Genomic DNA, 71,812 nt, shown 5'->3' on the forward strand with positions numbered 1-71,812 from the left:
AGTGGACACCCCTGGCAACTGCCCCTGCACGCGGGGAACGGAGCGCAAAGCACCCCATTCACCTTGAGCAGGCTGGAAATGTCTCAGTGCAAAACCCAGAGGGCCCCGCTGAAGAGGGGCCCAAAACCAAAGGCCTCCAGTGTCCGAAAAACATAAACACTGCCCACACGGTCAAAGGCCCTCTCCTGCTTTAGACAGAGGAGGCCAACGTCAAGGCCAAAGAACTCGCTAGCCATGAGTAGATCCCACAGCAGGAACAGGTTCTCTTCAATGATCCTGCCCAGCACACAGTAGCTCTGCTCGGGCTCGGTGAGAGAGGCCATGACCGCACGGAGACAGGTGGCCAGCACTTTGGCCACAATCTTATAGTCCACACGCAGCACGGATACCGACCACCAGTTCTTCATGTAGACCAGGTCTCCCTTCTTAGGCACCAAGCTCAGCACCGCACGGCAGCAAGTGATCGGCAAGACCTTCTCAGCGAGGGTCTCCTAGAAAACGCGCAGGAGGCTAGGACCGAGAAGAGGCCAGAAGGTCTTGTAAAACTCGGCAGGCAGCACATCAAGGCCCAGTGCTTTGCCGGAGGCGAGGCTGGCCGTGGCAGCCAGCAGCTCTTCCAGGGACAATTCCCGCTCAAGCTCACCAGCCTCCAGGGCATCAAGACACAGTAGGCCCTCGTGCACTTCCCGCGTGGCCTCGGGACACGACGGCTCGGCCGTGAACAGGTCGCAACAAAACACGACAGCACGTTCGCCTGTTTCGCCCAGCTCTGTAATGACCCGGCCCTCAGGAGTCTTGAGATGATCCAAGACTTTGCTTGCTGCTCTCCACCGCTCCAGATCGAAAAAGAAGTGACTCGGGGCATCAGTTCCCACCAGCTCCTGGCAGTTGGCACAGACCCTTGCGTCACGGGCCGCGCTCTCCGCCAAGTCGTGCAGGCATTTCCTGCGGAGCCGGAGGCTCTCGCTCAGTGCTGCGTCGCTGCCAGCGGCCAGCAGAGCAGCCTCCAGCTCCGCCACGTCCTCCTCCAACTCCCGGATACGGCGGCACGTCTTGTTTGCAGACAGCTGGGTGTATTGCTGGCAGAAGGCTCGGTTCTGTACCTTGCCCACGTCCCACCACAGCTTCCAGCAGAAGTGGCTCGGTCTCGCAGCCTCCCACCTCCGCCAAAAGTGGGCAAAGCAGTCCCGGAAATAAGAGTCCTGAAGCAGGCTGACTTTCAAACACCAATACGGTGCCCGTGCACAGGCTCTCCCCGGCAGGCTCAGTTCACTGAAGGCCAGGCCATGATCTCATAGACCAGAGAGAGCGATGCGGCTGCTACGCAGAAGTGGTAAGTGCTGCCTGGTGATATAAAGTCGATAAAGGCGAGCTATGGTGAGACCACCAGTACCCATCTTGGCCTAGATGTACTGGCACTCATCAGCATGCAAGGCTCGCCAGACATCCATGAGGTCTGCCCCCTCCAGGACAGCTTGCAGCTTGCGAGCACAGGGCAGGTGGTGCTCAGGCCCTCTGAGGTCAAGGCACAGAGCAGGGGTGCAGTTGAAATCCCCACCGAGGAGGAGCAGGTCATCATCCTCGCTAGTATCGCGCAGGACGGCAGCCAAGGTCTCGCAGAAAGCAACTCTCTGCTAGCCATCGGAGCCCATGTAGATGTTGACGAGCAGCAGGCGGTGTTGTGCGAGGGTGACGCGGATGGTCAGCAGGCGGCCGGGCACAACCTCCTGCGGCATCGCTGTGTCAAGCAGCATCTGCGGTGATAAGAGTGTCGCGACCCCAGTGCTCAAGTTGGTGCTATGGCTCAGGAACACCTCTCCTCGCCAGGGAGCCCACCAGGCCGCCTGGTTGAAGCTGTCGAAGTGCATTGCTTCTAGGAAGGCGACAGCCAGCCTCTTCTGTCGCAGGAGCTCCAGGACGACCTCGCCCTTCACCGAGTCTCGACAGCCATTGATGTTGATGGTGCAAATGGTTGTGGCTACCGTGGGTGTGGGTGTGGGAGAGGAAGAGCAAAGCAAAGTGCGGGTGGAAGAGCGAAAACCCAAGAGCAGAGCAAGGCAATACAGACAGCTCAGGGAAGGACTACCGTGCCCTACTCTAGTCAAGCAACATGCCCACGCCCCACTCCACTCTCACCCTCTAGCCAAGCTTGTCCAAACGGTAGGCCATCTGTCGTCTGCCGCGATCCTACTGCATGAGCTTGACTGTTGCCCTGCCAACCTTGACAAACACTTTGGGGTCCACACACCACTGGGTGATGCGCCCCGCTACGTTCTTCTCCCCCATAGTTAGCTTCAGCAAGATCAGGAGTCCCCCATACTCAAGAGGGACCCAGAGGGGCTCCGCCAGCTTGGGGTGGATGTTGCCTACAGAAGAGCGGCGTGCTTGCACCCCAGTGTGTGTTTCCCTACAACTACAGTGTCAACACCCTCAACGTCCACACACATCACCCGCCTCTCGTCATCCAAGGCAAGGACCAGCTCCGTCAGCACATTCCCTGTCTCCTGGGGGGGGGAGCGGCCATCCCGCTCACGACGTCTCTTGCGAAACTCAGAGAGCTAGATCTCCATCTCGCTAACTTCCCCATCTGATCTGCTAGGCTAGGACGTGACCAAAGGGGCAGCAGGCTTTCCTGCCACCCCCGGGGCCAGGCCACGGGAAGAGACACATTCACCACTATCCCTATTCTATTATATTCTAAAAAAAAGAAAACAAAAGAAAGAAAAGAAAAAGAAATGAAAGATAAAGAAAAGAAAAAGAAAAGAAATAAAAAAAGAAAGAAAAGAAAAAAGAAAAAAAGAAAAAAAAGAAAGAAAAAGAAAGAAATAAAAGAAAAAGAAAAAAATAAAAGAGAAAAGAAAAAGAAAAGAAAAGAAAAGAAAGAAAAGAGAAAACAAAGAAAAAAAGAAAAAGAAATAAAACAAAAGAAAAAAAGAAAAAAAAAGAAAGAAAGAAAAGAAAAAAGTAAAGAAAGGAAAGAAAAAAGGAAAGAAAAGAAAAACAAAGAAAATAAAAAAGATAACTAAGAAACAAAAGAAAAAAGAAAGAAAACAGAAAATAACAGATTAGAAAGAAAAGAAAACAAAAGAAAAGAAAAGAAAGAAAAAGAAATAAAGGCAAGAAAAGAAAAACAAAAGAAAAAAAGAAAAAGAAAAAGAAACAGAAAAGAAAAAAGAAAAAGAAAAAAGGAAAGAAAAAAGAAAAGTAAAGAAAAAAAAGAAAAGTAAAGAAAAAGAAAAAAGAACAGAAAATAAAGAAAAGGAAGTAAAAAGAAATGAGTAAAAAAGGAAAAAAAAGAGGAAAAAGAAAAGAAAAGAGAAAAAATAAAAGAAAAAGGAAAAAAGAAAAAAGAAAAGAAAAAAGAAAAAAGAAAATAGAAAAGAAAAGAAAAGAAAAAAGAAAAAAGAAAACAAAAGAAAAGGTAAAGTAAAAGAAGAGAAAGAAAAAGAAAACAAAAAAAATAAAACAAAAAAAGAAAAGAAAAAAAGAAAAGAAAAAAACCAAAACAAAGCAGAAAAAAATAAAATAAAAATAAAAGAAAACAAACAAAAGAGAAAAAAAGAAAAGAGAAACAAAAGAAAAGAAAAAAGAAAAGAGAATACAAACAAAAGAAAAGAAAAAGAAATAAGAAAAGAAAAGAAAAGAAGAAATGCAGGGAGCTTGGAGAGAGAAACAGAAGAGGATGCAGGGACCTTGAGGAGGCCAGAGGCACATTAAGGCACCACACTGCTTGAGGGGACATCCAAGAGGCTCAGGGAGCCAAGGGGGGAACTGCACAGGGGGCTTGACAGGACATGGGAGGAGATGCCAGCACCTTCAGGGGAGAAGAGGGGGATGCAAGAACCTTCAGGGGGGAACAGGGCAGATGCAGGGACCTTTAACCGGTGACAGGGAACATGCAGGAGCCTTCAAGGACAAGGACGGGCGATACAGAGGGCTTCAGGACCAAAGACAATAAAAAGAAAAGAAAAAAAAGAAAAGAAAAACAAAAGAAAGAAAAAGCAAAAAAAGAGAAAGAAAAAATAAAAAGAAAAGAAAGAAAAGTACAAGAAAGAAAAGAAAAAGAAAACAAAAAAAGGAAAGGAAAGAAAGAAAAGAAAAGAAAAAAGAAAAAGAAAACAAAGAAAAGAAAAGAAAGAAAACAGAAAAGTAAAGAAAGAAAGAAAAAAAAGAAAAAAAGAAAAAAGAAAACAAAAGAAAGAAAAGGAAAAAAGATAAGAAAGTAAAGAAAAAAGAAAGAAAAAGAAAAGGAAAGAAAAAACAAAAAACAAAAAAGAAAGAAATAGAAAAAAACAAAAGTAAAAAAAGAAAAAGAAAAAAGAAAAGAAACAAAAAAGATAAAAAAAAAAAAGAAATGCAGGGAGCTTGTAGAGAGAAACAGAAGAGGATGCAGGGACCTTGAGGGGGCCAGAGGCACGTTAAGGCACCACACTGCTTCAGGGGACATGCAGCAGGCTGAGGGAGCCAAGAACTGCACACTGGGCTTCACAGGACATGAGAGGAGATGCCGGCACTTTCAGGGGGAAAGAGGGGGGATGCAGGGACCTTCAGGGGGGAATAGGGCAGGTGCACAGACCTTCAAGGGGTCACAGGGAACATACAGGAGCCTTCAAGGGCAAGGACGGGGGATGCAGGGGGGCTTCAGCACCAAAGACAATGAAAAGAAAAGAAAAGAAAAGAAAAGAAAAGAAAAATAAATAAAAAAAAGAAAAAGAAAGAAAAGAGAAAAAATAAAGGAAAGAAAAGAAAAAGAAAACAAAGAAAAAAAAAGATAAAAGAAAAGAAAGAAAAGAAAAAAGAAAAGAAAAAGAAATGCAGGGACCTTGGAGAGAGAAACAGAAGAGCATGCAGGGACCTTGAGGAGGCCAGAGGCACATTAAGGCACCACACTGCTTGAGGGGACATGCAGGAGGCTGAGGCAGCAAAGCAGGAAAGTGCACAGGGGGCTTAACAGGACATGGGAGGAGATGCCGGCACCTTCAGGGGGGAAGAGGGGGGATGCAGGGACCTTCAGGGGGCAACAGGCAACATGCAGCAGCCTTCAAGAGCAAGGACGGGGGATGCAGGCGGCTTCAGCACCAAAGACAATGAGATAGACCAAGCTTGAGGAGACCAGAGAGGGGTTACCACACCAGGACACTTGAGGAGTGATGAAGGAGGAATACAAGCAGGTTGAGAAGAAAAGGTAAAGGGGGGGGGGGGGCGGGATGCAGGCAACTTCAGGCAGAAACACAGGGGAATGTTTGAGGGGACCTTGAGAGGCCCAGAGAGGAGGACATTAAGGCAGCAGGGGGTTAAGTGAACATGCAGGGGCCTAAACAGGAAAGAGGGACAGATGCAGGGGGCTTGAGGGGCAAACAGCAGGATTTAGGAACCTTGAGAGGGCCAGAGGGTGTTAAAGCAGCACGGGGCTTGAGGGGACATGCAAGCAGCTTGAAGGGCAAAGAGCAGGGATGCACAGCGCTTGAGGGGGAAACGGGAGGATGCAGGAACCCTAAGAGGGCCGGAAGCTTGTTAAGGCAGCACGGGGCTTGGCGAGACATGCACAGGGCTGGAGGAGCAAAGAGGAACAACGCACAGGGCTTGGAGGGAAAGCAGCGGGGATGCACAGGGCAGTTAAGGCAGCAGGACGCTTGAGGGGACATGCAGGGGGCTGGGGGAGCAAAAAGGGAATGCAGAAACCTTGAGGGCACACAAATGTGGATGCATCATGCTTCACAAACCCAGAGGGGGAATCCACGGCACTTGCCAGAGCCAGAGGGGGATTAAGGCAGAAGGACGCGTGAGGGGACAAACAGCACACTTGACAAGCAAACAGGGGGGGGTACACGGAGCTTGAGGGGACGCAAGGGGCAATGCACAGAGTGTAATGCAGAAACAGAGACTGTGCAAGGAGTTTGACAGGCCTACAGGGGGATAAAGGCAGCAGCAAGCTTGAGGGGACATGCAGGAGGATGAAGGAGCAAAGAGGAGAGGTGAAGCAAGGTTAACAGGACACAAGGAGGGATGCAGGGAGCTTCAGGCAGAAACCGGGGGGGGGAATCCAGGGACCCTGAGGGGGCCAGACAGGGGTTAAGGCAGCACAGTGCTTGACACGGCATGCACGAGGCTTGACGGGAAAACACAGGCAATCCAGGGAGCTTGAGGGGGCCAGAGGGCACTTAAAGCCCAGGGGGGCTTGAGGGCACATGCAGGAGGCTGGAGGAGCAAAGGCAACGCTCCAGGCAGCTTGAGGGGCCACAAGGGGGAATGCAACGAGCTTGAGGCAGAAAAAGTGGGAGATGCAGGGACCTTGAGAGGGGCCACACACACGTTAAGGCACCAGGGGATGCAGGGGCCTGCCGGAGGCTTCAGGAACACAGAGCAGAGATACACGTCGCTTGAGGGGGCCAGACAGAGCTTAAGGCAGCAGGAAACTTCAGGGGCAAAAAGACAGGATACATGGAGCTTGAGCCAGAAACACTGGGAGATGCAGGGGGCTGGAAGAGCAAAGACAAGGGATGTAGGGAGTTCAAGGGGTAAATACATGGGATGCATAGAGCTTGACAAGGAAACGGGGGACACAAGGACCTTGAGGGCACAAGAGAAGGGTTACAGCAGCAGGGGTCTTGACAGGACATGTAGGGCACTTGAGAGGCAAAAAGAGGGGATGCACCGGGCTTGAGGGGGAAAGGCAGAGAAATGTAGGAACCTTGAGGGACCCAGAGCACAATTTAAGAGAGCAGGGGGCTTAACAGGGCATGCACAAGGCTTCAAGAGGAAAAGACAGGGGATCCAGGGGACATGACAGGCAAACAGGAGGAATGCAGGGAGCTTGAGGGGGCCAGAGCGGAGTTAAGGCAGCAGCAAACTTGAGGGGACTTCAGGAGGCTGGAAGAGCAAAGAGGGGGGGGGTGCAGGGGGCTAGAGGGTACACAAGGGGGGATGCAGCAACCTTGAGGCAAAAAAAGTGAGGGATGCAGGGACGTTCAGGGGGCCCAGACACAGCTTAAGGCAGCAGGGGCTTGAGAGGAGATGCAGGGGCCTGCAGCGGGCTTGAGGGGCAAAGATCGGGGCTTGCGGGGGCAAGAGGCAGGTTAAGGCAGCAGGGGGCTTGACAGCAGATACAGGTAGCTTGAGGCAGAACAAGTGCGGGCTGCAGGGACCTTGCAGTTAAACAGCAGGGAAGCTAAAGGCCTTGGTGGTTAAACAGCTCTTCCACTTTACAGAGCCAAGGGACACTGCCAGTAAGGAACAAGGACTGAAACAGACAAGGGGCAGGGTGTTAAAGGGCATTGCAGACGGTTACAGGGATAAAATAAACGGGCCTTAAAAAGGCACACATGTTATGGACTGGCCACAGGCTGGCTGGCTTAGTGCAAAAAATGAAGCAGCCAAAACCGGCCAAGTTCACAGGTCAAGGCAAGCAGCAGAACAAAGGGGGCAACTGGTGGGGGGCAGCAGCGACAGGTTGGGTAACAGAACAGAAGCGGGGCAAGCAAGTGCAAATAGATGACCTTCGCCGTCGGTCTCTGTGGTGTCCGGTGCTCAGTCCAGTGTCAAACGAGCCAAAGAAATCAGACCTGTCTTTTATTAAACTGCAATATGCCAGGACCCAGGTTTTCAGCTCCCTGCACGTTCCTTCCTTTTCCAACAGGAAGGCAATTAGGCAGTGGGCAGCCCTGAGGAGCACCCCTCAACTTTCACTATGCATTTTCTACTTCGGGAACAGCTTTGTATCTTTTGAAAAAGTATCCTATCTAACCAAGGGCATAGAGTAGGTTGTTTAGGCAGGGGGAGATCGCTTGTTGCTTAGTTGCTAATTGCTGGCCTCGCTAGTAGGAAAAGCTGTATCAACAAAGTCCGGGGAAAGTTGGAAGGGGGGTTGCTTGCTAGGCTGGCTGAATACCAGGTGCTACATGAGCAAATTACCTATTAGGAAGCCCAGTTCAGCTGGCTAGGGGTAGTCTGTACCTAGGGGGCGAAGTGCACATGGACCGAAAGAGGCAACCTCTAGTGACTGTACAGTGTGTAAGGCTAGAAGAGGCTATATAAGACTGATACCCACTTGGGTGGGTGTGCTTGCTTTGCAAACGATTGCCAAGCACTGCTTTCTGTGCAGAAATAAAGATTAAGTTCGATCCTTCACCCCTCTGTCTTTACTGGCACAAGCGCACCAGGCATGAACTCACTGTCCTTTGGGGACAACAGCCCATGCATGTGCATGCACGCACACAAGCACGCACACGCGCGCACACACAGGGCACACCAGCATTCAGGCCCCACCAGAGGGAGTGTCACACAAGGCTGCAGGCAGGCATGCATGGGATCCGAAGCAAAAATGTGCAGCCAAAGGGCGGGGACAGGGAGCAGAACAGAGCCCCAGGCAGCTAGATGGGCTGGGGGGGGGAGTCCCAAGCACAGCACGGGGCACAAGACCCCCGCATGTATATGCCAGGCAGGCACAGATGCAGGCTGGCAGCTGCAAGTGCACTGCTCCCCACCCTGCACCACACCCGGGACAGGAGATCCGAAACAGCCCGGGGGCGCCAGTCAGCTCGGGGCTCCGCGGCCCGCTGCACGCCCCCCACCCACGGCCGGGACCCGCCGAGAGAGCGAAGCAAGTGGAGCTGGATGCTCCGGCCGCCGGGAGCGCCCCCACCAGCCTGCAGGACCGGCACCTGGGCAGCACGGCAGACGCGCGGGGCCACCGGCGACCCCGGGTCTCCACCCACTGCACAGCGAGTGGCCACGAGCCGGGGCGGGACACGCGCGGAGCCGCGATCTGCTCCCGCCCCGGCCCCGGGGCTCTCCCCACGCGCCCCGCGCAGCTTCCGGCCCCGCCGCCGCACCCACCACGGGGGGGGGCCTCACTTCCCCCCCACCCAAACTTACCGCACGGAGCCGCTCCCCACCGCCGCCCGCTTGCACGTGGCCGAGTCATGTGACCCCCCCCCCCCCCAGCCCCATGCAGCCATGCGCAGGAATCCGCGCTCTTCTCGCAGCGCCCGGAAAACCCGGACCGGGGGGGGGAGCAGCCGGGATGGACCGGGGCGAGCACCGGGAACACAGCCTCCGCCCTCGGCCACAGGGCCCGCTTCGGCCCACGACCCCTCCCCACCTCGGGGACCCAGGGCCCAGCCACGGGGAGCGCCCCTGCCCCGACCCGTGCGACCCCCCCTGGCAGCGCACAGGACAGGCGCACCCAGCCCTGCCCCCCACGAGAAAAGTAATAAATACAAAAAGTAAATAAACTCAATGCAGCAGGTGCCAAAACCATTTCTCCTTTTATTTTATTTTTCCAGGTTGGCCCACAAGTTCCTCTACATGTTACATACAAAAAACTCAGCAGACAGGAGGTGAGCAAACAGCCATGTACAAAACAAACCACCAGGAAGAAAATATTGCCAGCCTCACAACAAACAGGCAAAACACAAACAACACAAGGACACACACAAACATCACCAAACAAAGCAAACAAGCAAGGGAGCACAGCACCATCCCACCACACCCAGGCAGCTTCGCACCTCTCTCACCCCACCAAGCACACACCAGGGCACAAGCCACACCCCACACATCCTCCTGGCACCTCTTCCACCTCACACTCAAAGTGATGGCTTTCTCTTTATTGTTAACAGTATACTACAGAAAACTATTTTATTTCAGGGTAATTTAGATTATTAAATAGTATTAGCTTCGTAGCTAAACATAAGGCATGACCTGTGGCCTAGCAATCTTACTGACCACAAGACAGAATGATCTCTAAGCCAGTCATTTTCTTATGTCAAGTGCCTTAATTTCTGCTTTTTTCTAACAAAATGGTTAAGTCTGTGTACCGGGTACCAGCTGCAGCTAGGAGTCGGATTAGATAAGGCGGGGGGGGGCAGAGGGAAGAAGATGGTACAGCAGAGCACAGGAAAACAGATTGGAATGTGTAAGATAACACTAACTTTTTTCCTCTGCAAAAGTACTGAGATTTGTAATGCACCATGTAAGGAGATGATTACCATAAGTATTGCACATTCAATAACCTTGTAGTTTCTTTGTTAGAAAATGTATATAAGACAGCCTCACCCTTAAGTCGAGGCCATTTTACCTTTTTGCTGTTTTATGGTCTTTACTCGAGTAGATAAACTGCAGTTACCCCTTCACCCCTGTTGTCTGGTCTCTAAGCCAGCTAGACAACGAACACCAGGGAGTTTTCTCCCACGACATCAGCCCAGCACCCAGACTCTTCGTAACTACTTCTGCTTCTACTCCCCTTCTCCACAGGAGCCATCACCTTGGCTGCACACCCCTCACACCCCCCCCCCCAAAAAACACAACGACCAGCAACACCACACAGGCCCAAGAGACACTACAAGGCAGGGGCCTTGGACGGACGAGAGGGTGGTTAAGCTGACAGGGGGAGGGGGGTGCTTCCCAGTTGTGCCTCTGTTGCACAACCAGCTAGATTCGTGTTTCTGGAGGCTTTTTCCATATACCTCAAGAGAGAGTTATACATACTTAGGCTGGATCCATTTCAAGTATGTTTGTTTGCAAACAGATCGACAACGGAGCTCAAAGCTCAAAGTCATGTTGACCCCTAGCCATGCCCAAAGATACATTTTTATACCTCTCCTGAACAAGATTCCATTGTGGCAATCTGTGATTTGCTACAGTTTTCTGCAAAGTTTATGTGCAAAGCAGGCAGTAACTAATCTGTGTTCCCACAGGAGTCAGCCTTATCATGAAGCAGCATTGTTCTCTCCCCCTAACACGACCCCCCCCCCGCGCTCCTGGCCCCGCAGTGATGGGGGAGAGAGAAGAAGAAACAATTTGCAGTTTACAGTTTTCAGCTGAGAAGCCTTTTGTGTAGTGAGATGATACATTTTTGCAATACCTCCACTAGGGACAACAACAAAACAAAGCTGAGTAACAGACGGCTCTGCTTTCCCCATGAGAGAAATTGTCTGGCCAGGCTCCCAATCTGGTAAGGGAACACCTGCAGACTCTCTTAACCCTAACGGGGCTCATATCCCAGCTGAGACTCCAATAAGCAGGAGACGAGGGTGTGGTCTTTTCAGTTTATTTGGCTGAAGGTCCCCTGTCCTCATAAGGGCAGAGAGACCCCAACTGCAACTCAACGCATATTTATGAATTTTGGTTACATAAGCCTTTCCCATAACACATGCGCAAAACCCAGCAGAAAATTGCTAAAATGGCATGACTTTGCTCACCCCGCATGGTTGGGCCCAATCACCTTGCTTGTCTGCCAAGATTGACATATCAGCAGCAATCTTAGTGCAAGGTTGCATCAGCCAGCATTGATCCAAGGTCATACAGAGGTCACATTAATTTTCTAACAATATTTTCTAACACCCCTTCCAAAAAGAGGGCTCGAGCTTATGGCTCAGAAACCTTCAACATCCTCCTTCCTGCTGTGGTGGGAGAAAACTCCCAGAAGTTTGTTCTCTAGCTGCAATAGAAACCAAGCAACGCAGGTAAAGATTTACTGCCGTTTATTTCCCCGCTTACAGCCACAGGCCTAAGGCCTGCTGGCCATTTCCCAGGTTTGCATAATATTGAGATTAATTACTTTTTGCTTAACTCAAACTACACAGGCTATAATTACAGCAATTATTACAATAATAACCAAGAAGATTCCTAATCCCCATAAAATGTATTCTAAGATATACCTTCCCCACATTCCTAAAGTTGAGGCAATCCGTTCTATTACTGACCAGCTTCGCAAAGAAGTCGTGCTGTGTCTCGAATTGTTTTTACTGCAGCAGTTATGTTGTCAGAGTGGTCAGGAATATAGGTGCAGCAGGGTCCTCCTGTGATTAAAGCACATACCCCTCCTTCTCTAGCTAACAAATAGTCTAAAGCGAAGCGATTTTCTAAAGTCATAGCATGGTTGCAAGAAGCCTGGTCTTGCACTAATTCAATGCCCTCTGCTGTGCTATTGGCAATAAGTTCTAACGCATGTGCTAGTTGATTGATGCGGTAGTATGAGGATCTCTGGGGCAAGGTACTGAACCGTCTCTGTAAATGGTATAGTTAACATATGAACAACTTGGCTTTGCAAAGGAGCTGTATGTGCAAGACGTGAAACAGCCGTGACTCCAAGCCCAAGTTTTATTAGGGGCGGAGCATCGGATGGAACCTTCCATACATTGCCATACATAAGGACGCTGCAAGGAACTGCAGGGAGCAGACACATTCCAGGGGATGTAACCTTTCTTTTCAGCTTCTTTAGTCCCCACTGCAGTATTGTTAGGCCAAATTAAGTGTGTGGCATTAATGGTTAGTTTACAACCTGGTTGCCATCCTAAAAATCTCTTTTCCTATTCCATGAGGATTTTCCCAACACACCTGGGCAGATAACATGATGTCTGAAAGTACTCTCTCTTTAAAATAAGGATTGTCCTGCCAGGTACTTATTCCAGCTCTAACCGTATCAACCCACTCTGGATTAGAAAAAATCCCTTCCCAAGAGATTAAAGGATAGGGTGGAAAGTTAGTAGAAGGAGACTGTGTACCACATATCCAACCATTAGACAAATTTTAGGGCCTGTGCTATAGCTATAGTGGAAATCAGGTAAGTATTATCTTTCCAATGGTCTTCCTGTTCTGTATCGCTTTCCCATAAATAGCCATGGTGTTTTATGCATCAAGAGCAATAATCCTGTTAGGATAGCCCGGTGAAATGCCATTATTAACTTATAACCTTCCCTGCATCCACAGTGAAATACAAACACAAAGTATAACAAGAAAGATAATACAAAGCAAGCTTAATACACGTATCATTTCTATTAAGGAGTCTGAACGGTCCACGATTCTCCGATTCTTTCTAGCCACAAAGGCGGAACAGCAGCTGACCGGTCATTACTTGCCGATACCAGGTTTGAGGCGACCGCGATGAATCCGGCCCTCTTTCTCGGCGATTTTCACAGCAGCGTTTATAGTAAGAAGAACTTGGTACGGACCTGCCCAGACTTGGGCCGAGGCGGTTTTTCGCCGATGTTGTTTTACCCAAACTCAGCGTCCTGATTGATAGGAGTGAAGGTTACAGTCCAGGGGTACCGGCTGAACCAAAGCAGCTGACCTGTGTAAACACTAGAGAGACTCCTGTAAGGATAAAACATAACTAATTAAAGCTTCATCTCCGCCGAGTAAGCTAACATGCAGATTTTCCCATCTCTTATATAACAGGAGCGTGACCAAACAACAACTCATAGGGGGACAAGGTTGAGAGGCCATTTGGGTTTTGTTCTTATAGCAAACAGCACCCTTGGTAAAGCATCTGACCATTTCAATTTGGTTTAGGAGCAGATCTTTCCTAAAAGGGATTTTATACTCTGATTCATACTCTCTACCTGACCCTAGGACGGAGGGCGATAGGGTGCGTGGAAGTATGTTGTTATTCCAAAAACTCTGTAAACTTCTTTTAAAACAGTTTCTGTAAAGTGAGTTCCCCGGTCAGAGTTTATTCCTCCTGGAATGCCGAAATGTGGGATGATTTCTTTTAATACGGGTTTGGCTACTGCTACTGAATCCGCTTCTCGAGTGGGGAAAGCTTCTGGCCATCCTGTTACTTGATCTACCACTACTAGGCAGTGCTTGAAATTTACACCTTTGAGCAAATCCATGTCGTTTTTCAAAGGGTAAATAGGCCCACGGTCGGGCCCCTTGTAATTTTGTGTGTCCTCTGTATTTGTTGAAGGCTCTGCACTCTGAACATTGCAGAGTTATTCGGGCAGCTTCTAGATGTATACCTGGAGCAAACCAGGTGGAGAGGACCTGTTCTGCTATTTCTCCTTTTCCCGACTGACAGCATCTGTGGGCATCCTGAGCCAGACTTCGGAGCAAGGTGCGAGGAGCAATTGGTCTACCGTCTGGCACACGTCACACTGCATCCTTTCCTTGCGCAGCTTCCCACTTTTGGACCCATATAGATACTTCATCCGCTGGGACTTTGTCATAAATAACAGACAAGGGTGGAAGAACAACTTGAGATGCAAGGAGACTTCCTTTAGTTTGTAGTGCAGCGGCTCTAGCTACAGCATCTGCGAGATGCTTTCCTTTAGCGATGTCAGTATCTTCTCTGGAATGTCTGGGACCGTGCATTACCGCTATATCACCTGGTAACACGACAGCCTCTAGCAGTTCTTGGACTTCCGTGGCATTGCTGATTACAGCATCAGAGGACGTGATAAAACCTCTTTGTCACCAGGACCGTCCTAGCGCATGACAGATACTAAAAGCATATTTAGAGTCAGTATAGATAGTGACCCTGGAGGCTGTGGCCAATTTGCATGCTCGTCAGAGTGCCGCTAGCTCAGCGGCCTGGGCGTTGGTCCCTGCTGGCAGAGGTTCTGCTATAGTAGGAGAGCTTCCACTGAATGAGATATTTCAACCACAAGAGAGTGTCCTAACACTAAATCTTGAGCCTTTTGAACTAGCACAGCGGCAGCAGCGACTGCTCTAAGACAGACAATTGCTGCCCTTGCTACAGGATCTAACTGAGCAGAATAGTATGCTATGGGACGATTAGAAACTCCCCATGGCTGAGTTAAGACACCTGAAGCAACGCCTTGATTCTCATGAGTAAGTAGGGTGAAGGGTTTCTGGTCTGTAGTTTATAGAGTAGATTTCTTCCAAGGAGGTGCACTACAGTTCCTTCAGCTAATACGAAAGCATGAATGGTGGTCAAGGGTCCTATCTGCACTTGTGTTTCAGTGCCACGGGGCACTTGCATAGATTTTCCAATTACTCTCATAATCTTTTCAGATCCTGAGACTGCAATTCCCGCCCTTTCTGGAGATTCTCCCAGTGAGGACAGATCTGCTCCTCTATCTATAAGACATTTATAAATTTTCCTGCTATTTGAAGTGCTACATAAGGGGATGAAGGGGCGCAGGTATACTCAAAAGAGGAAGATTCCCCTAAATACATCGTGTGGAAGAGCCGCCCCCTTATTTCACTGGGAGTCATCTATATCTTGTTGCAAACTCTGGACCCAGGGATCTGTAGGATCGGTGCTGGCAGCCCGGTTGTTTCCCTGGGTTCCCCCCTTTCTTCCTCCATAAGGGGGAAGTCCCTTAGGGCAGTTTGGGCGTTCTCGTCTCCAATGCCCCAAATTGTTTACAATAATTGCACACATCATTGGGGGCAGGTTGATTCATATCTACCCAAGTGGGGTTGTGTGTGTGTGAATGTGAATATGTCAGGGTACTTGCCTGTGTGCCACAGACACTTGGGTTCTGTACATGTGTGCTAGACTGTGTCCGCGAGAGCACATATGCATGTGTGTCAGACACCTGAGTTCCATGTGTGTGTGAGCATGCACGTGTCACAAGCACCTGGGCTCTGGGTACGTGTGTGAGACTGCACATGCATGTGTGCGAGGATGCACATTTGTGTGCAAGTGTGTCACGGACACCTGTTGGGGCACATGTGTATGTCGCAGTGTGTTTTGGGGTTCTGTGCAGGCGCATGTCTGTAAGGGACTCTGAGCAGGCGTGACTGCATGTGTGATGGGGGTGTGCAGATGTCATTACATGTGTACAAGAGCAGATGTATGACCTGATTCAAACGCTACCTAGTATGTCCTGCTATGGGACTGAAAGTAGGCTCCGAGGAGGCAGGTACAGACCCTGACACTCCTGTTACGGGAGGAGAGGAGCCTGATGGAGGGGTAAAAGGTGCCGGAAGGGCCACGGCCTAAGCGGCCGGGTTTATTATGGCTGGTCCCCTAGTCACCAATGGTGGCATAGCGGGAGAATAAGGGGGAGAAGACACCACAGACGTTGTTGAGCGGCCAGAAGTAATCAGTTTTTTTTTTCCTCTGCAGAATTAAATCCATCAAATCACACCAGAGATACCAATAATCCATTAGTCGGGGATGGGGTTCCTCTAGGAACCCCCTGAGGTACCTTCATTTATCTACACTGAGGGATCCCAACACTGGCCACTGAAGTTCAGGGTTTTTATAAGTGTAGCCGGGCCAGACACTAGTACATAAGGCTATAGCGCGCTTCTTACTCAATTGGCCATGTCCAGATAACTTATTCCAGTTGCTTAACAATTCTCCAAGAGGACTACTAGCCAGAATTGACTGTTTCTGTCCCATCGTCATTCTTGGCGGACATCCCTTTCCCAGATGACCTGATATACTATTAACCTCCCCAAAAACCCTGCTTTCTTGGCTGCCCTAGACCTAACCAACCTGGAAAGGCAGGCTTCTAGGATGCCTCAAACAGGTTGGAGGACTTATCCAGTTAAAAGGTCAGAAACAGAGACGGTTCCTCGGTGCGTGAATGGAGACATAAAATGCGCCACACAGATTTATCGGCTCAAAAGAGTCGAACGGGCAATTAACTAAAATTGCCTGTGTGCCCAGGTTTGAGGATCCGGAGAACAGACTGGCCTATAACACGTTAGACAAGACATACACAACATATAAAAGACCACACCATGCCAGTAAAATTGAAGGAGTCACCTTATCGTCCCGCCGTGTCTGCAGCCTTAACCCAAGACTCCCATGGTGAACTCACCTCTGTTACGGCCGGCCAGAGGTTGGGTTTAGGCGGCAGCGGCGACGCGACGAGCTGGGTGCTCCTGGCTGGCTCGCCAAATTGTGAGAGAAATTGTCTGACCAGGCTCCCAATCTGGTAAGGGAACACCTGCAGACTCTCTTAACCAGAACAGGGCTCGTTTCCCACCTGAGACTCCAATAAGCAGGAGACGAGGGCGTGGTCTTTTCAGTTTATTCGACCAAAGGTCCCCTGTCCTCGTAAGGGCAGAGAGACCCCCTGACTGCAACTCAACACATAGATTTATAAACTCTGGTTACATAAGCTCCTTCATAACGCATGCGCAAAACTCAGAGGAAATCACCAAGATGGCTTGGCTTTGCTCACCCCGCACGGTTGGGCCCAATCACCTTGTTTGCCCGCCTATATTGACAGATCATGGCAATCTTACTGCAAGGTTGCATCAGCCAGCATTGACCAAAGGTCATACAAAGGTCACATTGATTTTCCAACAATATTTTCTAACATAAGTAACAGTAACATTATGATATCTTAGCAAAAATTTGCACAGTACTAGATACTTCTTAAGGACACGATCACTGTACTTAGAACAATGCCTTCTTCCTCTTACCTTGTTCCTTGCTGTATCTGGTTTACAGCACACAGACAGATTCACTTGCTGCATTTTACTCAGAAAATAGTCAACACAGTTAAAATGATTACTTAACATAAGCAAAGGCTTAGCTATCATTCTGCCTTGTGGTCAGCGGCATTGCTAGGCCACAGGTCATGCCTTGTATTCAACTGCAAAGCTAATACTTCTTAATAATCTAAATTATTGTTAGCCTAACAGTAGGCTATCAGAAAACTATTTTATTTCAGGGTAATAACAAACATGCTCACCACACTGCTCAGAGACCAAACCAGACAACCACCCCGCCCCAGCCAAACACACACTGCTACGACAGGTTCCCAGCCCTGTAGGACACGGTAAACATGGCAGTCAGGCAGAATAAAACCCATTGCTCTGACCCAGCAGAACCAGCACCCCAACACCAACAAGAACCCTGCACAAGCAGGTCCAAAACCTCCAACCCCCCAGCACTGCAATTCTCAACCTCACTAGCACAGAAGCCACAGAGGCAGCCCAGGCCCCGCGCCCGGCCGGCCCTTCTGCTTCCATGCTAGCTGGCTCCAGCATTGCCGTGCTCAACAGTTGAAAGCTCTGGGCCTGCTTGCCCAGCGGTTCCTGCAAGTGTCTGGGTGCTCGTCCAACTACAGGGTCACAGGAATGGATTTCACCTCTGGTCACCCTCGGTCCACCCACAGCACAGACAAACTGACCCAAACATACTACTTGCAAACCCCTGGCTCCAGGATCATAAAGCTGAGGACACTCCCAAACCCACCCCACACCCCCACGCAGAATCCCAATACAGAAGGGACATTCCAACGTAGCGGGCAACATCCGGCCGGTCCGTGTCTGTCATCCAACACTGTCCCACGGCTCTTCCACGATGCAGTCCTCTCACCTACTTGCCTCCGTGCAGGCCAGGACCCTAGCAAGAACACAGAACACACTTTCAGCACAAGGGAAGCAAGGCAAGCACTACACACACCGCGCATCCCAACACCACCAGCCACTGGGCTCTGGCAATTTGTTCCACTTGCAGCCAGGAAGCCGCCTCGACAAGGCAACTGCAGGCTCCGCCACGCAGCCGCTACCGAGAGGCTCCAGCCCCAAAAGTCAAATGCACGCCGTACCTGGCCACACGGCTCCTTTTCCAGGCCTCCAGTCATTGCAGCCAATCCTTCTCACCACACAGGGAGCAGCAATCCAACATCTACAGACACAGAGGGGAAAAAAAAGAAAACCCCTCAAATACAAATGCAAAGCTAGACGCATCAAAACAGAAGAAAACCCCGCCCCCCCACACCAACAAAAATGCCCATGGAAAAAGCTCCCCGCAAAACAGGAACAATGCCCCACACAGCTCACACCACAAGTCTCCCAGCTCTGACTGGCACAGCCACAGGACTGCATGCAAGGCGACTCCAAGTAACCTCCCGATTCCTCCAACATGGCCATGGCACCAGGACTGGGGCTCTTCACCGTGAACCCAACACCTCATCCCACACCACAGGAGCCAGCAAAGCAACACACAGCTGCACCCTCCCATCCCCAAAACAATAATACATCTATTAACACTTGCAGAGCACTGAGACTACAGCACCCCCCCACCCCCTACGTAGGGCGCACACAGCAACCCACATGCCCACCAAGGAGACACGAAGCATTAAGACCCCTCTGAACTTCCCCCCCAGTTAAGAGGGCAGAACTTCAGCACTACAGAAAAGTCCCCTCCTTTCAGTCCGGCAAAGAGCAAAGACAGGCAACAGTGAATTCAGGCACAGTGAACAAAGATGAGACAGGCAGAAACCAGACAAACCATTCCCAGCACTGCGAAGGCCCTCTCGCAACAGCAACAGGCACGCCAACACAAATCCAATCGTCTGGCCCAAAACAACCTAGAAGTGCAAGACCAACACCCAAGTGCCACAGGCAAGCACAGTCTGACAACCCTAAATACACCCTGTGACCAACGGCAGGAGCCCACAACCCTTCCCTCTACAGGACCGTCACCAGCACCACCGAGGGAGGCCAAGAGATGCTCCCCCCAAGCCCGCTCAAATCCACCTCCCAACTTCCACGGACCAAATGTCTCCACCGCTCTGATTCAGATCTCACCTATCGCAGGCTTCACACAGCAAGGCTTCCAGCCCAGGGCCACCACACAGGCAGAAGTCTCACGCCGGGCAACCGCAAAGCGAATGCGCCGACATCCGTTTCTTTCACCAGCTTCCTCAGGTCACAGGCGCTATATCTCCACCTCTTCTTCCCGATGCCCACTTAGGAGCCTCGAGCCTCAGCCAGATGACTCCCGTACATGTCACCAAAACAAAAATAAATTAGGAAAAGTCACGCGGCACACGGGACTCACAGCCCTGAGGGCAAAAGCAACCCCCGAGAATTCAAAGGCGATACCCCCACCCAGCCTAAACAGGGCACACAGGGTGCAGTCAGACCCCTCCCCGAGGTGGAAACCATTTTAGGTGGCAGGAAAAAACCCACCACAGCCTTCCCTCCAGTCCTGACAAGAGCAGAAAAAGAACAAGTGCTGCAGACATTTTGCAAAGAGGTAGAAAGAGAGAGACACCAGTGACACCCCCAGGCACACAGGACATAGCGCTGTTCCCAAGACTGAAGGGAGGCCTGTAGCAACAGCAAGTCAGGGGCATGAATGCAAACCCAGAGCTCACCCTCAACACACCCCAGAGAGGGGCCAGGCCTGCACCCCAAGTGCCAGGGATGAGCCCGGATTAAACGCCCCACAAGCTCCTTAGACATCCGTCGTTTCTCCTATACGTGGAGTCCGACAGACTCGGACCGGCCGGCCCAGCCCTACACCAGATTTCACAGCAGCCCTGGCCAAAGAAGCCCCCCTCTCGACTTGTTGCCCTGGAAGCAAAAAGCTCAGGAGGCTATCGCAAACCAGGGCCGTCCTACCCCACCCACACCGCCCCCAAACAACATACAGCCACCACCCAACCCCCTCCCCACAAACCACTCCCCCATCCCTTTTCTACCTCCATCCTGCGTGCGTGCTGTACGACTCTCCTGGCTCTCATACTTCACGCCTGACCAAGGCCTCTGGGACAGGGGAAAAACCACACGTGCCTTGTCAGCCCAAAACACGGACGACAAATAGGTGCAAAGCAAAACGTAGGCGGAAGGTCCTCCCCAAGCCCCAGGCAGATGCAGCCAACCCACCTCACCCACAGACTCAGACCTCACAAAGGCTTCCCTCCGGCCTGCCTGAGCAGGGTGTTCAACATCCAACCCGAGGAAACATCTACTTCACAGCAACCAGACTGTTTGCAGGACACGGCCACCACAGAGAACACATCCTCATCATCAACATCTACTGCTCACCACAGCCATCTTTGTGGTGCTCCTTCTCCAGCCCTCAGCATGTCACTGCCCCTGCCCTGCTCCTCACGACAGAGCTACAGCACAAGCACCTGTGAACATGCACAAGTAAAACCTCACCAAAATGTGCCAAGGCAAAACCAGGCAGCAACAGCTTCCCCCAAAGCAAGCTCTCACCCATCACATGTTCCATGCACCAATGACAGGCAGCTCCATGGTTCATGACTTCAAGATGTCTTCTCTTCTTCTGCCCAATCTCCACTTCTCCTCCCTGCCCCAAAAGTCTTGGTAAAAAGACCCCCTGCTGCAGATAAAGCAGCAATTACCACAAAACAGCACAACTCACAGGCCTCACAGCACTGGCGGCAGGGGCCCCTTCCACCCAAAACCACCCTACTTAGCTCCCACAAAGCTGACAGGATGCAGCAAGACCTGTCTCACAGCTCTCCCCTCCCAACTAAGGGAGGCCATTTACATGTGCGCACACAGGCCTCCCCCTTCACTTCTGGGAAGAGCAAAGAAAAGGACAAAAGAGACAGAGACAGAAATAGTGCAGTGATGTTGACTCCAAGCCATCCGTGATACCCCCAGACAATTCCCAGAACTGAAGCAGGAAGCTGTGGTAATGGCATCAGCAAGGCAAACACCTAATCCTCTGCCCTGCTAGAGCCTAGCCAGAGTCAAGATCTGCACCCATGCCAGAAGCAAACCCTGCTCAAAGGACCAGAAATCGCCCACAATGGAGGGGAACGATTCCCATTCTTTACACCGAGGCAATTGCGGGACTCCCAGGTACACCAGCACAGCCTTGCACCGGTACAGAGAGGGGCCACCCATGGTGCCACAACCTCCTGCCGGAGCATCGCTGGCCCAGGAGCGTGAAGCTCAGTACACCAGGGACTTGTCACCCCACCCCACCCCCCTTCCAGAACAAACACACCTTGCACCATCCTCTCTGCCTCCATCTTCCACCCTTCTCTGCTCAAACTTCTCTCCAAGGACCAGGACCCTGCAAACAGAAATACATTCAACAGCCAGGGAGTCCAACAACGGAAGCAAAGGCACAAAGCTACACAATGCAATCCCATCCCCTGGTCCACACCTCTGAGCTCTCCAAGGCTTGCCTCTGCTGGGACCACAGCACAGCAGCCACAGCATATGCTGGAGACACCACCACAAGAAGGACCTTTTCTCTGACACCCACAGAAACATCCAGATGTTTGTCAGAAACATCCAGATGTTTGTCAGAAACATCCAGATCGATCTCCAGTCGTCTACCCTACCTAGTCAATGCCCAACACCCAGGACTGGGCTGGAGAAAAACAGAAACCTGCAAGATACAGAAAATCTTCACCAAAACACAAGAACAAAAACATGGAGGCAACTGGCAGATTGGAGAGAAGTCCCACGCTGCTCCAAGTAAGCACTCGCCCACCTACCACAGGGACCACAGATGCATAGGGATCCAGCCAAGAGACACCACAAAGCCAGAGGCCTCAAACCAGACAACCAGGGACTGACCACACCTCCTCCAGCACCTCTGGGACGCTTCACCCTCTTCCCACAGTCTGGTGCACATCATCGTCCTCAGAAACCTCAGGACAAACACCAAACAAACCCTCCGCCCGCAACAGAGAAGCCGTTACTGCCATTGGCGCAACGCACGCACCTCACTACTAGCACCCGCGGCCCTCCCGCCCAGGGCTCCGACACCAGCCTGCTTTGCCCCGCAGCGCAGACGGGGCGCAGACACACCCTTCTCTGGGATTCCCCCTTCCTAGCAGGGGATTCTGTTTGCACCTGCCAACGCAGCCCTCCCGCCTTCTCTTCTGGGAAGGACTAAACAAAACACCCCGGTGATTTCAGTAACAAACGTAACAGGACAGACACACACATGCAGACACGCAAGCAGCAAACATTGTTCCCAGCACCGAAGGGGAGCCTGTGGCAATAGCAACATCCAGGCAGAGACGGACTCAATCCTCTACCTTAGCAAAATCTATGTAGGGGCAAAAATCGACACCCACGTGTCAAAAGTTAATCCGCTACAAGTCCAAAAACTCCCTACACAAAGACAGAGGCTTTCCTCAAGCACAGCAAGACACAACACCCCGGCTGGACCCACCAGCACCAAAATCACAGCTCAGACCCCCAAGGTGCCTGCCACGCATACTAGACAAACTGACCGGCAAGCACGAAGCTTCAGACACCATCCCACACAGGGGCCTCACACACAACTCACAAGCAAAGGCCTCCCACACAAACTGCCAACACACCTCTGCCTGCTTCAACCTCCACGGGCATAGCTTGGCTCCACTCCCTGAACCAGCATTCGCTTGCATCCACACAAGCCACAACCCTACAAGGCACAGAACAGACCGTAACCCCAGGAGACACAACCAAACACAAGACAGGACCCATTGGGAGAACTCCCACTCCACACACCCAGCCCTCACCTCAAAGCTCTCCAAGGCAGGCCTGGCCAGGGTGCGCCCCATCCAGCCCTAGGAAAGGGCTCAGCCCCAACAGCCACACCGGGCATCACGCTGTTCCTTCTCCACCCCTCCCTCATCCTGCTCACCATCCTCCCCACACAGGGGACACAGGCACCGCCTGAGGGCACACAGGAAACTTCACTACCAAACAGAAGGGCAGACCGCAAACGACTGCCTGACCGGAAGACAATCCCACGCCGCTACGAGTAACGTCTTACCTGCTGCAGGCTCTGTCCACGCACACAGCTCCACCTGACAGGCAAAGGCCTCGCTCAAGGAGAACCAGAAATGACGACAGGGACACAGCCACCAACTTCTTCCACCTCCTTCTGCATGGTGGTGGCACTAGGTCACTTCACCTCTACCTGATCTCTTCCCCGCTCAGGGTCCAGATATTTGCATCACCCCCCAAACAACAAGCAAGTACTACACGAAACAGTATTCACATCTCAGTACTAAGGAGAGAGATGCACCCGCCCCGGTCTCCAAAAGCAGCACACAGCCGCCACCCCCACACAAGGCGCAGAGCGTACAAGCAAACCCCTCCCAAAGGAGGGGACCAATTTACATGCAAACACTCCCATCCTTCCAGCTCTGGGAAGAGCAAAGGAAGAACAAAAAGTGCTGCTGTGATTTTCAACATCAAAGCAGAAAGAAACACCAGTGACACACCCAGAGAGACAACACAGAGTACAGCTCCCAGAACTGAAGGGAGGCCGGTGGCAGCAGCAACACACAGGCAGAGACTGGCACCCCCCCACCCCCGAGCCAAACATCACCAGAGCAAACCAGCCACTCCACCCCGCTACTCTAAACCAAACCAATTTTCAGCACCCTGTTCCCCCATCTTCCATCACTACAGCACAACATGCCCTCACATCCTTCTCCCCCACAAGATCAAAGCCACTAGAAATCAAACAAAACCCTCATCACCCCAAACAGGGGACACAAGGCAACCTAGTCAGAGCCAAGGTAAGCTCCTCTCCAAACCTCCAGCACCACAACCCACTACCTGAGCTCTCAAACACTTGCTTCTGCCCAGCCTGAACTGGATATTCACAGGCAATCAAAAACCCACCTAGCTTACACAGGGCACAGCCACCACAGGAGAGCCCTCATCTCCAACAGGCACTGCTCACCACAGCCACAACCACGCTGCTCCTTATCCAGGCATCCTCACAGCCAGAAGACAGAGTGGGGACACACCACCTGCACAGGTACACGCACAAAACCTCCTGGAAACCTGAAAGAACAAGCGTGGAAAAAGTGACAAAGCAGGAAGACAAATACATCGCGCTGCTCCAAGGGAGCTCAGACCCACCACACACTCCAGCCAGGTGACACAGTAGAGGTAGAGGCCTCGCACCGTGCCAAATCGGGAAATCATAACAGGGCTGCCCACTGTGGGTCTCTTCACTGGGTGAGCGTGATCCCCTGCCCTCCATTGATGCTGACTTCATGAAGGAACATCTTGAAAAGCTGGATACCTTCGACTCAGCCGGCCCTGACAATCTTCACCCCAGGGTACTTGAGGAGCTGGCGAGCATCATAGCCCAGCCTCTATCGCGGATCTTTGACAACTCTTGGCGCTCTGGTGTCGTGCCCGAAGACTGGAAGAAGGCCAATGTGGTGCCTATCTTCAAGAAAGGGAGGAAAGTGGATCCGGCTAACTATAGGCCCATCAGCCTGACTTCTATCCCGGGGAAGATCTTAGAAAAGTTAATTAAAGAGGCCATCCTTAACGGACTGGCCGACGCCAACGTCTTAAGGGATAGCCAGCACGGGTTTGTTGCGGGTAGGTCTCGCTTGACCAATCTCATTTCCTTCTACGACCAGGTGACCTATCACCTGGACAAGGGAGAAGAGATTGATGTCATATCTTGACTTCAAAAAAGCCTTTGATCTGGTTTCCCATGATCGCCTCTGGCCAATTGTCACCTTGGGTCCTCCAGGATCCACTCGATGGAAAATTGGCTCCGTGGTCGGACCCAGAGGCTAGTAATTGATGGAAGTCACTCATCGTGGTGTCCTGTGACCAGCGGGGTCCCCCAAGGCTCTGTCCTTGGATCCATACTGTTCAACATCTTCATTAACGATGCGGACACTGGAGTCAGAAGCGGGCCGGCCAAGTTCGCCGACGACACCAAACTTTGGGGCAAAGCATCCACGCCAGAAGACAGGCGGGCGATCCAGGCTGACCTGGACAGGCTCAGCAAGTGGGCGGACAATAATCTGATGGTGTTCAACGCCGATAAATGCAAGGTTCTCCACCTTGAGAAGAAAAACCTGCAGCATCCTTATAGGCTCAACAGTGCTACGTTGGCTAGCACTATGGAAGAAAGAGACTTGGGGGTCATCATTGACCACAAGATGAACATGAGCCTGCAGTGCGATGCTGCGGCTATTAAAGCAACCAAAACGCTGGCTTGCATCCACAGATGCTTCTCAAGCAAATCCTGGGACGTCATTCTCCCCTTATACTTGGCCCTGGCGAGGCCGCAGCTGGAGCACTGCGTCCAGTTTTGGGCTCCACAATTCAAAAAGGATGTGGAGAAGCTTGAGAGAGTCCAGAGAAGAGCCACGCGCATGATCAGAGCTCAGGGAAGCAGACCCTACGACGACAGGCTGAGAGCCCTGGGGCTCTTTAGCCTGGAAAAGCGCAGGCTCAGGGGTGATCTGGTGGCCACCTACAAGTTTATCGGGGGTGACCACCAGTATCTGGGGGAACGTTTGTTCACCAGAGCGCGCCCCAAGGGATGACGACTAGGTCGAACGGTCATAAACTACGACAAGACCGTTTCGGGCTGGACATAAGGAAGAATTTCTCTACTGTCCGAGCCCCCAAGGTCTGGAACAGCCTGCCGCCGGAGGCGGTTCAAGTGCCTACACTGAACACCTTTAAGAGCAAACTGGATGCTCATCTTGCTGGGATCCTATGACCCCAGCTGACTTCCTGCCCTTTGGGCGGGGGGCTGGACTCGATGATCTTCCGAGGTCCCTTCCAGCCCGAATGTCTATGAAATCTTCCCAGTGGCTGCTTCATAGGCCTGCAACCTTCACAAGATGGCTCCTCCACACACGTAAGGAAAAGGCAATTGGCACTATCGACAACTCCGAGGCTTCGCGGCACCGGGGACAACGGCCGCTCCCTGCCGAGACGCCGCACGCGACTTATCCCCTACGCCCCAACCCCCGGCCAACAGCTGTCACAGGACAGCCAGACCCCTCAGGACTTTCCCTTCGATAGCAAGGGAAGCAATTTAGGTGTGCAAACACAGGTCTCCTGCCAGATCTGGGAACAACAGAAAAAGGCTGCAACAACTTTCAAGACAACAAGACAAACAAAGGCACATGGACAGAGGACAAGCCAGTCCCAGCACCGGTGAGAGAGCCTGTGCCAAGACAGCCAGGTAGGCAAAGACGCACCAAACTTCTGCCCCGCCAAAACCTGGAGAGGGCCAGACACCGGCACCCAAGTGTTGTAGCAAACACAGCTCAAGGAGCCAAAAAACCGGCTGGCAGGAACAGGCACGCATTCTCAAGCCTCGTGAAGAGCCGCACGAGGGGCCCCTGGACACAGCAGGCCACCGCAAGAGATGAGAGGAAGCTCAAATGCCGCAACACCCTGCTCCAGCATCTCTGACTGGGATCACCTAACACAGACACCATGCCAGACCAGGGCCTTCCCACCACACCCAGACACCGCCCACCCCAACCCACCCCACCTCCCAGCATCCTGCTTCTCTTCCTCCATTACCACAGTTCTGCTCCGCTCCTTAGCCCTCTTCCTTTTCCTCCACACATACCAGGACCGTACAGAGAACAGACAACAAGTGATCAGCCCAACAAGCAGAACTAAACACAGGATAAGCAAACCACTGAGCAAGTCCCACAACACACAGCAAGCCAACAGAGCACCTCATCACACTGCAAAGGGCACACAGAGGGCACGCAGACACCAGGGCGAAGGCCTCAGCCCAGAGAACCGGCACGCGCCACACGTGGCATCGCAGTGCTCCGTCACCCCTTGCGCAGCCTCGCTTGCCATCCCTTCCCCACGGGAGGCAAGCGCCTGCCGAGGACGCAAAGGAAAACCTCGGCGCAACGAGCACAGAAAACAACAAAGGGCAAAGCACAAAAACCTGCCAGACCTGGGCAACCCCACACTGCTTCAAGCAATCATTTACCAACTGCAGGATGTGCCCATTCAATGCCAACACACCATGCAACAGCCAACTCCTACTGCTTCATCCTCCATGGGCACTAGTCCACTCCACCCCCTGAACCAGCATACATTTCCCTGCACACGGGCCAGGACCCTAGAAGGAAGAGAACAGGTAGTCACTCCAGGACCACAACCAAGGAGAAGGAACCCACAGTACAACTCCCACACCACACACCCGCTCCCCGGCTCAAAGGTCTCCGAGGGGCGCCCGGCTACAACGCCTCCCATTCAGCCGCAGAAAAGGCTTTAGCCTCAGGACAGCCCTCACCGTGCCTGGCATTATGCCGCTCCTTCTGCAGCCCTCACTTGTCCCTGCTTCGCTTCGTCTCCTCTCACAGGATGCAGGAACCTCCTGACAGCACATGGGGAAAGTTCACTACCAAACAAAAGGACAAAGCACAAGCAACTGCCCCAAACAAGCAACATAGGGTGCATTCAGACCCCTCCCAAAGGAGGGGACCAATTTAATTGCCAACACAGCCCTCCTTCCAGCTCTGGGAATAGGAAAGCAAGAACAACAAGTGCTGCACTGATGTTCAAAATCCAAGTAGACAGAAACACCAGTGACAAACCCAGACAGACAGAACAAAGTGCCCTTCCCAGAACGGAAGGGAGGCCAGCAGCAGCAACAGGCAGGCAGAGGCAGAGAGACAGGCACCCGCTCCTCTGCCCCACCACACCCAGGGACAAGATCTCCATCCAGATGCCAGGGGCAAACACTGAAACCACCTATATACTCAAAGATTATTGTCAGCCTGTACAAAGAGAGCCAGGACACACACACAGGCTAAACCCAACCCAGGCTTACACCACCCAGCTCTGGGGCACCCCAGGAGGCCAGAACCCTGCTGGAAACAAGAAGCGCCAGACACTATCAGACACTAGGCGTTTGCTCCCTCACCCAAAAAACCACAGGGAAGAAACCACTCACCACCACCCCACCACCCCTCCCTAACCAAGACCACTTTTAAGTATTCTGTTCCTTCATCTTCCAACACTGTGGCACAGTACTCCCTGTATCCTTCACCCCATCAAGATAGACTATGCTGGAAAAAGAACAGAAACCTAGCCAGCCCAGAGAGCAGAAGAAACGGCACAAAGCTAGAGACAGGGAAAGCTCCTCTGCAAACACCCGGCAGACACATCCAGACCCACTACTCGCTAGCTGAGCTCTTAAAGGCTTGCCTGTGGCCGCCCAGAGCCAGATAGTCACAGCGCATCAAAAAGCAATGCACCACAGCAACCACCATACACACAGTACATCCTGCAAACATGATAGAACAACTGTGAAAGAAACGGTCAGACAGGGAAACGAAGACATCGCACCGCTCCGAGGAAGCTCAGACACACCGCAGGTTCCAACCGCGTGATGCCACAGGGCCAGGGGCCTGACGCCACACAAATTGGGAAGTCAGGAGACAGCTGTGCGTTTTCTCCTCCGCCATCTCTGGGGCTCTTCACCTCTTCTTCCAGTCTCTGCTTCACAGTCCTGAAGCCTTGGCAAGAGGACTCCTCCACAGACAGACAAAAGAGACACACTTGCCACTGTTAACAACTCAGAGGCCCCATGGCACTGGAGGTAGCAGCCCCTCCTGCCAGGACTCCATGGGCAACTTTTGTTATTTTTTTGTTTTTTTAAACCACCTCATCCCGTAGCTGTGAGGGTGCAGGCAGAGCCTTCTCAGGGCTTTCCCATAGCAAGCAAGGGAAGCACTTGAGACGTCCAAACACAGGTCTCCTGCCAGTTCTGGGAAGAGCAGAGAAAGACTGCACTGACTTGGAAGACAACACGACAAACAGAAAGGCACACGGACACAGGACAAGCCATGCCTGGCACTGCTGGGACAGCCTGTAGCAAGACAACCAGCTAGGCAGAGACACACACCAAACTTCTGCCCCCGCAAAATCTAGAGAGGGTCAGACACCAGCACCCAAATGTTGGACCAAACCCAGCTCAGGGACCCACAACACTTAGTGCCAGAGGCAGGCAGGGATACTCAAGCCTCATGTACAGCCAGATGAGGGACTCCTGGCCAGAGCAAGCCACTACTAGAGATGAGGCAAACCTCAAACCCGACAACACTCTGCCTGAACCTTCCCCACCACACCCAGACAGCCCCGCTATCCCAAACGCAAAACATCTTTTAGCATCCTGATCCTCAGGGGCCCTTACCCTTTCCCCTCACCATTCCCTCCATGTACACCAGGAACCTAGAGAATAGAGAGAACAGGTATTCACCCCAAGTGGAAGAACAAAACACGGGTGAAGGGAACCACCGGGGGAATTCACACCCCACACATGCAGCCAAGGGAACACCTCAACACACTGCACAGGGTAGGCAGACAGCAGGGGGAAGGCCTCAGCCCTGAGAGCCAGCAGCCACCACAGCCGGCATCACACTGCCACACCAGCCATCGTGCATCCTAACCCTAACTCTCCCCATCCCAGAGGCACGCGCCTGCTGTGGGCACAAAGGAAAAACCTCACCACAAAGACCCATAAAGGGCAAAGCAGAAATACCTGCCAGACTTCACAACCCCAGACTACTCCAAGCAAGCTCCTTACCTACTACTGGATCTACCCATCTAATGCTAACACACCTCACAACACCCTGTTCCTCCCCAACTGCTCAGCTCCACTCCCTGAACCAGCATTCACTTCCCTCCACACTAGACAAGATCCTACAAAGGGACAGAACAGGCAGTCACCCCTAGGGGCACAAGTGAACAGACAGAGGGACCAACAGGTACAATTCCCACCCCACGCACCCAGCCCTGAGCTCAAAGCTCCCCAAGGCATGCCTGGCCAGGGTGCACCCATCCAGCCAGGACAAAAGGCTCACCCCCAGACGCAGCACTCGCCCAACCTGGCATAACGCTGCTCCTTCTCCAGCCCAGTCTCATCCCTGCTTGCCTTCCTCTCCACACAGGGGTACACAGGCACCTCCTGAAGCCACACGCAAGTGCAAAGCACAAGCAACTGCCCTACTGGAACACAATCCCACGCCGCTCAAAGTAACATCTTACTCGCTACAGGCTCTGCCCCCAAGTCCACCCGCAAGTCACCATGTGTGCGCAGCCGCCCGCTTCCTCCACTTCCTAAATGGTCGCGGCTCTACGTCGCTTCTCCTCTATCTCAAGCTCTCTTTTGCTCGCGGTCCAAACATTGGCATTACCCCAAAACAACAAGCAATTACTACATGGGACAGTATTCATATCTCATAGTACTGAGGGGAGACACCTTCCCCTCCAAACCACTCCCAAAACAAAGTAGGCAGGGTGCAGTCAAGCCACTCCCCAAAGGGGGAACCAATTTAGGTGCCAACATGGCCTTCTTTCCAGGTCTAGGAAGAGCAAAGGAAGAACAAAGGAAGTGCTAGAGTGGTTAAAACAAAAAACCAAAACGAAGAAAAGCCACAAACAAACAAGGAAGGAACACCAGTGACAAACCCAGAAAGACAGAACAAAGTGCAGTTCCCAGAACGGAAGGGAGGCCAGTGGCAGCGGCAACAGGCAGGCAGAGGCAGAGACGCACACATGCGCTCCTCTACCCCCGCACATCCAAGGGCAAGATCTGCACCCAGATGCCAGGGATAAACCCTATATAGCCAAGGGCAATTCTGAGACTTCACACAAACACAACAACTCACAACCAGGGTAAAATCTAATCCAGGGTTATACCACCCAGCTCTACAGCACACTTGGTGCCCACATTCCCCTCCGTCACCATCACTGCCCAGGAAGCATGGAGCTCCAGACACTGTCCCACACTAGGTATTACCTCCCCCACCTGAAAATCACCAGGGCAAATCCCATCCCTGCAACTCTAACCCAGCCCACCTTTCACCATCCTGTTCCTCCACCTTCCATCATCACGCCACAACACGCCCTTGTATCCTCCTCCCCCGAGATCAACGCAGCTGAAAAAACAACAAAAACCTCATCAGCTCTAAGAGGGGACACAAGGACACAAACTCAGAGGAAGAAAGCTCCTCTCCAAACCCCCACCACACACATTCAGCCCCACTACCCACCAACTGAGCTCTCAAAGGCTTGCCTGTGGTCACCCAGAGCCACATATTCACAGCAATCAAGGAGTCACCAATCACAGCACCGCCACACATACGGCGCAACCACCACAGGAGACCCCTCATCTCCTACAGGCATTACTCGCCACAGCCACGACCGTGCGGCTCATTCTCCACTCAACCTCACAGCTGGAAAGGGGAGGGGGTATGCCACCTGCAAAAGGTACACGCGCAAAACCACCTGGAAACACGAAAGAGCGAGTGCGAAGAAGCGGTCCGACAAGAAGACAAATACGTCGCGGTGGTCCGAGGAAGCTCCAACCCGCCGCGGGCTCCAGACGGGTGACGCCACAGAGGCAGAGGCCTCACACGAGACAAAATGGGAAGGCGTGAAAGGGCTGCCCATTTCCTCCGCTGCCACCTGTGGGTCTCTTCACCTATTCTGCCAAGTGTCCGCTTCACAAGCCTGAAGCCCTGGCAAGATGGCTCCTCCACACGCACATTCACAAAGAGGCAATGGCCACTATCAACAACTCAGAGGCCTCACAGCACTGGGGACAGTGGACCCTCCCTGCCAACACTCCCAAGCAAATTTATTTTACCACCGCCCCCCATAGCTGTGACTATCCAGCCAGAGCCCGCTCAGGAGTTTCCCTCAGCAAGCAAAGGAAGCAATTTTAATGTGCAAACGCAGGTCTCCTGCCAGTTCTGGCAAGAGGAGAGAAATGCTGCAGCGACTCTCAAAGCAACAAGACAAACAAGAAAGCACACGGACACAGGACAAGCCATTCCTGGCACTGGTAGGAGAGCCTGTGGGAAGACAAACAGCTAGACAGAGACGCACGCCCAACTCCTGCCCCAACAAAACCTGGGAAAGCCAGACACCGGCACCCAGATGTTGGACCAAACCCAGCCCAGGGAGCCAAAAAAGCTAGTGGCAGGGGCAGGCGGGGATGCTCAAGCCTCACGCAGAGCCAGATGAGGGACCCCTGGCCACAGCAAGCCACCGCAAGGAACAAGGGAAACCTCAGGTTCCGCGACACCCCGGCTGACCGTAACTGCTTGCACTAATTGAACTCATGACAACGTCCCACACCAGGGCCTTCCCACCACACACAGACACCCCCACCATCCCACAGCACCTTCTAGCATCCTGCTCGTCTTGCTCCCTTACCACTGCTCTGCTCCAGTCCCTCGCCCTCTCCCTTCTCCTCAGTGGCTTCCTTCTCCTGTGTTTAGTTCTGCTCCTTGGGCTGAACTCCAGTCCAGGGTCCTGATCTTTGCGGAGGCATTCCCACCCTACACGTCCAGCCAAGGGAGCACCTCTCCCCACCACTAAGGGCACACACAGGGTACACAGGCACAAGGGGAAAAGGCCTCACCCCTGACCGCCAGCACTTGCCACACCTGGCATCACTCTTCTCCTCCAGCCCTCAAGCATCCTTGCTTGCCATCCTCTCCCCATACGGGAGACAGGCACCTGCTGAGGCAGCCAAGGAAAAACCTCAGCACAACTAGCAACAAAGAGCAAAACAAAAACTAACTGCCAGACTCCAAAAACCCTAGACCGCCCCACGCCGTTTCGTACCAATTGCCAGAACTGCCCATCCGGCACCGACACGCCGTGCGGCATCGAGTTCCTCCTGCTTCACCCTCCGTGGGCGCTGCTCAGCTTCACTCCTTCAACCGGCAGTCATTTCCCTCTGCACAGGTCAGGACCCTGCAAGGGACAGAACACGCAGTCACCCCAAAGGGGACAAATGAACAGAAGAAGAAACCCACAGGTACAGTTCACACCACACACACCCAGGCCCCAGCTCACAGCTCTCCAAGACGTGCCTGCCCAGGGTGCACCCATCCATCTGTGAGAAGGGCCTCACCCCAAGAGACAGCACTCATGGGACCTGGCATCGCGCTCCTCTTCCTCCAGCGCGCTCTCCTCCCTCCTTGCCATCCTCTCCACACAGGGGAAGCAGGGACCTCCTGAGGGCACACAAGAAACGTCACTGCAAAACAAAATGGCCAAGCACAAGCAACCGCCCCGTGGCAAGACCACGCCACACCGCTCCAAGTAACATCTTACTCACTGCAGGCTCTGCTCGTGCACACAGGTCCACCGAACAGGCAGAGGCCTCCCTCCAGGTGACCCAGAAGCGAGCATGGCTGCACAACCACCTGCTTCCTCCACCCGCTTCTACCTAGCGCTGGCTCTAGGTCTCTTCGCCTCAGCTCTTCTCCACTCACGCTCGACATATTAACATCACACCCAAAACAACAAGCAATTACTACACGCAACAGTATTCACGTCTCATAGTACTGACAGCAGAGACAACGCCCCCCACCCCCAGCAGCCTAGGACACCGAAAGCATAACACCCCCACTCGCACGCGAGGCACACAGGGTGCAGTCAAAGCCCACCCAAATGAGGGGATCAATTCAGTTGCAAACACACCTATCCTTCCAGCTCTGGGAAGAGCAAAGAAAGAAAGAAGAAGTGCTGCTGTGATTTTAGATATCAAAGTAGAAAGAAACACCAGTGACACACCCAGAGACATAGGACAGAGTGCAATTCCCAGAACTGAAGGAAGACCAGTGGCAGCAGCAACAGCCAGGCAGAGGCGGACACGCACACACCCGCTCCTCTGTCCCAGCACATCCAATGCTGTCACCTGCACCCAGAAGCCAGGGGCAAACACTGAAACCCCTAATATACTCAAGGACAATTTCCAGCCTTTACAAGGAGTCAGGTCTCACCACCAAACTAAACCCAATTCAGGCTTACACCCCCTGCTCTGCAGCATCCCTAAGGGCCACAAGTCCCGGCTTCAGCATCACTTCCCAGACAGCACGGAGCTCCAGACCCCATTACGCACAAGGCGTTTCCTTCCCCACCCAAACACGACCAGGGAAAACGCAACCCAGCCTCCCACTTTAACCCAGCCCACCTTTCGGGATCCAGTTCCTCCATCTTCTACCACCACCGCAGAAGCCTCGCTTCTGTTCCTCTCCCCCACAACATTGAGGCCACTGGAAAAAAAACAAAAACCTCATCAGCCCACCGAGGGAATGCAAGGGCACCGACTCGGAGATAAGGGACGTTCCCCTCTCCAAACCCCCAGCATACATCCAGCCCCCCTATCCACTAACTCTGCTCACAAAGGCATGCCTGTGGCCAGCCTGAGGTGCATATTTACAAGCAATCAAGGACTCAGCTAACCTACACAGGGGACAGCCACCGCAGGAGAGCCCTCACCTCCAACAGGCACTACTCACCCCAGCCACAATCATGCTGCTGCTTATCCAGGCATCCTCACAGCAAGAAGTGGGAGCGGAGACGCACCGCCTGCAAAGCTACACACAAAACCTCCTAGAAACATGAAAGAACAAGTGTGGAAGAAGTGGTCAGGCAGGAAGACAAACGCATCACACTGTTGCAAGACAGCTCAGACCCACCCCAGACTCCAGCCAGGTGATGCCACAGGGGAAGAGGCCTCACACCACGCAAATCAGGAAGTCACAACAGGGCTGCCCGTTTCCTCCTGCACCATCTCTGGGACTCTTCACTTCATCTTCACAGAGTCTGCTCCACAGCCCTCAAGCCTTCAGAAGATGGCTCCTCCACACACATACAGAGACAAAGAAAAGGAAATTGCCACTATCAGCAACTCAGAGGCCTCACCGGGCTGGGGACAGTGGCCCCACCCTGCCAAGACCCCACGGGCACCCTTTCTTTTCCTTTTTTTTTTTTTAACCCCCCCCCCATAGCTGCAAGGGTGCAGGCAGAGTCCTCCTAGGGCTTTCCCACAGCAAGCACAGCAAGCACAGGTATTCACCCCAAGTGGAAGAACAAAACACAGTCAAAGGGAACCACCGGGAGAATCGCCACCCCACACATCCAGCCAAGGGAGCACCTCAACACACTGCTATGGGCACGCACAGGGTAGGCAGACAGCAGGGGAAAGCCTCAGCCCCGAGAGCCAGCACTCACCACACCTGGCATCACGCTGCGCCTTCAGTCCTTGTGCGCCATCAGTCCTCATGCTTGCTATCCCTTTCCCAGATACGATGCAGGCACCTGCTGAGGACGCAAAAGAAAAGCCTCAGCATGAAAAACATCAAAGGGCAAAGCACGAATGTCTGAGTCTAGCAGTTAGCCCCACACTGCTCCAAGCAACCTCTTACCAACTGCAGGATCTCTCCATCCAGAGCTGCAACCCACAAGAAGCAAATACCTCGCTCCAGGTGATCACGTGAGCATGGCTTCAGGCCGTCTCCAACTCCTTCCACGCCATACCAGCTCCAGGGCTCTTCACCTCTTCCTCAGCTCTTCTCCACTCAGGACCAGACTTTGGTCATCTTGCCAAACATGTCCACACCGCCAAAAATGAACAACAGAAATTAACACTTGCAGCGCTATGCGCAGGTCTCACACCACCAACGGGACAGCATCCCCTCCCTCCCAACCAGGGGTACAACAGCAGCTTGGACTGGCCCCACTAACAAACCGCAGGGGGCTGCAGCTACACCCCTCCCAAGTGAGGGGATCAATTTACATGCAAACACAACCCTCCTTTCAGTCCTGGGAAGAACAAAGTAACAAGTGCTGCAGTGATTTTTAAGAACAGAAGTACAAAGACAGACACCAGTGACACACCCAAAGAGATGAGACATAAATGCAATTCCCAGCACTGAAAGGAGGCATGTGGCAACAGGTACAGCCAGGCAGAGACCCAATCCTCTGTCCCACCGCAACCTGGAGATCTTTGCACAGACTCAGAGCAACTCTGGGCCAAGCCAGCCCAGCCATACACCACTCATCTCAGAGGCACTCCTGGGTGCCATGGCCCTCCGCTTGAGTAGCCCTGCCCTGGGAGCGTGCAGCTCAGGACACCAACCCAGAGCAGGGACTTCCCAACCCACCCAGACACCCCCACTCAAAACACCACCCCCGCTTGAGGTAAGTCCACCTTCCATCACACTACTCCTCCTGCTCTATCCTCCATCACCATGGCACGCCTCCACTTCTTTGCATCCATCTCCAACCCAAAGTCTCTCCACAACAGCCAGGATCCTGAAAGACAAAACAAACCACGGAGCCCACAGGGTCAATCAAGAGCAGACTGAAAGGCAGGGGAAATCCCTCCCAAACAGCATACACACACATCCAGGCCCCACCACCCAGTGTCTCCAAGCTCCCAGAAGCCATCCCTGTGCCTTGCAACAAACTGACAAATCAAAGACAACCCCACACTGATCCAAGGAAGCTTGCACCTCCCCCGGGCTGTGACCATGTCCCGCTCCAAGGCAGCTAAGGGCACAAGGGCAGAGGCCTCACCACAGGGAATCCAGAAGCACACACCCAGCCTCTTGCTCCCTCCATGAGTCATCAGCTCTAGGTCTCTTCATTACACTTGCTTCTCAGACCCTAGAAACTTTGGCAGAAAGGCCAACCGACCCCACCACAACCAAAAAAACCTTACAAGCAACTCCACTTCCAGTCCTCACAGCACCGAGGGCAGAACAACTCCCACCCAAAGAGTTACAGAAGCAGCTCTATTCCACCCCTCACCCCCTCCATAGGAACCAGTCATCCCCTCTATAAGTTTTCCCTTTCCAGAGGCTTATTCCATCTCTCCAGAGCGCTCCGATGGTCTAATCAACCACAGTGCTCTGGAGCCTGCCCACAGATGCACGCAGGCTGGGGGAGGGGGAAGAAGAGAGATCAAGCCCCTCACTGCTTCCCCCCCCACAGCCCTCAGCAGAGCCTGCCAACACGAGCTGCTGGGCATTGCACAGCCCCCGAGTTGCAGGGGGCGGGTGCTTCCCTCCTCAGCAGCTGTTTCCCTCAAGGCTGCCCAGGCAGGGTGCTAGCTGCATGGCTGCAGCCCCAGCTCACAGGCTGCACCTGCTGGATCCAATGGTGCACCGGTTTCTGGAAGCCTGGCTGTGCTCAGAGAAGCTCAGGCTGGATGTGTTTCCAGTGCCCGGGGAGCACAAGAGTGACTCTTGAAATCAAATTACCGCTTTTTTTTAATAAAATTAGTCATTGTTGTAGATGTTCTCTTTTTAGAACCTAACTTGGTATTTTTCTGCTTCTGAGATGACAAAACCCCTTCCTGAAAGGAGTGTTTCCAGGGGGAAAGGAGAGGGGCTTCTAGTGGCAAAGGCCAGGGTTACGGGATAGGACTTGCTGCCCAAGGGGCAGGGCACAGAGCCAGGGGCAGGGCTGCAACCCGTGCCACCACTTGGTGAGTGGCCCTGCACCGGAAATAATTGCTGACGCTGTGTTAAAGTACGCACTCAAAGGGTACCTAAAAATCCTGGACTTCAACAAATACTTTTGGAATAAAAATGTAATTCCTAGCGTTTTGGGGGCTGCAGCTAGTAAACTAGCATTAAAAACAGCAGAGCTCAGGACGCCGCCCCACAACGGGACCGCTCACCCCCAGCCCCACGCGAGACGCATTTCTGCCGGGCCCCGAGACCAGCCGGCCGCAGCTGGCTCCCGGCACCCGCAGGGTCAAGCCTTCCGCCCCCGCCCCCCGGCAGGGCAGGGCAGGGCAGGGCAGGCCAGGTGCGGCTGGGGCACCTCGGGCCAAGGCCCAGGGCACGCAGGGGCCGGAGCCCAGGGGAAGGCCCAGCCGGCACAGGGGACACTCCTCGCACCCAGGCCCCGCGGCCCCCTTCTCCTCGGAGACCAGGCACCGCGGCGGAAAGACCCGCCCCGACTCGAGGCAATTAACGCGGGCAATTAACAGCACTCCCAGGCCAGGACTCGGACCGAGGGCAGGTCTCAGCCAACGGCTCCCAAAACACCCCCGGCCCCAGCAAAGCAGGGCCCCAGGCGCCCGAGGGACAGCACCCCACGGAGCAGCGCGCCCGCCGGCTGGGAGCAGCGCAGAGAAAGCGGCGGGTTAACAACACGAAAACGAGGACGGACAAAACGCAGGAGCGCGGGGACACGGGGCAGCGCCGCCCCAGCACGGGGGACCGGGCACGCCCAACCCGCACAGAGGGCGCGGCGCCTTCCCCGGCGCAGCTCAGCCCACAGCTCCCGCCTCCAGCGCCCCGAGGCCGGCCCGCCGAGCCCCGCCCCTTCCGGTCACGTGCCGCGCCCGCCAGTGCTCGGCTTTTCACGGGATGAGCGCCCCGGGCGCGCAAGGAGGCAGCTCCGCACGGGCCGCCGGGCCCCGCCGCACGAACCTGGGCCCGTGGCCGCCACCGCCCCGGCGGCACCAGCCGCACCTCGGCTTCTCGCTGCTGCGCCGGGACCCGAGGGCGGCCCGGCGGATCCCGCCCAGGCCCCCAGGAAGAGCGCTCGGACCCCAACCGCCCCGCGCTCCTGCCGCCCGCCCCGCGCACTCCGGCCCGGCCGCAGGGCAGTGCGCGCTGGGTCTGGCTCTGCCCCTGGGACGGGAGGAGGGACCGGGACTGCAAACTCTGCCCTCCCCGTCCGCCAGCGCCGTCCTCACCGCCAGGCAGGGGCCGCTGCGGCTCTCGGCGCACCCCAGCCTCGGGCAGGTACGCGGTCCCGCAGCTGCCGGACTGCGCCGGCCCGAGGCAGGTCCTACCTGTGAGGAAGCGCTAGCGCGCATCAGGCATCACCGCCACAGGTGCCGCCTTGTCGTGCGGAGCTGCGCATCTTGTTCCGTGGCCGTGTGCGACAAGCACTTGTTTCCAGCATCCGTCCTGACCCCGGCTTGGCGCTAATGCCATAGCCCCCAAAACCTCTGCGGGTGAGGCACCTGACCCACTCAGCCAAGAAAGAGCACCTGGCCCACGCCACACTACCCGGCACACAGCTTTAAACCCAACCCCCAGGTGTTGGCACCTGGCTCCCACCCCAGACCTTTGCTTCCGGTGTCTGCAGGACGGGGCGAGCTGGAAGGCAAAGGCGAGGGAATCTGCACCAGCGAGGGACCTGCTGCCAGTCAGACCCACCACCTCCCACCCCGCGGGGGAGAACGTGCGTGGTGCTGCACTACTGCGTGGGGGACCTTTGGGGTATGACAGGCAAGCTCAGGCTGCAGTTTGGTCTCCTGCCTCTTAGCTGCCTGGGTGGCCACTGTAGTGGGACCCGCCTTTTGCATTTCAAGGGTAACCATCGAGGGAGCCGTAGCTGCGTCATTTCTGTGCCCGCGTCGGCCTGCGAGGTTCTGAGCGCAGACTGGCCGCAGTCTCCTCGGCCCAGGCCCGGCGGTAACGAGCTGTTAGTAAGAACACGAAATGGGGGAACTCAGAAACCAAAACAGGATTGCAATACTAAGGAACCAAGCAGCCGTATGGGCAGGCCTTGCTGAGCCTCAACTTTGCCAAAATGCTTTCGGCAGTGCCATGCCAGAGCCTGTCCTCGACCCGACTGCCGGCAGGACGACCCACCCGCTCCGCCCACAGAAAAAGCGTGGAGAACAGGCCGAGGTGTCCACCGGACCCTTCCCAGCCGGCACGACCTTCCCCATTTGCCCGGGCAACAAGAACGCAACCGTGCTCAGCTCGGTCCTCGTCCTCAGGTCCGGTGCCGAAGCAGCCTCCGCTCGCTGCACGGGGCCCACGTCCATCTTTATACCCTAGCTCTGCTCACTGTGCCCTCCAGGACAGGAAGAGGCTCCCTACCTTCCTCCCTGTTATCTACACCACCAGCCAAAGGGAGCAGAGAGGTTCCTCTGCAAGATTTGAAAGGGTCACAGCAAGGTAGAGAGAAATGCTGCAAGGCTGCCTAGGGGCAGGGTCAAGGAACGGGAGGGAGGGAGCGAGAGACTCTCTGAATCACGGACCAGGATGGTGGGGGGTCCTAGAGTGAAAAAGGGCAAGAACCACTGCTTTAAAAGTTGGCCAGGTAGCAGTGAGAGGGGCTTAAGAAAGGCTGTACCTGTGCTCGTGGAGGCAGGGAGGGAGAGGGCAGCAAGAGCCAAGGTAAGCAATATATAGGACTCAGGCACAGCATTCACCTGGCAAAGCTGTGCAAGTCCTGCCACTCCTGGTTTAGGAAAGAGCCCCACGTTCCCGAGCCTGGTTGCGCGGCCTTGTGCTGCTATCGCTGACCGCAAACTTTCTCCTGCCGTCCGCTTCTGAAAACGATGGGGAGCGTGCACGAACCCAAGTGTGCTTAGCGCTCCCCTCTCCTCTTAGAGCGATCTAGGGAAAAAGCTGAGAAATTATTCCAACACCTCCCTACTTGGGCACTCCTAGCAACGGCAAGGCCAGACTACCCTACTGATGAGCATCTCGCTCTGTGTCCATGCTCTGCTCTGCTCTGCTCGCTCGGAGTTAGGTGCTATCTTTCCTTGCAGGGAAGGGCCGTTCTTTTGCCGTTGTGCACCGTTGCCAACGTGACAGCTTGCTCCCCGGCAATCTCCACAGGCTGTGAAGGGACTCAAAAGAAAGAGGCAGGGGCCGGGACCCTGGGGAGGCTGCTTCTGCTGCAGCACAAAGAACAAACTGAACGCAGTGGCAACAGGCCGCTGGGGATGTCCCTGCTGCTGTCACCGTGGGAGTGTGCTGCTCCTTGGTTGAACTGCTACAGGCTAGAACCAGTTTCTTCACAGGCTGGATCCAAACCACAGGCCATAGGTTTTTTGACCCCTGTTTTACCAGACCAACTGTAAGATACAGGCAACCTTTGGGGTATGACAGTACCTTTCCTCAGGATGCTGGGAAGGAACCAGGACTGAAAAAGGGGACTGGGATGCCTAAAACCTTGCTTCTGTCCGTCCAAACCGTGCTGTTGTTGCCACAAAAGACATAACAAAAAATCTTGCCTCCCCCATGGTTCCTGAACCTTCCCAACACCACCACCACCACTTGCATACTTAAATCATTTGGTTTCCTTCTGTCACCTGTTTGGAAACTTCCTTTTCTTACTGGACCTGCCAGGTGCTTTGTTGGCAAAGTATATGGGAAAACAAATAATAGTAATAGTAAGAATCAGAACAGGGATAATATTAGTAGTACTAACATTACTTACAGAAATTTGCTGAACAGAAGATGCAGGTCTCATCCATGCCTCTTCCTTCCATTCCCCACCCCTCCAACTATCCTGCATGGACATACAAGAAATAAGCCCCTGGGGGGGGGTCTCAACAACAGGGTGCAGTCCCACAACTGAAGCCTGTACTACAAGGCTGTTTGCTTTCTTACCACAGTCCAGAAAACCAAGGTGTCACAGCCCACATCTCCCAAGCAGTGCAGGCTGCTTACAAGGGCCTGCCAACTGCTCCAGGCAGAGTCACTGCCAGTAGCAGGTAGCGCAGCCCTGTGGGAGGCAGGGGGAGACCTGGCCAGTCCGGGGTTGCTGAACCTCCCCCTTCCTCCTAGCTCTTCCCCCAGGCACTTGGCCAAGCAGCCAAGAATGCCCCCGCCCCCAACCCTGGTCCTTTAACAATGACAGTCAACACACAAGCAGTGAAGGAGGGACATGCACCCCCTCACCCCCAATCGCTGACCAATGCACTAAGACTCTAACATGGGCCCCTGCTCATGTCCTTTTCTTTTTCGTTTCCTTGTGATAAGCTACATGTGAGACTTGACAGATTTTGTTGGAATCTGACAGGCCACACTCTGAGCGCTTCCATTGCAGCCTTCAACTTGCAGTCTGGGCTGTCAACCAGGTATCTTGGCCCCCGCTCCCATGCCACTTCCCCTGCTCAGATGGCTCAGGTTTGGACAGGGGATGTGATGTCTCACAGGTATCACCCTTTAAAGCTCAGTAGTGGGGAGCAGAACAATTTTGCTTCCCTGCGTGAGCGACATCTCCAAAGCGTTCCTCTGACAGCTGCACCTCACACACGGCACACCCCAGAAATAGTAACACACAGCTGCAAGTCTTCATTGTAAACCCGTGACCACACAGGACTTCTGTGAGGCCCTCCGTGCAACTCCTTAAACCGGTCCTCCACCACGTACAGGAGACAGGGTGGGTACCCGGGGAAAGCACCAGGGAACAGAAGCACTGGCACACAACAGCTCCTGAAATGAGCGACAAGTAAAGAGGCAGGGATGTTACGAAGATGGTGATGAGAAAGGGGAAGGAAGGCTATGGGCAGATTCCCCTCGGTGTAAACTGAAAATATGGTCAGGGCCTGACAGACCACGCTCAGTATTGCAGACTACACACCTACCAGAAGCCTAACTTAAGAACGACACGTGCTTAAGCTGGCATACAAGGAATAGGCCGTGAGCCTACACTTACATCCCAAGGAACGGCCAAAAAAAGTGGAATAAAATTCTGCTTCTCAAGACTTTAATACCAGACAAGACCAAGAGCGAGTAGCTGCTTTCTGGAACGATGGGAAACGGCAGCTACGAGCAGCAACTGGCATTTGGTTTTGTGACCCTGTTACAAGTTAAAATAGGTCTAAATGGCAGAGTCTAACAAACACAAGGCAAGGAGCGTTCCCAGGCAGGCAGGGAGAGAGATGAGCAGTGTTCCTCCCTTCCAGACTCGGAGTTTCCCCAGGGACACGGGCCCCAGCCATCTGCAGGTCCAAGCGCACAGGAAAATGGGTTCGGTCCCGTTCCCAAAGTTTCAGCAAAACGAGTCTACGTGACGCCCGTCAAACTATCGATTTAAAAAGCCCACGTAAAAATTAGGTTTTTACAAAAGGGAAACTACAGAGACCTTTGCAAAGTGGAGACAACCTCCTGTTAGCCTCCTCCTCCCTCCTGCATCTCCCCCAGCCGGTAGACTGGACAATCTGTATTGTGGTGTGACAAGTCACTAGGTAGGCATAGCACAAAGGGTTTATTCTTATGCCTCGAGGTGTGATCAATAAAAGTGCATATTCTAGCCCTGTCTCTAGCTGCTTTATCCAATTTGGAGGGTTGTAATCCTTTATACGCTAAGAGCATCACCGGCAAATGTCATAGCGTCTTCACTTCACGTACAAAAAGGGTAATTGGCAGGGACCCGGGTTTTGCATTCACCAGGGAAAAATGCAGTAAAACCCAGTATGTCACCTTAAGAACTCCGACCCAGTAACGACTCTGAAAATCATGTAAAGCTTGGCCCTACTCACAAAAGTTAAAATACTGAATAATAACGCTAACTGCATAATGCAAGACAATGCAATTTCATGGCCAGGCCACCTAAGAAAGAATTATGAAGTCTCTTCCATCTTATCGGGCTATATTCAGGATGATTTCACACAGACTCTTAGTTGTCTGGTGTGTAACGGTATGAAGCGTCTATCCTCAATTAATTAGCACGATAAATATCTCTTTTCCGACTAAGTCGCGTTTATATGCTGAAACACATTCTCCGTATGTAATAGATATCTCCTCCTGATTTAGTATGTTTTTCCTAGCAGTTAATCGGTTTCTCGATACGTTCCAAACTGAATAACCTCTCGTTACCGAAGAAGCTAACTCGTTCGCATTAGAAATTTCTGATAACCGGTACTTGGCAGGTTTTTCCTGTCGGTTACTGTTTGGGACTCCATCTTAATTTACACAACTAAAAGAATGCTTTGAAGTTGCTAAAGTAAGGGGATAAAAAGTAAAACAGCACACAGCACACGCACGCTTCAGGAGTGAAAAATCTCTCTGACACGGCTTGCCGACACACCCAACTTACTCTACAAGGTGAAGGGAAACAGACCGCCTCTTTGTCGCCTGTTTGGCGAGAAATCATCACCTTACAGCTAATTACTGGACTTTGATTTGGTTTGGATTTGCCTGACTTGATCTTAAATACTTGTAGTAAATAAAGCCTTTCCGTCACTCCTCGAACCGAGTGTCGTGTCAATCCCTGGGCTAGTCCGGAAACCTAGGTTTTTATTTGCTGATACCCAGCGCCCCCAGATTTTCTCCTTTAAATGAGAAAAATCCAGATTTTCACCTCTAAAGGGGAACAGCATGACCAATGGTGGGTTTCTCCTTGCAGGCTGCCAGACTTCCATCCTGCAAGGTGCTCAGGGAAACAGGAGGAGGGGTCACAAAGGGGTGCTATGTGCATGTGACCATGTACACAGGTACATGCCTGCGCACAGGCTGGAGAGTGGGTCCCCACATGTAAATCAGGTGCGGCGGAAGGAGGTGAACTGAGGCCCCCATAAATGGGGAGTGACACGCAGATGATGCACCTCCAGGCAGAAGCGTAAGCAGCTGCGGGTGCATTTTACCCCATCAGAGTGTTTAAGGCAGAAACTCACACTCACCTGTTACCCGTGGTCCCTTGGATATTTCCAAGTCCCACTTCTTTCACGCTGCAGCTCCTCGCTGACACTGCTCCCATGAACAGGTGCACAAGGAGCAGTTGGAAAGAAAGGGAAGACCCACGTTAGACCATTTCATTGGAGTGAGAAGACACGCACTGTTAACCGCACCGCAGTGGATGAAATGACCCCCGTGGGCCAGCCCAGCACATTCCCGTTCAGACTTATCAAATGACCACACACACACACACAAAATCACACTTTTCTACACGCACTACTACAAAAAAGGTTTCCAAATCACCATGCATTTTCCCTCATACAACATACCCATATTTCCATATGCTTACCCCATCGCCACACAATTTTCCACAGGTCGCACAAACCAGTTCCCAAATCACCCTAAAGTTACCACACCATTTTCTAAAAATTAAATCATCATATTTCCACGCAAAACCCCTATAGTCCCAAACAAATGTCCTGTATACCTCTAGGTCCTAAATTCCACAACAAAAATCACATTTCCAAACATTTCCAGGAAAAAGTTCCCAAAGCACCACAGAACTCTCCCAAAACCACCATATTTCCCCAAACGTTTCTACAAAAAAACTTCCATATCGCCACACAAAATGACCAACCTCCCACTCAAAAAAACCCAACACCCTACCACACTGCCAGAAAAAGGGTTTTCAAATCAGGGCCAGTTTTCGACATGGAAACCACCACGTGTCCAAACACAGGCACACACATGCCCACAGAAATTTTTCCAACCCCTGCCCACCATTTCCCTCACACAACACAAGCATATTTCCACACTTACCCAGTCACCACAAACTATTCCACACGTCCCACAACACACAAGTTCCACAAAAACAGTTCCTAAATCACCCTAATATTACCAGACCATTTTCCACACACACAAAAAAATCACCAGATATTTCCACTCACATTTCCATGTACACCTGTGCCAGATCACCAGTTTTCCACGCAAAAAAAATCACATTTCCAAAACAGATCTTTTTTCACCACACACCATCACATCTTCCACAAAAAAGCACATTTCCACAGACACGCTCCCCAGTCCCCACAGAATTCTCCCACACGTTTCCCCACACCTTTCCACCAACCCATCACCAAATTACCACAAAATGACTCACCTGCCACCAAACAAATCAGCACTTCCAGATAAAAAGGGGGTTCTCAAATCACCACACAGAACAAACTGTTTTCCACACAAAAGTCGCCACATGCCCTCAAAAAAGGTTTCCAAATCCCCACACCGTTTCCCCCACACAACACAACCATATTCCCATGCACACACATTTCCACAGCTCCCACGAACATCAGTTGCACAAACAGTTCCCAAATTACCCTAAAACTACCACACCACTTCTCACTGGCATAATCACCACATTTCCACAGACATCTCCACAGAGTTCCTAAATCACTAGTTTTCCACACAAAAATCACATTTTCCAAGAAACAACGTCCTTTAGTACCACACACCATCACCAGGTTTTCACAACATTTTAACATTTCCACACATTCCCCAAATAAACGTCCCAAATCCCCACAGACCTCTCCCAACGTCACAAAATATCTCCAAACATTGCCACAAAAACGCCCCCAAGTCATCACAAAGGATGTCTGGTTTTCCACACGCAAACCACCACAAGCCCACACACGAGCCCACAAAAAGGGTTTCCAAATCCCCAGACCATTTTCCCCCCACAACACAGCCGTATTTCCATACAGTGAACCAATCCCCGTACAATTGTCCACAGGTCCCACAACACGCCAGTCGCACAAACAGTTCCCAAATCACCCTAAAATTACCACACCACTTCCACACAAAAATCACGAGATTTCCACAAGGTTCCCAAACCATGACGTTTCCACACAAAATAGCAGTATTTCCAAACAAGGCACTATATCACCACACACAATGACCAAATTCCCCCCAAACAATCACATTTCCACAATTTCCAAATACAGGTCCCAACTCCTCACACAATTCTCCCAATACCACCATATTTCACACATTTCCACAAACCACCTCCAAATCGCCACACTAAAGGACCAACTTCCCACCAAAAAGATCATCACACTGCCACAAAAAATGTCTCCCAAGCCCCCCACACAAAACAGGCAACACGAAAACCCCCCGGTGCTCACACAGCTCCACGCCCCTGCTCACGGGCACATTTCCACCCCCTCCCCCGGGTCCGTCCGGCGCCGGGGCCTGCCCGCCCGCACCGCGCTGCCCCGCCGCGCAACGAGGCCGCACCAGGCGCCCCAGGAGAGCGGCGGCTCCGACTCCGTGCGGGGGGCGCGGGGCGAGCAGCGCGCCCAGGGCCAAGCGGAGCGGAGCGGGGCGGAGCAGCGTCCCGCCAGCATCAGCTCGAGGAGGAAGGGGCCGAGCTGCGGCACCGCGCACAGAACACCCGCCCGCCCCGCCGTGCCCTGCCCCGCCCGTGGCCATGGGGGATCCCGCCTGCAGCGCTGATGCCTCCGCTGGGCAAGCGGCTGCCTGACAGCCCCGAGGGTCGCGCACAGCACCCCGGTCTGCTCTGCCCCGAGCCAGCCTTGCAGACGGCCCCACACGTGCCGGCTCAGAGCTGCCCCTCGTGTCCAGAGCGCACGGCAGCGCCGGAGCCCGGGTGCTGCTGCGGAGCGTGCCCGCCGCCCACCGGGCTCTGACTGACACCGGGAACCGCGTGTCCACCCCACGCCTGATAACGCTGCAGGCCCTGGCTCCCACGTGCTGCTCTAATGACGAGGCATCCTGCTTTTCCCTGATAAAAAAAAAAGGCAAAATCTCTGATAGATAACCCCACTAATTCTCAAATAAAAACACCAAAATGTCTGATTAAAATGAAAAGCCCCTCAACTCCCCACTCCGCCCAACCTCCTGGCCCCCAGCTCTACCAGAGAGGGCCCCCAGCTGCCAGCACTATGGGGCCAGGGACCCGTGTCCACGGCACCCTGCCCGGCAGGAGACAGCGGCTGCTGCAGCAGACCAAAGCCCAGCTCCCCCCACCCACTGCCTGCCTGCTGCGGGCTCAGGCTGGGTGAGGGGTTCCTCACAGCTGTGCGCATTCCCGAGGGGCAGCGGGAACCCGTGCCCACAATCCTGTGTGCAGGGCAGGGGCAGGCTGCCCACTGCAGACTCAGGCTCCCTCCCTGCTGCCCTTGCCCCGGGGCCTCTGCAGCCCAGCAGGTGCAACCCGTTGCTTTCAGGAACAGTGGGACCACAGCCCCAGCCCACACAGCACCAGTGAGGGACACAACCGCATGCCACCGTGGACTTAGGGGACACATTGCCCCCACTCCCCCACCAAACGCAGCCCTGGATCACCTGTTCACCCACCTGAGTCGCATTTGGGACTGATCTTTTCCGTGAGGACAAGGCTGCGGGTCAGGAGTGAGGGCAACACAAGACAAGCAGAGGCTGCGGGCTGGGAGTCAGGGGCACCAAAGCATCCCACAAGCACGGGCTGGTGGGCAGCAGCACAGAGCACCCCCAGCACCAGGCTCCTCCCGCACTAGCCAGAAGCACAGGGACCCCCCAGTGCCCTGGCCTGCCCTAGGACGCTGCCACGGACCTGCATGCACCCCTCACCTGGTCTGGAACACATCTCTGACACCCGTGCATCCTGGTCCCTGCTCCTTTGTAGTTCAAACCCAACCATACCATAAAGTCCCCCCTGGCTCTACACTCAGGTGACTGGGCCTGCACTGGCAGTGTCATGTCACCCAGGGGGAAACCTGCACCCACACCCCATGGGCATGGAAGAAAAATGGTTGCACTGCCCAGGCACCTACAGGAACCGCACCCCCACCCCCCCGCCCCAAGTGTTTCCCAGGAAGCTCACAGAGGGCAACACAGTGCAATTCCCTCAGCTCTGTGCCTTACCCCATATACCTTCTACCGCTGCAGACCCGAAGGCACTTTGCAAGACGCTCTGTACAGCAGTTTCAGCTTAACTCCATAGAAAAATTGCTCCTTCTTAAGGGTAACTGTGCACCCCCTTACATCACCTTCCCACATACACAGGAGGCAGTGGCTACACAGCAGAAGGACAGACAGAGGAGGAGAGAGAGGAAAAAAAGGCCCTCAGATAAACAAACAGCTTCAGGCTGAAACAAGTAGAGTATGGAGGCATAAAACTCTTCCCCACCTCCCTTGCAACTCTCCACGTGCAGCTGGGAAATACCGCTGGAGCCAACCTGCAGACTGTGATGGGACAAGGGATTTCACGGGAGGCCTTCAGGGGAAGGGTGGGACAGAGGCTGACAGAAACATTAGGGTCACGGGCTCCGTGGTGTTGGCCACAGGAGGACGAGAGGTTAATATGTGCTGAAGCTGCCAGAGTTCCAAGTGCTCGACACCTAATCCAGACACCGGGAGGTACAACAGCAAGTCTCTGGGTCTGAGCCACTGGTATCAGCCTGGCCCAGGGGCAGGCCATTGCTTTTGCAAGGCTCTCCTAGTAGTTGGGAAGCAACAGCTGCAGCCGCTGGAGGTGCTAGCTTTGGATGCTTGCGAGCAAACGGCGTGCGTCCGGTCAGAAGCCGAGGCAACTGCTGGTGCGTAGCGTTCCCTGACCGCGTACGAGGCAGGAACGCGCAGGCACCTGCTGCCAGGGCTGGCTCGGATGTTTCCGAGAGACCGGTGCGGGCCCCAAACGCTCGTTTCTCAGTAGCTCACGCAGGGACCCGTTGCAGATGCGACGGATGTCGGGGGCCCTTCTACTCCGGGCCTTTTGGTTCCGAATGTCACGCTGCGCTTCCTCGCCGATAAGCTGGTTCCAACGACAGGAGCGCAAGGACTAGCCTGTGAGAAAGGGCAGACGCACGTCAGACACTTTCACGCAAGGTAAAATGCTCACGCTGTTAACCCCAGCACAGATAGCGATAAGATGACCCTGCTGCCAGCCTCGGCCATTTTCAAGGTGCCTAGGCTGAGCCGCGCTTACGCTGTTAAGCACAAGGGCCAAGGCTTTGTTCCGAGTAACCGCAGCGTGAACCTTCGCAGCTGCGACAACTAACTTGGTCAGCAAGTAAAGGAAACCGTCAAACACAATTAAACAAAGCACAAGTCCTAAAAGGAGCTAACAGACCGTACATAAATGATCCCTATATGGTATATCATAGGTTTATCTTTAGCTAGCAGTGTGGCAATTGATGTAACTAAATATACTGCATGTTATTTTCTATAATAGATATACTTTTGCCCTCCTCTGAACCCTCACAAGGTTGTCCACATCCCTCTTGAAGTGTGGCGTCCAAAACCGGACAGAGTACTCCAACTGCAGCTCGACCAATGTCGCGTAGAGGGTAAGCATCACCTCCCTGGACCTGTTTGTCCTGCACCTGCGAACACATGATAAAGTGCAGTTAGCTTTACCAATCGCTTTGTCACGTTGACAACTCACGCTCATCTCGGTATCGACGCTGACTCCGAGATCCCTTTCCGCTGCTCTGATGCTGAGAAAGCCCTCCCGCAGCCTGTAAGCGTGCCGGTGATTCCTTCTCCCTAGGTGCAGCACTTTGCACTTGTCTTTGTTCAACTGCATCCTGTTCTGGTCTGCCCATTTTTCCAACCTGCCCAGGTGCCCACAGATTTGGTCCCAACCCTCTAGCGCACCGGCTCTCAAACTTTGTTTTGCACGGACCGCTTGAAAATTGCCGAGGGTCTCAGCGGACCGCTTAATCTCCGTCACCGGAAAAAAAAGTAATCAACTGCAGGGCCAAATGCAGAGATTCTCAATTGTTCTGCAACCTTTCTGAGGACCACCTACATGGAGCTTGTGGACCAGCGCTGGTCCAGAGACCACAGTTTGAGGACCTCTGCTTTAGCATGTTAACGTTACCCATAAATTTGGTATCATCTGCATATTTGGACAGAGTGCTTTCCACGCCCTCATCCAAGTGACTCACGAAGACATTAAACAGCACAGGTCCAAGGACCGAGCCTTGTCAGACTCCACTGCCCACATCTTTCCAGGTCGATACCGACCCATCCACCGCTATTCTCTGGGTATGACGCTGAGCCATTTTGCCACCCACCTGATCGTGTAATCATCTACGTGACAGCGGCTCAGTTTATTAATGACATTAGAATGAGATACCATATTGAAGGCCTTCTTAAAATGCAAGTAGATGACATCTACCTCAATTCCTGTGTGTAAGCATTTTGTGACCTGGTCATAAAAAGAAACAAGGTTAGTCAGGCAGGATCTACCTGCTATGAATAAGTGCTCACTGCCCTTCAGCATCCCCCCACCTTCCAGGACTCCCACAAATGTGATCCTTAATGTTTTCAAAGGTTTTCCTCAGAATAGAAGTGAGACTAACTGGTGTCTAGTTACCCGGATCCTCCTTTCCTTTCTTAAAGGTAGGGACCGCACTGGCCCTTTTCCAGCCCTCTGGGACCTGACCCGAGTGCCACGAGTGCTCAAACAGCTGTGTCGGGGCTCTCCTATAATGCTGCCAAATCCTTTGGCACCCTTGGATGAAGATCACGTGGGTCTGCTGACTTAAACACACCCAGTCTTTCCAAGTGCCTCTTCACCAAGTTGGCACAAACACTTGGTGGGCTGGTGTCCCTTTTATGCCTGTCTAGCATCCAACTGGGAGACTTGTCCTGTTCCATGTTCAGGAATACAGAAGCAAAAAACTCACTGAAGAGCTCAACCTTGCCCCGCTCACCCCACCTATCACTATTTACCCTAGTTTGTCCTGTAGGGTTCCTATGCTACCATGGCACCTTCTTTTTACTCCTTATACACCTAAAGAAAGACTTTACTTGTTTTTAATTTTTGTTGCCAGCCCAAGCTCCATTTCTGCTTCACCCTTTCTAACTGCCTCCCTGCAAGTGCAGGCCAAGTAGGTATACTCCACCTTGGTAAATCTCACATGCTTCCACTGTCTATATGCCTCTTTTTTGCCCCTAGGTTTTCCTGCATTTTGCTGTTCAGCCAAGAGGGTTTCTTGGCCCCTCTTTCCCCTCTCCTGTGCAACGGGATCATCTTCTCCTACACCTGTAGGATTGCTCCCTTTAGGAACAACTCCCATTCCTGGACTCCCATCTTACCAGTGCTCTTGTCCTTCAGCGCCTCGCTAACTAATCTCCTGACCACACTGAAGTCTAGCACTCCTACCCTACTGGTTATTTTTCCCACCCTGTGCCAGATAGTGAATCCAATCAATGGATGGTCACTGTCCCCTAGGTTACCTCGAGTCAGTCAATTCCCTACCAGGTCATCCCCTGTCGCCAGCACCAAGTCCAGTAAGAGGTCCCTAGTGGGACTATGTACCTCCTGTGTTAGATGAACATGCTCTTTGCAACTGTTAACAAGTAATAAGCCTGCATTTACATCACAAGCAATGGCCTGAGAAAGTACAATAAGAATCTGTTTCTCCAGCCTTCAATACCAGGCAAGACCAAAGATGAGTAACTGCTTCCTGAAAAGGTGGGAAAAAAGCAGCTTAAAACACCAACTGATTTTTGGTTTTGTGAACCTTTGTAAATGAAAAATCGGTCTAGACAGCAGAGTAAAAGAAACAAAACAGGACAAGGAGCATTCCCAGGTGGGCAGGGAAAGAGATGAGCAGTGCTCTTCCCTTCCAGAGTTGTATTTTTTCCAGGGACACAGGCCCCCGCTCATTGACATCTCCCAAGTCCGCTGGAAAACGGATTCGCTCCCATTCCCAAACTTCCAGCGACGCCAATCTGCTTGACACGTATCGGAATATCCATTTAAAAAACAAAGCAAAAACCACACGTAAACATTCGATGTGAACAGAGGAAAGCTTTAAAAGACATTTGCAAAGTGGAGACAATCTGCTGTTAGCCTCCTCCTCCCTCCTGCACAGGTGAGAATCTGTATACCACACATCTCAAACTCCCCTGAAGTTGAACTGATGTCCTGCGGTGCTTCCTGAACAACAACAGGTTTTTTCATTTCTTTTTCTGCTTAAAAAATGAAAGTGTGGTGCTTTGCAACCTGCTCTCTAGACAGGTTTCAGCATCAGCATAGAAAAGGGGAGCGAGGAGCACTGGCCTTGAGGGGGGAGGGAAAACGCCATGGGCAGGGCACCAGCATATTACGGCTGCTCAGCGCCACAAATCCGTGTGGGGAGACAGCTGCAGGGAGACGGACAGTTTTACAACAGTAGTCCTCCTTCCAGATACTCTGCTCCTAAAACCTGTTCCATATGAAACACCATGAGTAGCATGGGCAGATGTGGCCCATGGAGGGACTCAGTCTGCCCCTTGGCAGGTACCTCAATCCTGTCTTGCCCAATCACTGTCTAGCCTCTGGTGCATCCCGCTGCCTCTGGGCATGCAGCGGGGTGCGCCTGAACTGCCTCCCCAGGCTGCGCAGGCAAAGAAAGCTGCTTTCAGTTTCTGCCGCCACTGCCCCAAACCCAAGCTACTGGCAGGGACCCACACGCACAGCTCCAACTCCATCCAGCCAGTGCCCGCTCAGGACTAGGCCCGGCAGAGTGGACGAGCACCAGCCCAGCCAGAACCCGTGCACACGGCCCAAACCCCAAACTGCACGGCGCCTCCTCTACGTGTGCCCATCCACGCTGAGCAGCGGCCGTAGCTGCCAGAGGTGAACGCAAGCTCGTGCTCGGCACAAGGGGCAAGTGGCCCCACACCTTTCACAGCTACCAGGCTCTTCTGGCTGCAACCGCTACGAGCCTGAGGCTGGGCTGCCCTACGGTTCCTTTGCACAGCCGTCGCGGCCCTGCCGCACGGCCCGGAAGCAGCAGCGATGGCAGTGGAGACAAGCCCCAGGGCAGCCCACGTGTAGACTCTGCACAGCTGCAGGAAGAAGGGACCGGCCACCGTGACGAGGAGGAGTCATGTTTCCGCCATGTCGAGCAACAGCTACTGCCGCTGCTCAGTGTGCACAGGTTGTCTGGAGCAGGGGCACAACGGGCCAGGGTTATGCACACAGGTTCCATCTGGTCAACTTTGTCCAGGGAGTCCAGAGAAGGTGCAGGGCGGGCTGGGGGTCGGGGCTTAGGCTGGGCACTGTTGGCAGTACGGGGAGGAGCCGTAGGGCACGCGGGACCTGGGCTATTCGGGATCGGCACCGCTGACCGGCCTGCTTCGCCTTCCCCAGTACCGCCTCCGTGGCCCACAGGACCAAAGAGCTGCCGGCCCCTGCCTTACGCCAACATCCTGCATATGCGCAACACACAGGCACCACAGAGGAGGGGAGAAAAGGAAAACTGAAATACATGAACACCTTAAAGCGGACAGAAGCAAACAGCAGGGGGCAAGGAAGCACCACCCCTACCCTACAACTCTCTAAAGCAAGCTGGAAAACATTGGTGCAGGCCTGCTGCACGCTGGGACAGAAGACGGGATTTCATGGGAAGCCTTCCGAGGAAGGATGAGACTAGGAGAGGCGGACAGAGGCTGTCAGGTAGGACAAGGTCACAGGGGCTGGGTGTTGCGCACATAAGGAGGAGTGGCTAACAAGTGCTGAAGACTGCAGAGATCAAAGGGCTCAACACCTCCCCCAGGCACAGGGGAAGAGAATACAAAGTCTGTGGGGTCTGGGCCCCCAGTATTCTGCAAGTCAAGGGGCAAGCCATTGCTTTTTGAGGGTGCTACCAGCAGTTGGAGGCAAGAGCTGCAGTCAGTGGAGGTGTTCCCGTTGGAGCAGGGCACGTGAATGACGTGCCTCCAGGCAGAAGCCCAGGCAACTGCTGGTACGTTCTGTCTGCTTGGCGTGTCAAAGCAGAAACACGTACTCGCCTGTGGTGCTTTGGCTGTTTCCAAGGGACCGCCACACCCGTCTCGGTACCCAGAATGACCCTTGCAGACATGACAGCTCCTGGGGGCCCTTCTGCCCCAAGTAACACTTCTGTCACACTGCAGCTCACCACTGATATGCTGGTGCCAAGGACAGGTGCATGAGGAGAGCCTCAGAGAAAGGGCACACCCACGTTAGACCGTTTCACACGAGTGAAAACGCACACGCCGTTAACCGCGCCGCAGTGGATAAGATGACCGCCGTGGGCCGACCCAGCACATTTCCATTAAGGGTACCCAAATCACTACACAAATATCTTCACTTATCTATACACATTCCTACAAAAAGGGTTTCCAAGTCCCCAGAAAATTTCCCTGACACAACCTGACCGTATTTCCATATGCTTGCCCAATTGCCACGCAATTTTCCCACACATCCCACAACAAACCAGTCCCCTAAAAACCCTCCCAACTCACCCTAAAATTACCACACCATCTCTCTAAACACATTTCTACCAACTACTAGAGTAACCAGCTTTAAATACAGAGCCACTGTGTTTTCAAGGAAAGGAGCTATCATCACACACAATTCCCAGTTTCCCACAGCAAAAAACACATTTCCACATACATCCAGAAAAAAGGTCCCAAATCCCCAGATTTCCCCAAACATTTCCACAGAAACGCCCCAAATCACCACACTAAATGACCAACTTCCCACCCACAAAATCACCGCACTGCCAGAAAAAGGTTCCCAACTCACGTTTCCACACAGGACACAGCCCCCACAGACACCCCCGGGTCCTGCCCCTGCCGCTGCGGAACGAGGCCGGGCCGGGCGCCCCAGGACAGCGGCGACGAGCAGCGGGGCCAGACGCAGGCGGCGCGGGGCAGCGTCCCGCCAGCACCGGCTCCGCGGCTCCCGGGCTGCGGCCCCGCGCACCCCGCACGTGCCCCGCTCCCACGCGGGTTACAAACCCAAAGTCCCCCCCGCCGCACCACGGTTCGAAGGAGAGCGCGCTCGGTGCTGCCCCCGGTGGCTCACGCCGGGCACTGCGGGAGGGGGGGAACGGCTCCTGAGGACGGCTCAGTGCTGCTCTCCTGTGGTCACGCCGGGCATTGCAGCCAGCGAGCGGACAAGGACAGGGACGAAAGTGGCTCCACGTGCCCTCCTGTCCCTGCAGCCGGGCGCGAAGCCGGGACACAACGGCGGGGAGGGGGCAACCGCTCAGTACTGCCGCGGGGCTCCCGTATATATTCTACACATAGTACACGCACTGTATACACATCTGCACACGCATCCCACCTCCACGCATTTCTGTCGTGACAAGGACGTAGAATACGAATAATACCGGCAATTCTTCGTCCCCCCGCACCGGGATCAACATGGTACTTATGTTAAAACAAGGATCCCCACTCTCCACTAGAACAGATGTCATGCAGTTCTTACTGAACAACCTTTTTTCATTTTTAATTAACTTTAAAACAGGGAAACACCATGCAGACCTTGCTAGGAACGACACACCTCAGAAAGGAGCCCACAGGCAGCATCAGATCACATGCAGGGCCAGCGGCCTGCGGCCAAAAAACCACCACCCGCCCTGCCAGCGCAAACGGAGCCGCTGAAGATCAGAGTCGGACCAATCAGCACGCAGTTGGGTCTACTCCTCCTACCAAACCCAACAGCCAATCAGACTGCGGAGAACGAGACTTCCTCCTGGACCCGCCTCCACCGGCAAAGGCCAATCAAAGCGAGGAAGGGCGGAGTCTCCGAGACCCCGCCCATACAGCTCTTCCACCCAATCGCGGCTCGCCTCAAGGCGGCCAACGGGAACACGCGCCTCTGATGCCGGCCCTGCCGCGCGCTCCAGGACACGCCCCCAGCCCCGGCTCCGTTGGTGATCGCTGGCGGGAGCCGCACGCGGGACTGACCTTTTCCGTGGGGACAAGAACGGGGAGCGGGGGCTGCGGGTCAGCAGTGACGGCATCACAACACCAGCGGAGACGAAGCGCTGGGAGTCAAGGGCGTTAAAGCATCTCACTAGCATGGGCTGCGGGGGCGGCAGCAAGGGGCATCCCCAGCACCAGGCTCCTCCCCCACAAGCCAGAAGCACAGGGACCCCCAGTGCCCTGCCCCAGACATGTATGAAACCCCTCACTGGTTTGTAACCCAACTCGGACCAGTGCATCCTGGTCCCTGCTCCTTTGCATTTCAAACCCAACCATACCATACAGTTCCCCCTGGCTCTGTGCTCAGGTGACTGCACCTGTACAGGCAGTGTCATGTCACCCAGGGGGAAACCTGCACCCAAACCTCATGGGCTGAAGCTCAGGCATGGAAGAATGGTTGTACTGTGACCCACTCGACCGCCCGTAACAACGTGGTTCCCTGGGATCTCACAGAGGGCAACACAGAGCCATCCCCGCACCTCTAACCCTTACCCCATTCGCCTTCCACTGCTGCAGATGTGTAGGCACTTCACATGATGCTCTGTAGAGGGGTTTCAGCTTAACTCCGTAAGTAAACAGTTCTGACTGGAGGCCTATGTACACCCTCATACACCATCTCCCAGCATACACAGGAGACAGGAGGGCTACGCAGGGGCAGCATATACAGAGGAGAACAGAAAAGGAGCACTGGGACAGACAAGCAGCTCCAAGCTGAAAAAAAGAAGGAGCGTGCAGGCAACGAAGGCTCTTTCCCACCCACCTCACAATTCTCCAGTTGCAGCTAGGAAATACTGTTGCAGCCCCACTGCACATTGTGATGGGACAAGGGTTTTCATGGGAGCCAGCATGGGAAGGCTGAGACAGAGGCTGACAGAGACAGCATGGTCATATGTCCTCCGGTGTTGGCCACAGGAGAATAAGAAGCTAATACGTGCTGATGCTGGAAGAGGTCCAAGTGCTCAACACCTAATACAGGCACAGCAGGAAACAACAGGAAGTGTCTGGGTCTGGGCCACTAATATCAGCCTAGCCCAAGGCAGGCCATTGTTTTGCAAGGCGCCCTAGTAGTTCAGAGGCCAGAGCTGCAGTCACTGCAGGTGGTACCTTTGGACATGTGCAAGCAAACAACGTGCATCCAGTGAGAAACCAAGGCAACTAGTGGCACGTTGTGTTCCATGAGGGTGTCCAAGGCAGGAACACGCACTCACTTGCTGCCGGGGTTGGCTCGGATCTTTTCAAGAGATTAGCGCAGGCCCCATAACCCTGTTTCTCTACAGCCAGCACAGGGACCCTTTGCAGACGTGTCAACTGTCGGGGGCCCTTCTACCCCAGGCATTTTGGAGCCCACTGTCACACTGAACCTCTTCACCAATAACCTGGTGCCAAGGACAGTTGCACAAGGACTAGTCTGTGAGAAAGGGCGGATCCACATCAGACACTTTCACACGATGTAAAACGCTCACACTGTTAACCATAACATGGATGACAGTAACAGGATCCTGCTCCCAGCCTCGGCCATTTTCAAGGCACCTAGACTAAGCTGCAGAAGTGCTGCTAAGCAGAAAGCTCAAAGCCTTCTTCTCACTGAACGCAGCATGAACCCCTGCAGATATGACAACTAACTTGGCCAGCAAATAAAGGAAGGGCCCGAGAGGGGAGTGGGCGGGGGCCTGACTCCTCGCCACTGCACATGCTACCAGGGAGACATGGGGGCACATGCCCCCCAGATTTGCACGTAGGGTGGTGGCAGGCCGCCCGCAGCATGCTGTATCTTCCCAGACTGCTGGCCTCTCCTGGGGTCCTCTCTGGCCCAGCAGGGCACACCCAGCATGGCAGGACACTCCAGGGTCGGGAGCATCATTGGCACTGCTGTGAGCCCCGCACCGCAGTGGCAAGGTGACCCCTGCCCACCAGCCAGCAAGGGTGGCAGCGTGGAGTTGCGCTCCTTGGTTCCAATGAGCAGGCAGGGGGTGCCTCCCCACAGCAGCAGAGGGTTCACAACAGTGGTAACAAGCTTTGCTCTGCCCTGCCATGATGGCCACCGGGGCACGAGGGCAAGGTGCCCAAGACCACAGCAGGCAACCCCCATTCAGCCCCCCCACCTCCCACAGGGACCAATCCAGCTGTGTAACCTGTGAAAAAGGGGAAGCCGGGCTCCAGGCTCTGCACTCCATTCAGGCCGCAGCAACCACCGCCTTCCACATCTGGCAGACAGGCTCAGGTGCTGCTGTGGGGGCAGGAGCCTGCAGATCTGGGCCCCCAGTCAACTAGTTTGGGAGCGTCGGCACGACCAAAAGGGCTGTGGGTGGAGATTGAGGGGCTCCAGGAGGAGTGGGGGGACGGACCGACTGGAGCATATCACTGATGCTCATCACCGCAAAGCCAGGCAGGGGGACAGCTCCTCCTGGACCCGCGTCCCAGTGAACAACGGGGGCAGGGGGAGCTCTGATGTTCCATGATAAGAAACCCAGTCACATGCCAAGATTTATAGCTATTTAGAATTTATTTTATGATAGTGATTGAGTCACTGCTAGGATTTCCAATTTCTCTATATATACATACACACACACACACTTCATTGCAATAACAGAACAAGGAGGGTTTGGGTGGGGGTATAATCAGAGAACTTGTGATTTTTTTTTCTAAAAGAAAACCAGCATGCCTAGTAATAAGTTACAAAAAAACGATACTTTCCAAAAATTCTGGCTATAAGCTTGCCAAATTGTCCCAATCATAAAAGTGCTGTAGTCTTGTCTCTCAAAAGACTGAATGGTACACCCGGTTTTTAATAGCCTGCATCACCGAGTAAAAAACCCTCTACGTAAAAGGGTTCCAACGTACGCAGGTGTAACTGTATAAAGGAAAGCCAGCTTCTAGCCTGCAAATCTTTTCAGTGCTAAGCAGCAACGGCCACAAATGTGGCACTGAATATGCTGAGATCGGACATGGAAATCCTGGGTTAAACTCACTGCTAGTATCAAAAAGTTAAAAAAAAATGTTCATATTTCTCCCCCATTCATACTCTCAGAAGCAATATCTGGGAATTTTTATCTGGAATGATTACACAGCAAAAGCTTTGTTAACTGCCATGAGTGGGGGGTGGGGGGAGCGAGCGTCTAAAATTTCTGGTTATCTCAGTCGGGTTTTCATCTTTTTGGAAAATCCCTGAAGAGCGGAGGGGAGGGGAGGGGAGATGGTGACAGCAGCAGTACAGGGTGGCAGGTGGCGATGGCAGCCGCCACATGCAACCTTTCCCTCCCGCCTCCTGCGGCCAGCCAGGAACTCCCGTTAATAGTGTATTCCGGATAGAGAATGCTGGTTAACACAGCTTTTACTGTACTTGGGGGTCAAATGAGGCCCCTCAATGCAAAGCTGTATTCTGCAACTACTAAAGTACCAAGAATCTGTATTAGTCCAGGGGAAGAGTCTTAGGGAGTCCTGAACCACCCTCACCTCTTTTTTGCTACACTACATTACACATCATTACCCCTCCTTCCACATTCTCTGAACCCAGAAACAGTTCAGTCTATCACATCAAGAGTAGCATGTCAGAAAAGATTCAGGGGAGCTGAGATGTATAGTCCAATGATGACATCCAGTGCTAATGAGGTGACTTCAGGTAAGAACAAAGGTCCCAGGCCCTGTGTTTCCCTGCTCTCTACAAAATGGGCCAGGAAATCCTTATCTCAGAGAAGTGGGCTGGAGTACAGAAATTTCAACCTACAAAATCCCCAAAGGCAAATATGTGGGATTCTGGAACTGGCCTCGAACCTGAAGGTCAGATTGCGAGGGGCCCTGGCACTGGCCCCCTAGTACTAAGTAAGTCTACGTATTCTTTGATGTATGTAGCCGCTCTGGCCAAAGGTCCCCGATTACTAACGTCCCAATAATCTGGTGTACATTTTATGGAGGAACTTGCTTTGCCTTGTCTTCTACTTCTCCAGAGACATCCTGGGTGTGACATGTGCATCTGATTATGCCGGGGTGGGCAACATATAGATCAGTGTCTGGATTTGGCCCACGGAGGGACTTTGTTTGGGCCGGGGCGGGCCCTCGGTCCTACCCGACACAGGCGTTGTCCAGCCCATGATGCAACCTGCCGTCCCCTGCCCACACAGCAGGGCTGCAGCTGGACAGCCTGTCTAGCTCTGCCCCCATCTGCCCTGCTTTCAACTTGGCGGACAGGACTATCTCCAGACTACCCAGAACCCACGAGCACAGCCCCAAACCTGGCCTGCCCTACACATGCTCCAGAGTCGTCTACCCACCGTGAGCAGCAGGAGCAATAGCAGCGGCGGCCAAGCAGAAGCTGCTACTCAGCACGAGGGAACCGTGGCCCCACACACTTCTCAGCTGCCAGAACCTTCTTGCTGCAGCTGCTCAAAGCCAATGTCCAAACTGCCCTGCAGCTCTGCTAAGCTGCCACCGCTGCCCTGGTGGGCAGCCCAGACACGGCAGTGAGAAGCCGCAGGGCAGCCCAGGCGGGGACTCCTAATAGCTGCAGCGAGAAGGGCTTGGCCAGGGTGAACAAGAGGGGCCACATTTCTCCCACATGCAGTAGCAGTTTGTGCACTGCTGCTGCCACTCCTCAGCATGGGCAGGCACCCCAGAGAAAGTGCATGAAGGGCCAGGATCAGGAGCGTGCGTGCAGGTTTCAGCTGGTCCACCCTGGGCAGGGCGAGTTTGGAGTGGGCTCGGGGCAGGCCAGAGCAAGGGCTGGGACTGTGCACTATTGACAGTGGCGGGGAGAAGGCACTGGGCGCATGGGCTACAAGCTATTCAGAGTGGGCAGTGCTGATCAGCCCGCTGCAGCTCCCCAGAGCTGCCTATCTGGCCTGCAGGCCCAAATACCGGGCCGTGCTTGGCTTACAGCACTCTCCAGCATATACACAAAACAGTAGTAGAACAAGGAAAGGTGGAGGAAGAAAGGGGAACTGAGACGGATAAACAGCTGAGAGAAGCAAGGAGCTGGTGAGCAAGGAAGCTTTCTCCCCACTCTCCTGCAACTGTCTGAAGGAAGCCGGGAAACAGGGGTGCAGGCCTACGGCAGACTGGGACAGAACTGGGGATTTCTTGGGAGGCCTTCAGAGGAAGGATGAGACTAGGAGAGGCTGACACAGGCTGGCAGGTAGCACAGGGTCACAGGCGCTGGGTGGCTAACAAAAGGTGAAGCCTGCAGAGATCAAAGTGCTCAACACCTCACCCAGGAACAAGGAGGAAGAATACAAAGCCTGTGAGGTCTGGGCCCCCAGGATCCTGCGAGCCAAGGGGCAGGTCAGTGCTTTTGGAGGGTGCTAACAGCAGCTTGAAGCAAGAGCTGCAGTCACTACAGGAGTTACCACTGGAGCAGGGCACATGAACGATATGCATGCAGGCAGAAGCTTAGGCAGCTGCTGGTATGTTCTGTCCGCCGAGTGTGTCAAACTAGAATCGTGTACTCGCCTGTCACCCCTGGTGCCTTGGCTGTTTCCAAGGGATCCCCGCAGGCCCCGCACACCCGCCCGAGTGCCCCGAGTGACCCTTGCAGACACGACAGCTGCTGGGGGCCCTTCTGCCCCGAGTCCCACTTCTGTCACGCTGCAGCCCCCCGCTGGCTGTTGGAAGTTGCTGGCTCTGAGGACGGGTGCACGAGAAGTAACTGCGAGCAAGGGCAGACCCACGTTAGACAGTTTCACATGGGTGAAAACACACGCACCGTTAACCGCACCACAGTGGATCAGATGACTGCCATGGGCCAACCCAGCCCAGTTCCAGGAAGGGTTCCCAAGTCACCACACAAATCACGTCATTTTTGGTTTAACACACAGTCCTACAAAAAAAGTTTCCAAATCACCATGCACTTTCCCTCATATGACACAAGCATATTTCCATATGCTTACCCATTCACCACAGATTTTCGCACAGGTCTCACAAAACACCAATCGCACAGAACAGTTCCCAAATCACGCTAAAATTACAGAGACATTTTTCTACGAACAAAATCACCATATTTCCGGAGACATTTCCACAAACATTTCTGAAATAACCAGTTTTCCAGACAAAACCCCTATATTTCCAAAGAAAGGTCCTACATGCCAGAACAAAAATCACATTTCTACACATTTTGCACAAATAAGTTCCTAAATCAGTCTAAAATCACCACACCATTTCCTACTAACTCACATTTGCACAAACAGCTCCCAAATCATCAGTTTTCCACACAAAATCACCATACTTCCACAAAACTTCCATCATCGCCACGCACAATCAGGTCTTTCACAAAAAAACTCCAAACATTTCCGCAAAAAAGCTCCCAAATTCCCACAAAATTCTCCCAGTACAGTATTATCCCCAACCTTTCCACAAACACATCTCCAAATTACCACAAAATTACCATCTACACACCAAAAAAAAAACAAACACACCACACTTCCAGGGAAAAAAAAGGGAGGATACTCAAATCACCACACAGAACAAACCGTTTTGCACACGGAAACCACCACGTGCCCTCAAAAAGGCTTCCACATTCCCACACCATTTCCCTCACTCAGCACAAGCATATTTCCACACTTACCCAATCACCACAAGATATTCCACATGTCCTCCAACACACCCATTGCACACAGAAGTTCACAATTCACCCTAATATTACCACACCGTTTTCCACATACAAAATCAGCATATATTGTTTCCACAAACAACTCCCAAATCACCCAAATCACCATACTTTCACAAAAATTCCTTCATCACCATGCACATACAGGGCTTTCACAACCCCCCCCCCAAATATTTCCACAAACAAGCTTCCAAAGCCCCACAAAACTCTCCCAGTACCATATTATCTCAAACCTTGCCACAAACACATCTCCAAATTATTATAAAACAAAACGACCAACTTCCCACCCAAATGGTCACATTTCAAAAAAAAAAAAAAAGCAGCTTCTGAGATCGCCACACAAAATGGCCTGTTTTCTACAGAAAAACTGCCACGTGCCCTCCAAAAGGAGTTCCAAATCCCCACAATTTCCATCACACAGCAGTATTTCCACACACTTACCCAATCACCGCTAAATATTCCACACGTCCCAGACCACACCAGCTGCACAAACAAGTTCATTAAACACCCTAATACTACACCATTTTCCACACACAAAATCACCATATTTCCACAAACAGTTCCCAAATCATCAGGTTTTTTCTCACAAAAATCACAGTATTTCCAAGAAACAAGGTCCACATGCGATCTATAAAAAATAATCACATTTCCAGATAAAGGTCCCAAATCCCCACAGGACTCTCCCAATGTCCCAATACATCCCCAAACATTTCCACAAAAACTCCTCCAAACCACCACACAAAATGACCAAGTTCCCACCAAAAACATCACGGCACTACCAAAACTCACCACACAAAGCGGCCGGTTTTCCACACACAAACCGCCACGAGCCCGCACACGTGCCACAAAAAAGGTTTCCAAATCCTCAGACGCTTCCCTTCATACAACATAACCATCTTTCCATACGCTTAACTGATCCCCATGCAGTTTTCCACAGGTCCCACAACACACCAGTCGCACCAAAAAAGTTCCTAAATCAGCCTAACATTACTACCCCGTTTTCCTTACACAAAACCACCATATTTCCACAAACAGTTTCTAAGTAACCAGTTTTGCACAGAAAACCCTGTATTTTCAAGTAAAGGCCATGTACCACCACACACAATTAACAGTGGAAAGTGTTTTGGAGGCATTTTTGTGGAAATCACCACACAAAAAGACCACATTCCCACCACAACAATCACCACACTGACAGAAAAACGCTTCCCAGCTCACCACACAACGGCCGGTTTTCCACACACAAACCTCCTCGAGCCGACGCGGCTCCACGTCACCGCACGCGGGCACCTTTCCACACGGCCCCCGATGACTCAAACTCGTGCCAAGCTGGGGCCTCCTCACAAAACCTGGAACGCAAAATACTGATGCCGACTGTGCAGTGCACAAGGCTGCGAGTCCAGGGCTAGGCCATCTGGGAAGAAATAACAAGGTCTCCCTTCCAGCTTATCTTACTAGATTCACGATCATTTCAAGTAGGCTCCTACCTGTCTGGTATGTAACCCTGTGAAATGTCTATCTTTGATTAATAAGGATGGCAAATATTTCTTCTGCAATCAACTCGTGTTTATGTGCAGGAACAGACACTCTCCGTTTGGGACAGGTGCCTTCTCCCGATCTAGTTTGGTCTCTGTTGTTTTCTCGTGATTTACCTCGGTTTCCAAGGACACCTGGGTTTTTCCGGGTGGTTAATCAGTTTCTAGATATGTTCCAAACTGCATAGAAATGGATAACCTCTCGTCCCTGAGGAAGGTCATTCAGTGACTTGGACGAGGGGGTAAAAAGCACCTTATTCAAATTTGCTGATGACACTAAGATGTGGGGGGATGTGGGCACGCTAGAAGGGAGGAATAGGCTGCAATGGGACCCAGACAGGTTACGGGGGTCAGCAGATGAGAACAGGATGGGTTTCAACACTGACAAGTGCAAGGTGCTGCACTTGGGGAGGAAGAGCCAGCAGGATACCTACAGGCGGGAGAACTCCCTTCCCGTCAGAGCAGAGGCAGAAGAGGATCTTGGAATCATTACTGATGCCTAAGTGAACATGGGCCGACAGTGCGGGGATGTGGTCAGGAAAACGCACCTTGTCACGCATCCGCAGCTGCATTTCGCGCAGGTCCAAGGAGATGATCCTCCCCCTCTATGCGACACTGGTCGGGCCGCAGGTGGAGTACCGCGACCAGTTCTGGGAGCCGCACTTCAGGAGGGATGTGGACAGCATTGAGAGGGTTCAGAGGAGGGCCACCTGCATGATCAGTGGGCAGCAGGACAGGCCCTACGAGGAGAGGCTACGGGACCTGAACCTGTTCAGCCTCCACAAGAGAAGGCTGAGGGCGGATCTAGCGGCCATTTACAAACTAGTCAGAGGGCACCAGCAGGCACCGGGGGAGTCCCCGTTCCCCCGAGCACTACCAGGAGTGACTAGAAACAAAGGTCACAAGCTGGCAGAGAGTAGGTTGACTAGACATCAGGAGGCACGACTTCAGTCAGGTCGGCTAGGACCTGGAACCAACTTCCAAGAGAAGCGGTGCTGGCTCTTACCCTGGCGGTCTATAAGAGGAAGTTAAATGAACACCTTGCCGGGGTCATTTGGCCCCAGTACTTTCTCCTGCTATGGCAGCGGGTCGGACTTGATGATCTGCTCAGGTTCCTTCCCACCCTACCTACTACGAAACTGTTCCACTTGGAACTGTCTGATACCAATAATGAGCAGGTTGATTAACAGGCTGTTCTTGGCAATCACTGCTGGGGACTCTCTTGATTTCTACAACTAAAAGAAGACTTTGAAGATGCTGGACAAAGGGTATAACACAGCCGGTGAAACAGCTAACAGCGCGCACTTCAACAGTGAGAAATCTGTGACACCAACGGCCGCCGTGCCCAGCTTACTGGAGAAGCTGAAGAGAAACAGACCGCCTCTTCGACGCCCGTTTGGTGAGAAATCATCACCTTATAACTAATAACTGGACTTTGCTTTGGTTCGGGCTCACTTGACTTAGAAAGGCTTCATTTACTACAAGTATTCCATCACTCATTCAACAAGCTGTGGTGCCAATCCCTAGGTTAGTCCAGAATCCTAGGTTTCTATTTGCTAAAACACTGGGTCCCCCCTGGGTCCATCTGGCGCTGGGTCCTTCCCACCCGCACCGCCACCGCAACACACGGCCCTGCTGCACCGGCCACCCCACGAGAGCGGTGACTGTTCACGAGCGGGGCGAGTACAAGGACCAAGGGCAGGTGGCGCGGAGGAGCGTCCTGGCAGCACCAGCTCCAAGGCTCGAGGAGGAAGCGGCCAGGCTACGGCAGCGCGCACAAAAAGCCCACGCACCCTGCACGCCGCTCCATGCTCTGCCCCGCACCTGCCCACGGGAGATCCCACCTGCAGCACCACTGCCTTCGCTGGGCTAGTGTCGGCCTGGCACCCACAAGGGCCATGCACAGTGCTTTCGGTCTGCTCCCCCCCCGGCCCCCTCAGGGACTACCTGAACGTAGGGACGCGGAGCTACCGCTCCTGCCCGGAGCGCACAATGGCGCTGGAGCCGCGCTGCTGTTGGAGCGCTCCTGCTGCCTGCCGCGGGCACGGGGCCGACACCGGGATCCTGTCTCAGAGCAGTGCCCAGGGAGTGTGCGTACAGCCCACACCGTATTACAATGTGGGCACCCACCTCACACACGCTGCTCTACTGACCTGGAATCCTGGTTTTCCCTGATAAAAAATAGCTTATTTTCTGATAGGTAAACCTCTTTACTAATTCTCCCATAAAACCCCCAAAATCCATGATTTAAGTGAAAGGCCCCTCACTCCCCTGCACACCCTCCTCACCTCCCCAGCCCTTCCAGAGGGAGTCCCCCATTGCCGCTGCTCCTTCAGTGGAGCCAAGTCCAGCACCCCCCACCCACTGTCTGCCTGCTGCGGGCTCAGGTCGGGGGCGCCAGCTCCCTGCTGCTGCACGTACTTCCGAGGGACGGAGGGACCCATGCCCCGACATCTGTACATAATGGGCAGCAGGCTGCCAGCTGTGGGCTCCCAACATGCTGCCGTTCCCCAGGGCCTCTGCAGCCCAGCAGGTGACCCATGTCTGCAGGAAATGCCGGGGCCACGTACAGGTGTCTCACTATTCGGTGGGAAGAGGAAAACACAGATCCCTGCTGGCGCAGAGCAGAGTTTTTTGCCCCTTTGTCTCCTGGCTACAATGCCCAGCGTTAGTCACAGGGCGGCAGCACTGAGAGGCCTCCCCCCTCCCCGCCCCCCGCCCATGCTCCATGCCTGGCTTGAAGGACCTGAAGCCGGGAGGACGCAGGGCCAATTTTGGTACCTGCCCTCGTCTCCTGGCCCGGGAAAAAAGCAATGGCAGCAGAGAGGAGCTCTAGGGCAACCCAGGTGCGGACTTGGGGCAGCTGCAGCAAGAATAGTGCGGCCACGCGGAAGCAGAGGGGCCAGGCAGTGGCAGCACAGACAGAGGAGGGAAAAGCAAAACAAAAACAGATGAACAGCTTATAGCTGACAGAAGCAAAGAGCAGGGGACAAAGAAGCATTCCCCCCCTCCCTTACAACTCTAAAGGGACCTGGGGAACAGTGGTGCAGGCCTGCTGCAGACTGGGACAGGACAGGGGATCTCACGGAAGCCTTCTGAGGAAGCACGAGACTAGGAGAGGCTGACAGAAGCTCTCACGCAGGACACGGTCCCAGGGGCTGTGTGGCTAACAAGTGCTGAAGCTTGCACAGACCAAAGTGCTCAGCACCTGGTCCAGGCACAGGCAGGGAGAATACAAAATCTGTGGGGTCTGGGCCCCCAGCATCCTGCGAACCAACGTGCAGGTCACTGTTTGTGGGGGGTGCTACCAGCAGTTAGAGGCAAGAGCTGCCGTCACTGGAGGTGTTACCGCTGGAGCAGGACACGTGGACAATGTGTGTCCAGGCAGAAACCGACTGTCCAGTGAGCGTGTCAAAGCAGAAACACGTACTCACCTGTCGCCCGTGGCGCCTCGGCTGTTGGGGAGGCAGCGCTGCAGGCCCCGCACACCCGTCTAAGTGCCCGGAGCGACCCTTGCAGACACGACAGCTCCTGGGGGTCCTTTGGCCCCAAGCCCCAGTTTTGTGGCTGCGGCTCCTCGCCGACACGCCGGCTCCAAGGACGGGGGCACGAGGAGCAGCCTGGGAGAAAGGCCAGACTCGCGTTAGACACTTTCATGCGAGTGAAAACGCACGCACCGTTTACCGCACCGCAGGGATAAGATGACCCTCACGGACCCGGCGCAGCACATTTCCATTACGAGTTCTCACGTCACAACACAAAAGGGCTGGTTTTCCACACAAAACCACCACATGCCCTGAAAACAGGTTTCCAAATCTCCACCCCGTTTCCCTCACACAACATAACCACCACACAGTTTTCCATCGGCCCCACAACACACCAGTCACACAAAAATATTCCCGTGACCCTAAAATATCCACCCAATTTTCTTCACACAACATCACATTTCCATACACATTTTCACAAACAGTTCTCAAATCATGAGTTTTCCACACACAGTCACAATATTTTTCAAAGAGTCCTTCATCACCGCACAGAATAATCAGTTTTCAAACAAACAAAGGAACACCCCCCTAATTGCACACATTTCCACAATAAAGTTCCCAATCCCCACGGAATTGTCCTGCTGTCGCCACATTTCCACAAACGTTTCCGTACAAACGCCTCCAAAACATCACACAAAATGGCGGGTTTCCCACGAGCCCGCCCCGGTGCAGACGACGCCCCGCAACACCCTCGCCCCGCCCGCGGTACCCCGCGCCGTGGCACGAGGCCGCGTTGCGTCGGGCGCCCCCGCGGCGGGAGCGGTGAGACGGCGCAGGCGCAGGCGCGGGGCGATTGTTGGAGGGAGCGGCCGGGCGGCGGCTCCCCGCACAAATCCTCCCGCAGCGCTGCTGCCTCCGCGGGGCAAGCGCCGGCCGGGCAGACACGAGGGTCACGCCCGGCGGCTCGGCCTGCTCCGCCCCGGGCCCCACCCGCGCGCCTCCCTCACACGTGGGCGCTAGCACCGCCGCGCCGGGCGCTCCCGCCATGGGGAGAGCGATCTCCCGCACGTGGTCGCCGCTACATCCGGTCGCAGAGCCGTCAGGCGCACGCGGACAGCTGAGCGGGGCCGCTGGGGATCGGAGCCGGACCAATCGGCGCACAGAAGCCCGCACACCACCCACCAGTCCCTGGTAACCAATCAGAATGGGAACAATGAACTCAGTCTCCTGGTCCCGCCTCCCCCGGCACTCCAATCAAAGCGAAGGGAGGAGTGGTCATGACTCCGCCCAAGAGGCCACTCCAGCCAATCGCTGCACGCCTCATGTTGGCCAATAGGAACACGAGCCTCCAATCCTGGCTCGGCCTTGCTGCGCTCCCCGGCCCTGAATCCACATCCGTGAATCACGTGTCCGCCGCGGGCACTGCCCGACTTACGCCCCGAACGAGGGGGCCTGTGGTCGTCTTCTCTCTCTGCCTTTATCTCCTCCCTGCCTAAGCAACAGGTCCACGGCCGGAGCTGGGTTTTTTTTCTCTCTGTCTTCATGATTTGGCTGCAAAGCCCAGGTTCAAAAGAAAGGGAGCAGCATACGACACGTTTTTATTTTTTCTGGCTTGAAATCCCGGCTGCTCCGGGAGAATACATTAATATCTATATCCCGATCCCCACCTATAGAGACAGAGTGAGAGAGAGTAACAGGATCACATACAAACATATCCTTATTGGATACATGTCTTTACAGTTTCAGGTTTTTCAAAGTAAGTATGCAATAAATGACACGGTCAGGTGAATCCTGCTTTCAGTATTACCTTATTTTACACCAAAGATCCCAAACTCTCCCGTACAATTGAATTGACGTCTCGTGGTGCTTCAAACAGTCCTTCTTGGGGGCCCACGTGCACCCCCTTAGACCACCACCCAGCATGACGAGGAGACAGGGAGGCTACGCAGGCGGGAGTAGGAGAGAAAAGGGCACTGGGACAGACACAGCTTCACGCTTCAACACCAGCCTCAGAAGAGAGCCTGACAGGCCCCGCAGGGTGGGGAACGCAATCTCCCTCCCGCCCCGCCGTGGCCGTCAGAGCAGCCTGCCGCAGCGCTCCGCGACCGCTCGGGTGCCCGGGCCAGCGGAGGGCGTTCGCCTGAACCCGCCTCCGTCAGCAGAGGCCAATCAGAGCAAAGAAGGGCGGAGCGGCCCTGATCCCGCCCAAGTGGCAACTCCACCCAATCGCCTCATGTCTTTATATGGCCAATGGAAACGCGAGACTCCGATCCCCGGCCTGCCGCGCTCCCCGGGCTGGGATCAATGTCCCGGGAATCGTGTGCGCGCCCCGGGCAGCGCGAGCCCGCCTGGCCCCGGCCGAGCGAGCCACGTCTTTTTTCTTTTCTCCCTGCCTTTATCTCCCGCCTGCCTGAGCTACAGGTGCGCGGCTGGAGCCGCTTTTCGTGCTCTCGCTGCCGCGCAACCCAGATTAAAGCACAGGGAAGTAGCGCAGGGGAATATTTTCTTTTCTTTGGCTTGAAAACCCAGCTGCAGCGCGCAGGTTGAAGCGCAGGGAGGGCGGCACGGCGCCGGCTTTGTTCCGGGCCCTCATCTCCGGGCTCCAAGCGCCGCTCCAGCCCCAGGAGGGCAGCACGGAGCCGCCTTTATTTCCTCTGCCCTACAGCCGGGCTGCAGGGCCGCGGGTGAGCCACAGCACGGCAGCACGGAGCTGGCTTGTTCCCGGCGATACCTCCGCGCTGCGATGCCCGGCGTGGCCACAGGAGGGCAGCACTCAGCAGGGATTTCCCCTCCGTGCCTTCATCTGGCGGGTGCTGCGCCCACAAGTGTATTTCTGACGCGCGCTATGGGTGCACAATGCCCCTGTTATAGATGTATGAGCTGCACTTATCACTGTAGGTCTGGACGACAACTATCTCGATTTCCCCTTCTGTAAACAGTAGTGGGTTCACTGCCAATTATGGCACCTATCCCCCACGCACACGCACACCCTTATTACACACATCGCTGTACAAATTCAATTTCCCAAAGTAAGCACACAACGATTAACACTGTCACTTCAATCCCCTCGGCTCAATATTTTACTTCATTTACAGCGATGTTCCCCACTCTCCCCTAGACTTGAAGTGATCCCTTCCGCTTCTCACTGAACGGGCTTTTCTTTTCTCCTTCAAAAAGGGGAAACTCCGTGGAAATCTTGCTGGCAACGACACAGGTCGGAACGGAGCCCGCCAGGCAGCACCGGTCCGGAAGCGGGGCGCGCGGCTTGGGGCAAAGGGGGACACCGCCCCCCACTTCCCCGCGGCACACGCCTGCGCCCGGCCGGCTGAACGGCTCCGTTGGGGACAGGAGTCGGACCAATCGCCACTCCTCTCACTAATCCAATACAGCCAATCAGACTGCGGATAAGGCGGGCGAGTCCTGGACCCGCCTCCTGCGGCGGCGGCTAATCAGAGGGAACAAAGACAAGGTCCGCTTAGGTCTGACCCCGCCCACACAGCCCTGTCAGCCAATCGCCGCACTCCTGATAGCGACCAAAGGAAACGCGAGACGCCGAACCGGGCTCCGTCGCGCCGGGATCCCTGTCCCGGGATCGTGTGTCCGCCCCGAGCAGCGCGAACCCGGGTTTGTTCCCGGCCCTCATCTCCGGGCTCCAAGCCCCGCACCGTCCCCAGACGGGGAGCGCGGAGCCGGGTTGGGGGCCCGCCGCACTGCTCATCGCGGCCACAGGAGAGCTTATTCTCCACCTGCACGTGCTGGGTGCATGTCCCGACCGGACCACAGGAGGGCAGCACCGAGCCCCCGACAGAGCTCCGCCGTGCTCGGACGCAACCACAGGAGGGCAGCACTGAGCCGGGACTTTCTTCACACAGTTCGGCTGCACAGGATACCTATTCTGTCTGTATTAACTACAGCCACTAGGAGACGGTTATACACAAGTATGACGGGTGAATATCTATATCACTGTCCCCGTGTACAGAGACAGACGGATAGTAAGAGGACCACTGTGTTAAGTATGGTGTGTATTATACATACACACCCTTAATGGATACATCACTGTACAGATTCAAGTTTTTCAGAATAAGT

General features: G+C 53.6%; 2 long non-coding RNA genes across 36 annotated transcripts; both read right to left on the minus strand.

Moving 5' to 3' along the window:
• Positions 1-9,247: 9,247 nt before the first annotated feature.
• On the minus strand, positions 9,248-20,046 carry LOC109284334 (uncharacterized). 2 transcript variants are annotated; one of them, XR_009456071.1, is made up of 4 exons: positions 19,249-20,046; positions 18,950-19,028; positions 18,264-18,343; positions 9,248-18,058 (listed from the first exon to the last, which is right to left on the minus strand). It is a non-coding gene; the product is annotated as an uncharacterized LOC109284334 (long non-coding RNA). The 2 variants fall into 2 exon arrangements; XR_009456070.1 differs by lacking the exon at positions 18,950-19,028 and having other exon boundaries at positions 19,249-20,043.
• A 92-nt stretch (positions 20,047-20,138) lies between these two features.
• On the minus strand, positions 20,139-55,689 carry LOC132244515 (uncharacterized). Of its 34 annotated transcripts, none has more exons than XR_009456040.1 (17): positions 54,928-55,089; positions 49,618-49,762; positions 48,568-49,223; positions 44,393-44,459; positions 40,187-42,795; positions 36,206-36,309; positions 35,471-35,594; positions 35,227-35,316; positions 34,692-34,854; positions 34,512-34,605; positions 33,326-34,265; positions 33,119-33,221; positions 32,827-32,958; positions 21,431-21,820; positions 20,668-20,794; positions 20,494-20,582; positions 20,139-20,211 (listed from the first exon to the last, which is right to left on the minus strand). It is a non-coding gene; the product is annotated as an uncharacterized LOC132244515 (long non-coding RNA). The 34 variants fall into 34 exon arrangements; XR_009456041.1 differs by lacking the exon at positions 54,928-55,089 and adding an exon at positions 46,674-48,453 and having other exon boundaries at positions 49,618-52,440; XR_009456051.1 differs by lacking the exon at positions 54,928-55,089 and adding an exon at positions 46,674-48,453 and having other exon boundaries at positions 40,187-41,274; positions 49,618-52,439.
• Between the last annotated feature and the right edge of the window lie 16,123 nt (positions 55,690-71,812).

This window comes from Alligator mississippiensis, chromosome 12, assembly GCF_030867095.1.
Source record: "Alligator mississippiensis isolate rAllMis1 chromosome 12, rAllMis1, whole genome shotgun sequence".
In the NCBI taxonomy this organism is placed as follows: domain Eukaryota; kingdom Metazoa; phylum Chordata; order Crocodylia; family Alligatoridae; genus Alligator; species Alligator mississippiensis.